The sequence below is a fragment of the Bidens hawaiensis genome, unplaced genomic scaffold (genome assembly GCF_021521415.1).
Source record: "Bidens hawaiensis isolate Kalapana, Puna unplaced genomic scaffold, B.hawaiensis_p1.1 tig00034797_1, whole genome shotgun sequence".
Classification (NCBI taxonomy): domain Eukaryota; kingdom Viridiplantae; phylum Streptophyta; class Magnoliopsida; order Asterales; family Asteraceae; genus Bidens; species Bidens hawaiensis.
In genome coordinates this window covers 54,784-126,872 of record NW_027496052.1, presented here as the reverse complement: position 1 = coordinate 126,872, position 72,089 = coordinate 54,784, and the positions used below count along the sequence as shown (strand labels likewise).

The window sequence follows — 72,089 nt, the reverse complement described above, 5'->3', positions numbered from 1 at the left end:
AACCTTTAAACCTTAGGGCATATGACCATCGGGGGTCAAACCCAATCGTGGGCAAGGCCAAGGTAAATAGTAAAGTATCTTATATGTAAAGGAGAGGTGGCTAACCTCTTTGACATTTATCCTCTTATTGAAATCTGCATTGTCACTTAAAAACTTGGAAAAGATAAACGTTAGGAATATATTATCCTTAGAATAACAAGAATATAAAATAGATAAGTAATCAGATAGATATTACCGATTTTAGGATCCTTGATCCTTTAAGGATAATATATCCTCTTAGGATATTGGATCTGATTAGAAAAAAATACTTTTTTAGGTGGATAGCATTCCATGCTCTTGGTAGTCTATTGCCTTCCATTGTGAGCAAAGGATATGCCCCATTTCCTGCTTCCGACTCAATCTGATAAGGTCCTTCCCATTTGGGCGCTAGCTTCCCATCTGCCGAATTTGTTGTGTTTTGGAAGGCTTTCCTCAGCACTAGATCTCCTTCTTGAAATCTTCTGATTCTAATATTTTTGTTGTATGCCCCAGCTACCCTTTTTTGATAAGTTGCCATTTTGATCTTTTCTAGGTCTCTGAGTTCTTCTATAGTATCCAAGTCTTCAAGAAGTATTTCTTCATTGGCTTCAGGATCACGGATGCTCGTTCTCGCAGTAGGAACCACCATTTATGTGGGAAGTACTGCTTCAGATCCAAACACCAATGAAAAGAGTGTTTGGCCTGTTGCATTCTTTGAAGTTGTCCTGTCTGCCCAAAGAACATAAGGAAGTTCTTCAGCCCATTTTCCCTTCTTGGATCCTAGTTTCTTCTTTAGATTGTTGATGATGATCTTGTTGCTAGACTCAGCTTGACCATTGGCTTGGGGATGAACCGGAGTGGAAGTAATCATTTTGATGCCCCAACTGTCACAAAAGTTAGTGGTTCTATTCCCGATAAACTGGGAACCATTATCACAAACAATTTCAGCAGGAATACCAAATCTAGTTATAATATTTCGTTTAATAAAAGATATTACTTACCTTTCTCGGACTTGTACAAATGCTTATGTCTCAATCCATTTGGAGAAGTAGTCAGTCATAGCAAGCATAAAGACTTTTCCACCGGGTGCTTTTGGTAGCTTGCCTACAATATCCATATCCCATTTCATGAAAGGCCATGAGGAGGATATAAGATATAAAGGCTCCGCTGGCTGATGAAGGATATTTGCATGTCTTTGACAAGCATCAGATTTACATGAATACTCCACTGCATCCTTCTTCATTGTTGGCCAGAAGTATCCAGTTCTAAGTATTCTAGAAAATAATGCTCTTCCACTTGTGTGATTGCCGCAGTCACCTTCATGAAAATCCTTCAGTACTTCTTTGATCTCAGGATCCTCGATGCACCTCAAGTATGGACCTGCAAGAGATTTTCTATATAGTATATCATCTAATAGAATGTACTGTGATACCTTGAGTTTGAAGGATCTGGGATTCTCTGTTGTTGGAATTTCTCCTGTATGGATGTACTTTTTGATCGGGAGGATCCAGGATCCTTGATTGTCCGAGGATAATGGATCCCAAAGTACAATCTACTTATCACTTGTTATTTCCCCAACTTCTTGCTCTCCTATTGCTGGCGAGAGTATGTGAATAATTGGGATCTTCGTATTTTCTGGAATTTTCAAAGATGAGGCTAAATTTGCCAAAGCGTCTGCCCCGGCATTTTCTTCTCTTGGTACCTGTACAATGCTAAATAATACGAAGGATTTTGCTAATTCCTTAACAACATCTAGGTATCTGATTAGTTTTTCTCCTTTAACAGCATATGAGCCATTAAAGTGGTTAGCAATCAATAATGAATCTATATATACTTGAAGATACCTGATCCTCATAGACATAGCTAGTTGCAAACCTGCATTCAAAGCCTCATATTCAGCTTCATTATTTGTTGTTTGAAACTCACAGGCTATAGACTGGGGTAATATGTCCCCCTGTGGCGATTTCAGTAGGATCCCTAATCCTGTTCCTCTTAAGTTGGATGCTCCATCTGTGAAGAGTATCCAAGGATCCTTGGTCTTTTCCAGTTGTTGGACTTCCAAGTCAGCTTCTTTTTGTAGATCGCTAGTGAAATCAGCCACAAAGTCCGCTAGTGCTTGAGACTTGATTGCTGTTCTTGGCTCATATTGGATATCATATGCACTTAATTTCACTGCCCATTTGGACATTCTACCTGATAACTCTGGTTTTCTAAGAACATTCTTCACAGGATAATTAGTTCTCAAAATAATAGGATGAGTTTCAAAATAATGTCTTAATTTAGTGGATTCCATAATGAGTGCAAGAATTAACTTTTCTAAATGAGAATACCTGGCTTCCGCATCTAGAAGACTTTTACTTACATAGTAAACGGGATGTTGTTCACCTTCATGAACCTTCACCAAGACGGCACTTACTGCGTTTCCTGAGATGGCTAAATACATGTATAAGGATTCTCCATCCACAGGCCTCGTTAGGTCTGGAGCTGAGAATAAGTAATTCTTCAAGGCTGTAAGCGCAGCCTCATGCCTTTGCGTCCGTTCAAACTTTTTATTCTTCCTAAGAATGTCGTAGAAGTCCTTGCACTTCTCGGAGGATCTTGAGATGAACCTATTGAGGGCAGCTATTCTTCCTGTGAGCCTTTGGACATCCTTTGTGTTTGCAGGAGATTTCAAATTGAGGATGGCTTCAATCTGCCCGGGGCTTGCTTCAATTCCTCTCTTCGTCACCATATATCCTAGAAATTTTCTAGCCTTAACACCAAAGTGGCATTTTGACGGATTCAGTTTCATGTTATATTGATCGAGGATGTTGAATGCTTCCTCGAGGTCTCTAAGGTGATCCTCAGCTTTCTTTGATTTTACCACCATATCATCTATGTAGACCTCCATAGTCTTACCCAACTGATCCTTGAACATCATGTTGACTAATCTTTGGTATGTTACCCCTACATTTCTTAGTCCAAACGGAATAGCAGTATAACAGTATATGCCGGTATGAGTCATGAATGTTGTATCCTCTTGATCAGATGGTTCCATTTGAATTAGTTGAAATTCAGAGGAAGCATCCATAAAGGTAAGCATTTCATGTCATGCCATTGCATCCACCATGGAATCTATATGTGGTAATGGGAAAGGATCCTTGGGACATGCCTTGTTTAATTCAGTAAAATCGACACACACCCTCCACTTTCCATTCTTTTTTGAAAAAACGACCACATTAGCTAGCCATTGAGGATACTGAACATCTCTGATCATACCTGTTAGGTCAAGATTTTTATACTGAGGATCCTTTATCCTTGAATGTCTTACAGATAGTTTATCCTTGAAAAATACATCAGGATATAAAGGATCGACGATCCTCGGTATTGTTTGTTTACTAATGATTACGTTTAGTATGGTGATGTGTTAGACAAGTATATCAAATGTAAGACGAACTTGCATCAATTATCCTCACAAGACAACCTTTAGCTAGAGCATGGATCCAGGATCCTAATTCAACATAGCTGATTATGGACGAACTCTCTAGAAGATTGACATTTAAATAATAACAACGGTATATAGACCCGGTCTACCGCTTTATTCGCTAGTGAATGGCTATCCGCACGTGGTCAAACATCACGTTGTTGAAGAATGGAAGACTAGCGGATTTATAGGATGAAGTTGTTAAGTTTGTTAATTACTTTTTCTTATATATATACGGGATATGATCGAGCTAGATACACACATGTACTTACACACACTAGGGCAGAACTAAACACTCTCTCTATTCACTAGCTTTCGTTGTAATCTCGATCATAAACTCCACAAACACTTGTAATACCTTTTTTGTTAATCAATAAACTCGACGGTGATAGTTTTCACCGTCTGGGGGTTTTTTGTGCCGGAGATCACGATAACCATATACTCATCGACCAAAGGTTACCTTGTTGATCTTTGATTGGAGTGAATCGACCAAAGTTTAGCCTATTAATCCTTGACCGACATCATTTCTTCAAAGATTACCTCGACAAGTTTTAGCCAAAGTAAGACTATCTTGGTTAAGGGATTTTTTCCTCGTGATCAAATCATTGTGTTCACCAATATTACAATTATACACTTGCTTTTACCGAGTTAGCACCTTACCTCACTTAACAGATTTGGATACGTGATCCTTGATTGATTTTTGTCCAAAACAATACCGGCCTTAAGAATTTTTTCAACTTCTTCTTGTATGATCTTGTTCCTTTCAGGAACGAATTTCCTTCGCTTCTGATGGACGGGTTTAACATATAAATCAAGGCCGAGTTTATGAGTGATTACCTCTTTCGAAATACATGTCATGTCCGAGTGCTTGAAGGCAAAAGTAGATCTTCTTTGCCATAAGAAAGATATTATATCTTCCTCAATCTTACTGGGGATACTGGATCCTAAGAACACCTTTATTTCTGGATCTTCGGGGTCCAATGATACTTCTTTAAGGTCTTTCTCCCGAGCTTCCAGCATGTCCCTGGGATGTTGCTGTAGTTGCTATGCTATGGTTGGCTTGGCTGTTGGCTTCATTGATGATGAATAATAGTTCTTGGCCTCCGCTTGGTCACCTACTATCTTTACAACTCCCCAAGGAGTAGGTAGCTTGATGCATTGGTGATAAGTTGAGTCTACATCCATCATTCCATGGAGCCATGGGCTACCTAAAATAACATTGCAACAGGAAAGGTTATCTATAAAACAAAATTTTTTGTATGAATTTAACTCTTCTATTTAAATTGGGAGGTTAATGTCCCCCAATGTTTTCTTAGTTTCGCCGCTGAAGTCGACTATTACCGATGTTCTAGGAATGATTTCTGAATCCGGGATGTTCATCTTCTTGAGGACATCATGTTGGATGATGTTGACTGAGTTGCCACCGTCCACTAGGATCCTGCGCACATAATGGTTAGAGATAAATAAAGTAATAATCAAACCATCATGATGAGGATCCTAAATGTTCAGCTTGTCTTCCTCATCGAAGAAGATTCTCTTGTCTATTGTTAATGTGGTTGACACTATCGGATGATCCCCGTTATCCATCTTGATCTCCTTGGCAAGTCTTTTTGCTGCGGAGAAAGAAGTTCCACATATGTCTGATCCTCCAGAGATGAAATTGACTGCTTTCATATCCAGCTTGTCTTGATGAGGATCCTTGATTCTTGAATTGAAGAAGATTCTCTGATCAGTCACTTGAGTAGTGGGGATGAGTGGTCTTCTCTCGTCATCCAGTTTGAATTCTACTACGGGATTTTCTCTTATGGCACAAGAATCTTGAAATAATTCATAGTTTTTGGAGACAAAGTTGATCACATGAGCATCTGGCGGTGGCGGTGTTGCTTTTTGTGGAAGATCTTCAGGATCCTGGTTCTTGGATTTCTTCCTTCCCAAGAGTTCTTTAAAGTGACCCTTGCTCAGGAGGTAACCAATTTCTCTTCTTAATCTGATGCATTCGTCCGTTGCATGGCCAAAATCTTCGTGGAAAACGAACCATTTAGACTTGTCCTTGAAGCCGACAACCTTCTCATTTTTTCGAAGCCATCTTGCTTTTTCTCCCAGATCCTTCATGGCACAGATCAAGCCATGAGTGTCTACAGAGAAATAGTAGTCGGAGATGCAAGGATAGTCTTCATCGTCATCTCCTTCAACTGCCCGCACGTTGTGATTATTGGGCTTGGCGTACGGCTTTGAATTGTTGTTCCTATTCCAGGATCCTTTATTCTTCTCGGGAGTTTCTTGTTTCGTTTGTCCTCCAAGACAATCCTGGATCCTTTTGTCCTCTTCCAATCGAATGTATCTTAACACCCTTGGTCTAATGTCCTGCATGGAGTCATCACTAAATCATCATAAAAGGGGGAGCTCTTCTGAATTCCCATCTTGAATGCTTCAACAGCAGTATTCATGTCAAGATTTGGGATTTCGAGAGCTTCCTTGCCGAATCTGGTGACGAAATCCCTAAGGGATTCATCACTAGGTTGGACAACACGATATAAATCACTAGTTAACCTCTCAAATTTCCGACTACAGGAAAATTGAGTGTTAAACAAGTTAACTAAAGGAGAGAAAGAAGTAATTGAAAAGGGAGGAAGACTTAGCAGCCATTTTAGAGCGGCTCCCGTTAGTGTGGATCCAAAGCCCTTGCATAGACAAGCTTCCTTGAGTCTCTCCGGAATAGGATTGATCTCCATCCTTTCCCTATATTGTGCTACATGTTCTTCAGGATCAGTGGTCCCGTCATAAGTCTTCATATTTGGAGTCTTGAACCGCTTCGAGATTTCAGCATCACAGATAGGCAGAGCAAATCTGGATACTCTGTGGCTTCCCTCAGGTATCTCGGGGATTGGTCTTATGACCCCGGGAACAATGGATATCATATCCTTGAGCTTCTTCAGCTCTTTGGCCATAGCTTGGTTGATACCTGCATCCTGCATGAAACCACGGTTAGCATCTAAGGATAAAGGATCGTACAAGTTACCTCATTCTGAGTGAAGGTTGGCATCTCGGATGAGTAGATGGGATAGGAGGAGTCTGTGATTAGAGTTGGTCCTCCAGAGGCTATAGTCTGCATGGGGATTATGTCTCCTTCATGGACTTTGGAGGATCGTTGATGTTGGATGCCCGAGGATCCTTGATTCGGAAAGAAGGATCCTTGATTTGGGATGAAGAATCCTTGAGGTTGGTTACCATAGGATCCTTGTGGAATGATGACCGATCCTGGCTGAAATAGCGAGGATCCTTGAGTCTGTTAACGCATGGACCCCTGTTGAAGGATAGATGATCCTTGCGAGAACTGAGTCATGGACCCCGGACTGGAGAAATCCAGCATCCTTGGCATCAGGGGGGTGAGATCTTCTGCTGGCCTCTTGTTCTTCTTGAGATCCTCTATCTCACGGAGGATCCTCTGATTTGTCTTGTTCTGCTGCTCCATGTATGCTTTAACCTACAAAAACATACATGAAACATCACTGTTAGTATTAACCACCGGGGTAGCAGCAGCGGTTTTTGAGCTCTGGAACACTAGTAGTTGCGTCTTGCTCACAGCAGCAGCAGGCCGTTGCGTTCCCGTGATTGGCGCTTTGCACGTGGTCAAAGATCGCTTATATCGCAAAGAGGTACTGGACGGCTATTGGCACGTGGTCAAAGATCGCTATAGCCTTTGTTGATATAAGCGATCTTTGACCACGTGCCAATAGCCGTCCAGTACCTCTTTGCGATATAAGAGATCTTTGACCATGTGCTAAGCGCCAATCACGGGAACGCAACGGCCTGCTGCTGCTGGGAGCAAGACGCAACTACCAGTCTTCCAGAGCTCAAAAACCGCTGCTGCTACCCCGGTGGTTAATACTAACAATGATGTTTCATCTATGTTTTCGCAGGTTAAAGCATACATGGAGCAGCAGAACAAGACTAATCAGAGGATCCTTCGTGAGATAGAGGATCTCAAGAAGAACAAGAGGCCAGCAGAGGATCTCACCCCTCTGATGCCAAGGATGCTGGATTTCACCAGTCCGGGGTCCATGACTCAGTTCTCGCAAGGATCATCTATCCTTCAACAGGGGTCCATGGGTCAACAGACTCAAGGATCCTCGCTATTTCAGCCAGGATCATCTATCCTTCAACAGGGGTCCATGGGTCAACATACTCAAGGATCCTCGCTATTTCCGCCAGGATCGGTCGTCCTTCCAAAAGGATCCTATGGTACCCAACCTCAAGGATCCTTCATCTCGAATCAAGGATCCTTCTTTCTGAATCAAGGATCCTCGGGAGTCCAACATCAACGTTCCTTCGAAGTCCATGAAGGAGACATAATCCCCATGTATACTATAGCCTCTGGAGGACCAACTCTTATCACAGACTCCTCCTATCCCATCTACTCATCCGAGATGCCAACCTTCACTCAGCAAAGAGGTAACTTGTACGATCCTTTATCCTTAGATGCTAACCGTGGTTCAGCAAAGAGGTAACTCGTCGATCCTTTATAACCTGAAACATATCTCAAGGATAATCTATCGATAAGATAGTAAAGGATTAAGGATCCTCAAAACAAAATTGATGACCTAACATTCACCACAATGTTATCTATGTAGACCTCCATAGTCTTGCCTAATTGATCCTTGAACATCATGTTGACTAATCTTTGATATGTTGCCCCTGCATTTCTTAGTCCAAATGGCATAGAAATATAATAGTGATGTCGGTAGGAGTCATGAATGTTGTATCCTCTTGATCAAATGGTTCCATCTGAATTTGTTGAAATCCAGAGGAAGCATCCATAAAGGTAAGCATCTCATGTCCTGCTGTTGCATCCACCATGGAGTCTATATATGGTAACGGGAAAGGATCCTTGGGGCATGCCTTGTTTAAATCAGTAAAATCGACACACACCCTCCACTTTCCATTCTTTTTAAAAACAACCACTACATTAGCTAACCATCGAGGATACTTAACCTCTCTGATCATACCGGCCTTAAGAATTTTTTCAACTTCTTCTTGTATGATCGTGTTCCTCTCAGGAGCGAATTTCCTTTGCTTCTGATGGACGGGTTTAATAGATAAATCAAGGCCTAATTTGTGAGTAATTACCTCCTTAGAAATACCTGTCATGTCTGAATGTTTGAAGGAAAACGTGGATTTTCTTCGCTTTAGGAAGGATATCATATCTTCCTCAATTTCATTAGGGATACCGGATCCTAGGAACACCTACACATTTGGATCCTCGGGGTCCAAGGATACTTCCTTCAAGTCCTTCTCGCAAGCTTCCAGCACGTCCCTAGGATGTTGCTGTGGTTGCTATGCTATCGTCTGTTTAGTTGCTGGCTTCATTGATGAGGAGTAGTAGTTCTTGGCTTCGACTTGGTCACCATCTATCCTTACCACTCCCCAAGGAGTTGGTAGCTTGATGTATTGATAGTAAGTAGAGGCCACTGCCTTCATTCCATGTAGCCAAGTCCTGCCTAAAATTACATTGCAACAAGAAAGGTTATCTATAACACAAAATTTTTTGTAAGAGTTTAACCCTTCAATGTATATTGGGAGTTTGATGTCCCCCAATGTTTTCTTGGTTTCGCCACTGAAACCGACTAGCACCGATATCCTTGGGATGATCTCCGAGTCTGGTATAATCATCTTCTGACGCACATCGTGTTGGTTGATATTGACTGGGCTTCCACCATCGACTAGGATCCAGCGTACATAATAGTTAGCAATCAAAAAAGTAACAATCAAACCGTCATGATGGGGATCCTGGATACTTGATTTCTCTTCTTCATCAAAGAAGATCCTTTTGTTTGTTGTCAAGGTGGTGGAGATAACCGGTCGTTCCCCGTTATCCAGCTTGGTCTCCTTAGCCAGCCTTTTAGCTGCGGAGAAGAAGATTCCACATATGTCTGAGCCTCCGGAAATGAAGTTGATCACTTGAGCATCTGGTGGGGGCGGAGTTGCTTTTTGAGGAACCTCTTCAGGATCTTGGATCCTTGATTTATTTCTTCCCAAGAGCTCCTTGAAATGTCCTTTGCTTAGGAGGTATCCAATTTCCCTCCATAAACCAATACAATCATCAGTCTGATGGTCGAAATCTTCATGGAATTTGTCTTTGAAGGATGTCGTTTTCTTATTTCTCCGAGGCCATCTTGCTTTATCTCCAAGATCCTTCATGGCACAAATTAAACCATGAGCATCCACAGAGAAGAAATATTCAGAAATGCTTGGGTAATCTTCATCATCATCATCTCCTTCTTCGACTGCTCGGACATTTTGATTATTAAATTTGGAGCAAGGCTTCGAGTTGTTGTTCCTGAATGAGGATCCTTGTTTCTTGTCAGTAGATTCTTGCTTCGTTTGGGCCCCTAACCGTTCTTGGATCCTCTTGTCGTCCTCCAACCGTATGAATCTTAGTGCCCTGTTCCTTACTTCATCTAATGTCCTACAAGGAGTCATCACAAGATCGTCATAAAAAGGGGATACCCTATTTAGTCCCATCTTGAAAGCTTCAACAGCCGTAGCCATATCAAGATTAGGGATTTCTAGGGCCTCCCTGCCAAACCTTGTAACAAAATCTCTAAGGGATTCATCATATGGTTGGACAACTCTATATAAGTCACTAGTTAACTTTTCAAATTTCCTACTACAAGAAAATTGGCTGTTGAACAAGTTAACTAAATGTGAAAAAGAAGTAACAGAAAAGGGAGGAAGACTTAGCAGCCATTTTAATGCAGATCCTGTTAGTGTGGATCCGAAACCCTTGCATAGACAAGCCTCCTTAAGTCTTTCAGGAATTGGATTGATTTTCATCCTCTCCGTGTATTGAGCCACATGCTCTTCGGGATCAGTTGTCCCATCATACACCTTCATGTTGGGGGTCTAAAATCGTTTTGGGACTTCAGCATCATAAATAGGTGGAGCAAATATGGATAATTTGTGGCTTCCTTCTGGTATTTCAGGGATCGGTCGGACCACCCCTGGTACGCTGGATATCATATCCTTAAGTTTGCGTAGTTCCTTAGCCATAGCTTGGTTGATACCTGCATCCTACACGGAACCGCGATTAGCATCTAAGGATATAGGATTATATATGTTACCTCTTTGTTGCGTAAATGTCGGAATTCCAGAAGAATAGCTGAAGTAAGAAGTGTCGGCTACATGAGTTGGTCCTTCAGAGGCAATGGTCTGCATGGGGATAATGTTTCCTTCATGGACCTCCGAAGACCTTTAATGTTGAATTCCGAATAATCCTTGATTCTGGAAGAAGGTTCCTTGAGGTTGGGAGTTGAATGATCCTGGATGATAGAATCCAGAGGATCCTGGTTGAAGGATGAACGATCCTTGTTGAAGAAATGAGGATCCTTGAGCTTTCTGATCCATGGACTCTTGTTGGAGGACAGATGATCCTGGCTAGAGGAACGAGGATCCCTGAGCTTGCTAACCCATGGACCCTTGTTGAAGGATGGATGATCCTTGATGGAAGATTGAGAATCCTTGAGTATGTTGACCCACGGACCCTGGTTGAAGGATGGATGATCCTTGCTGGAAGATCGAGGATCCTTGTGTATGCTGACACACGTACCTTGGTTGAAGGATGGATGATCCTTGCTGGAAGATCGAGGATCCTTGAGTATGCTGACCCACGAACCCTGGTTGAAGGATGGATGATCCTTGCTAGAAGATTGAGGATCCTTGAGTATGCTGACCCATGGACCCTGGTTGAAGGATGGATGATCCTTTCTGGAAAATCGAGGATCCATGAGTATGCTGACCCACGGACCCTGGTTGAAGGATGATTGATCCTTGCTAAAGGATGGAGGATCCTTGAGCATGACGAGCCACAGATCTTGGAGTAAAGAAATCCAGCGCCCTAGATATCAAGGGAGTCTAATCCTCCGTTGGCCTCTTTCTTTTCTTGAGATCTTCAATTTCACGTAGGATCCTCTGGTTTGTTTTGTATTGCTGCTCCATGTATGCCTTAACCTGTGAAAACATAGCAGAAACATCATTGTTAGAGTTAACCACCGAAGTGGCAGCAGTGGTTTTTGAGCCCTGGAACACTGGAAGTTTCGTCTTGTTTCCAGCAGTAGTAGCCCTTGGTGCTCCCGCAATTTGAGGAGGCATTGGTAGTGAGGATCTCGGTGGGAGTGAAACTGAGGAAGACATGGTTGATGAAGCAGAAGATTGTTGAGAGGCCATTGATGGTGATATGGGTATGAAAGGTTGAATATTGATAGGGTATTTTCTGGATTATAGCACCAATTGCCCCACGGTGGGCGCCAAATTTTTTTTAACAAAAATCTACCAAGGATAATGCATCCAAATTCGTTTAGTGAGGATTAGTGCTATGATGATGAAAACAAGTATGTATCGATTGCAAACACAATCACACAGATTTTTCACGGGGAAAAGCCCTTGATCTGGTTCGGATCGCCGGCACAAAAACCCCGGGTGATGACAATTGTCTATCACCACTTTATTAATATCAAAAATGAGGATACAAGGTTTGGAGAATATGATCAGTATTACAACGAAAGCTATGTGTGTGTGTATGTTGTTGAATTCATAGTGAATAGTGTGTGTTCCCTAGCTGATCAAAGCCTCAATATATACATAAAAGATAATAACTCAATGACTTTATGAATAATAAAGGCATTAATTAAGTTTCCTAAAAATCCGCCATTATATTGAATATAAACATAAAAGCCACTTTGACCACGTGCTCCATCACTCAGGCTGCAAAAAAAGGGGGTAGACCAGGTCTCTTAGCCGTTACAACTGTCAAATATAATGTTATACACATGAAACAATCGTTAGTAAATAATAAGTACTGAAGATCCTTGATCCTGACGAGATCTGACTAAGGATAACTGATCCAGAACATATGCCAGGATAACATATCCATAGTGTCAAATTTCCGAGCACTAACAATTGCCCTCAAAATGGCGGTTGTGATAAGATCACAGCTGTCATTTTGCCTTTAATTCAAACTTCCTGCAAAAACATATGAGATTTGTCAAGCTGGATATAATTGTCATATATAAATGGAGTTTCATTGGGAACTTCCCGTCCGGTTGTATATCCTTCTCCCTGAAAATCATGAACAACTAGTAAACCTGTTTAACCCAGGTGGATGGACATCCTTGTGAGGATAGGACATCCTTGTAAAAAATAATCTAAGGATCTTGAATCCATAAGTATTGAATCTTCTATAATCCTTGTAAAATAAACTTAAGGATCTTGAATCCATAGATGTTGATCCTTCTGTGATCTTTGTAATCCAAAAAACTGGGGACAAGCACATAAATAAAGTGGGGACAAGCCCGTGCTATTGGGCACAAGCCCGTGAACTGGGGACAAGCCCATGAACTGGGGACAAGCCCAAACTGGGGACAAGCCCAAAAACTGGGGACAAGCCCAAACTGGGGACTGGCCCAATATACGGATGTTAACTAGGGACTCGCCCAAACCGGGATTTAGCCCAAACGTGAGATAACATGAAAATGTTATAAACCGGTGGTATGGTACGTCTACCATAAATCGTAAGATCCTCCATATAGCCGAAGACAACGAAATTGTCAGCCACTAAGCGTGTACTGGTCCCGCTGCCCCGGACTATACGTTGGATAGCGTGCGCTCCAGGCGAGAGTGTAGAAACTCTAATTTATAAGAAAGGTGAAAACCTTTAAACCTTGGAGGATATGACCATCGGGGGTCATACCCAATCGTGGGCTAGGCCAAGGGAAATAGTAAAGTACCTTAAATGTAAATAAGAGGTGGCCAACCTCTTGATCTCTGAACATATTATTAGAACCTTGCATTGTTACTTAAAACTTGGAAAAAATAAACGTTAAGAATATATTATCCTTGGATCAATTAAAAATTGATCCTTTAATGATATTCGATCTTCAGAGGATACTTGATCCTGATTAGAAAAAGTACTTCTTGAGGTGGATAGCATTCCATGCTCTTGGTAACCTGTTGCCTTCCATTGTGAGCAAATGATATGCCCCTTTTCCAACTTCTAATTCAATCAAATAGGGACCTTCCTGTTAGGCCACGATTTTTATACTGAGGATCCTTTATCCTTGACTGTCTTATGGATAGTTTATCCTTGAAATATACATCAGGATATAAAGGATCGAGGATCCTCGGTATTGTTTGTTTACTAATGATTGGTTTAGTATGGTGATGTGTTAGACAGGTATATCAATTGTAAGACGAACTTGCATCAATTATCCTCACAAGATAACCTTTAGCTGGAGCATGGATCCAGGATCCTACTTCAATTTAGCTGATTATGGATGAACTAATGTGAAGATGAACGCGTTAATATCAATAACGGCTATATGACTCGTTCTCCCGCTTATATCGCTACTGGGTGGCTATTGGCACGTGGTCAAAGGTCGTGGAGCGGCTAAGTGGAAGACTTCTGAATAGATAGGGAATATTGTTATTGTTTTTATCTTATTTATACGAGATATGATCGAGCTAGAAACACATGTATCTACACACACACTAGAGCAGAACTGAACACTCTCTCTATTCACTAGCTTTCATTGTAATGTCGATCATAATCTCCTCAACCACTTGTAATACCTTTTTTCTTAATCAATAAACACGACGGTGATAATTTTCACCGTCCGGGGGTTTTTTGTGCCGGAGACCACGATAATCATATACTCACCGACCAAAGGTTACCTTATCGATCATTGACTAAAGTAATCCGACCAAAGATTATCTTGTTAATCCTTGACCGGAATTATTTTACCAACGATTGCCTCGATAAATTTTGACAGAAGTAAGACTATCATGATTAAGGGCTTTTTCCCTCGTGACCAAATCATTGTGTCCACCTATATTACAATCATACACTTGCTTTTACCGAGTTAGCACCATACCTCACTTAACAGATTTGGATACGTGATCCTTGACAGATTTTTGTCCAAAACAATTTGGCGCCCACCGTGGGGCAATTGGTGCTATAATTCATATTATTATTATCATTCTCAACTTTTTCATACCCATATCGCCATCAATGGCCTCTCAATCATCCTCTGCTTCATTAACCAATCCGGCTATGGTCCCTCTCTCATCGAGGAATTTGCCACCGCTGCCTCCGCCAAACACGGGAGCACCAAGGGCTGCTGCTGCGGGAAGCAAGACGCAACTACCAGTCTTCCAGAGCTCGAAAACTACCGTTGTTGCCCCGGTGGTTAGTACTAACAGTGATGTTTCATCTATGTTTTGGCAGGTTAAAGCATACATGGAGCAGCAGAACAAGACTAATCAGAAGATCCTACGTGAGATAGAGGATCTCAAGAAGAACAAGATGCCAGCAGAGGATCTCACTCCCTTATGCCCAGGATGTTGGATTTCAGCAGTCCAGAATCCATGGCACAGTTCTCGCAAGGATCATCCATCATCCAACCAGGATCCATGGGTCAACAGGCTCAAGGATCCTCAATGTTTCAGCCAGGATCCTCTATCCTTCAACAAGGGTTCATGGGTCGCCAGGCTCAAGGATCCTCACTCTTTCAGCCAGAATCCTCTACTCATCAACAGAGGCCCGTGAGTCAACAAGCTCACGGGTTCTCGTTAGATCAGCCAATGTCATCTAACTTCCATCAAGGATCCATGGGTCAGCAAAGCCAAGGATCCTCATATTATCGACAAGAGTCAACCTTCTTTCCGCCGGGATCTACTAGAACGTATCCTCAGCAAGGATCCTTATTTCAGAATCAAGGATCCTCAGGCGTCCAACATCAACGATCCTCCGAAGTCCATGAAGGAGATATAATCCCCATGCAGACCATAGCTTCTAGAGGACCTACTCCGATTGTTGACTCCTCTTATCCCAGATACTCGTTTGGAATACCAAACTCCACCTAGTAGAGAGGTAACTGGTACGATCCTATATCTTTAGATACTAACCATATTCCCATGCAGGATTCAGGTATCAACCAGGCCATGGCCAGAGAATTACAGAAGCTAAAGGATATGATATCCAGTGTCCCGGGAGTGATACGTCCAATCCCTGAAATACAGAGGGAAGCCACAAATTATCCAGATTCGCTCCGCCCATATGTGATGCTGAAATCCTGAAGCGATTTAAAACTCCCAACATGAAGACGAATGATGGGAGCACAGATCCTGAGGAACATGTTTTCCAATATCGGGAGAGAATGGAAATTAATCCTGTACCTGAGAAACTCAAAGAGGCTTGCCTTTGTAAAGGATTTGGAGCCATATTAACGGGAGCTGCACTAAAATGGCTGCTAAGTCATCCCCCTTTCTCGGTTATATCTTTCTCTCATTTAGTTAATTTGTTTAACACTCAATTTTCTGTAGTCGGAAATTTGAGAGGTTGACCAGTGATTTGTATCGTGTTATCCAAACCAGTGATGAATCCCTTAGGTATTTCGTTACGAGGTTCGGAAAGGAAGCTCTAGAAATCCCAAACCTTGATATGACTACTGCTGTTGAAGCATTCAAGATGGGAATTCAAAAGGGCTCCCCTTTTTTGGATGATTTAGTGATGACTCCATGCAGGACATTAGATGAAGTCAGAAGCAGTGCATTGAGATACATCCGCTTAGAAGAAGATAAAAAGATCCAGGATCGTCTCGGTGGACAGATGAAACAAGAAACTCCTGAGAAGAATAAAGGATCCTGGAATAGGAACAACAATGCGAATCCGTATGCCAAGTTCAACAATCAGAACGTACGGGCAGTTGAAGAAGGAGAAGACAGCGAAGACTATCCTTGCATCTCCGACTATTGTTTCTCTGTAGACACTCATGAGTTGATTTGTGCCATGAAGGATTTGGGAGAAAAAGCAAGGTGGCCCAGAAAAAATGAAAAGGTTGTCGGCTTCAAGGACAAGTCTAAGTGGTGCGCTTTCCACGAATATTTTGGCCACGCAACAGACGAGTGCATCGCCTTAAGGAAAGAAATTGGGTACCTTCTGAGCAAAGGTCACTTTAAAGAACTCTTGGGAAGAAAGAAATCTAAGATCCAGGATCCTGAAGATCTTCCACAGAAAGCGACAACACCGCCACCAGATGCTCATGTGATCAACTTCGTCTCCAGAGATTATGATCTATTAAAAGATTCGTGTACCATCAAAGAGAATTCCGTAGAGAAGCTCGAGTTGGATGATGAAAGAAGACCGCTCATCCCCACTACACGAATGACTGATCAGAGAATCTTTTTCAAACCAAGGATCCAGGATCTTCAGCAGGACAAGCTGGATACGCAAGCAGTCAGTTTCATCTCTGGAGGATCAGACATATGTGGAACTTCTTTCTCCACAGCAAAAAGACTTGCCAAGGAGATCAAGATGGATAACAGGGATCATCCGATAGTGTCAACAACATTAACAACAGACAAAACAATCTTCAATGACGAAGAAGACAAGCTGAACATCCAAGATCCTCATCACGACGGTTTGATTATTACTTTATTTATCTCTAACCATTATGTGCGCAGGATCCTAGTGGACGGTGGCAGCTCGGTCAACATTATCCAACATGATGTCATGAAGAAGATGAACATCCCGGATTCCGAAATCGTTCCTAAAATGTCGGTGCTGGTCGGCTTCAGTGGCGAAACTAAAAAGACATTGGGGGACATCAACTTGCCAATCTATATCTAAGGGTTAAATTCATATCAAAAATTTTGTGTTATAGAAAACCTCTCCTGTTGCAATGTTATTTTAGGTAGGCCCTGGCTCCATGGAATGAAAGCAGTAACCTCAACATATCACCAATGTATCAAGCTACCAACCCCTTGGGGAGTCGTGAAGATAGTAGGTGATCAAGAGGAGGCCAAAAACTACTATTCATCGTCAATGAAGCCAACAACCAAGCCAACCATAGCATAGCAATTACAGCAACATCCTAGGAACGTGCTGGAGGCTCGGTAGAAAGACCTTAAAGAAGTATCATTGGACCCCGAAGATTCAGAAATAAAGGTATTCCTAGGATCCAATATCCCCAGTAAGATCGAGGAGGATATAATATCCTTCTTATCGTGAAGAAGATCCACTTTTACTTTCAAGCACTCGGATATGACAGGTATTTCAAAAGAGGTAATCACTCATAAACTCGGCCTTGATTTATCTGTAAAACCCGTCCATCAGAAGCGAAGGAAGTTCGCTCCTGAGAGGAACAAGATCATACAAGAAGAAGTTGAAAAACTTCTTAAGGCCGGTATTATCATAGAGTTTCAACATCCTCGATGGCTAGCTAATGTGATCGTTGTTTCAAAAAAGAATAGAAAGTGGAGTGTGTGTGTCGATTTTACCGATTTAAACAAGGCATGCCCCAAAGATCCTTTCCCATTACCACATATAGATGACATGGTGGATGCAACGGCTGGACATGAAATGCTTACCTTTATGGATGCTTCCTCTAGATTCCAACAAATTCAGATGGAACCATCTTATCAAGAAGATACAACATTCATGACTCCAACCGGCATATATTGTTATACTGCTATGCCATTTGGACTAAGAAATGCAGGGGCAACATACCAAAGATTAGTCAACATGATGTTTAAGAATCAGTTGGGTAAGACTATGGAAGTCTTTATAGATGACATGGTGGTGAAGTCAAAGAAAGCTAAGGATCACCTTAGAGACCTCGAGGAAGCATTCAATATCCTTGACCACTATAACATGAAACTAAATCCATCCAAATTCAACTTCGGTGTTAAGGCTGGAAAGTTTCTGGGATATATGGTCACAAATAGAGGAATTAAAGCAAGTCCGGAGCAAATCGAAGCCATTGTCAATCTTAAATCTCCTACAAATGCCAAAGACGTCCAGAGACTCACCGGTAGAATAGCTGCCTTGAATAGATTCATTTCAAGATCCTCCGAGAAGTGCAAAGACTTCTATGATATTCTTAGAAAGAACAAGAAATTCGAATGGACTGCAAAGCATGAAGCTGCACTTACAGCACTGAAGGATTACTTATCCTCAACTCCAACCCTAATGAAGCCTGTGGATGGAGAATCCTTGTATTTGTATCTTGCAGTCTCAGGAAATGCAGTGAGTGCAGTCTTGGTAAAGGATCATGAAGGTGAACAACATCTTGTATACTATGTAAGTAAAAGTTTTCTAGATGCGGAGTCCAGGTATTCTCATTTAGAAAAACTAATTCTTGCACTTATTATGGCTTCCACTAAATTAAGACATTATTTTGAAACTCATCCTATTATTTTGAGAACTAACTATCCTGTAAAGAATGTTCTTAGAAAACCAGAGTTGTCAGGTAGAATGGCTAAGTGGGCTATAAAATTGAGTGCATATGATATCCAATATGAGCCGAGAACAGCAATCAAGTCTTAAGCGCTAGCGGACTTTGTGGCTGATTTCACTAGTGATCTACAATAAGAGGCTGACTTGGAAGTCCAACAACTAGAAAAGGCCAAGGATCCTTGGATACTCTTTACAGATGGAGCATCTAACGTAAGGGAAACAGGATTAGGGATCCTACTAAAATCGCCAAATGGGGATATATTACCCCCAATCCATAGCTTGTGAGTTCCAGACAACAAACAATGAAGCAGAATACGAGGCTTTAATCGCAGGTTTGCAATTAGCCAAAAGCATGAGGATCAGGTATCTTCAAGTTTATGTAGATTCTTTATGGATAACTAACCACTTTAACAGCTCGTATGCTGTTAAAGGTGAAAAACTAATGAAATATTTAGATATTGTGAAGGAATTGTCAAAATCCTTCGAATATTTAGTATAACACATGTACCGAGGGAAGAAAACGCTGGGGCAGATGCCTTAGCAAACATAGCCTCATCTCTGAAGATTCCTGAAGATTTGAAAATCCCAATAATCCACATTCTCTCGCCAGCAATAGAAGAACAGGAAGTGGGAGAGATAACAAATGATAAAGAAGTCGTACTCTAGGATCCTTTATCCTCAAACAATAAAGGATCATGGATCCATCCAATCAAGAACTACATTCAGACTGGAGAAATTCCAGCCACAGAGAATCCCAATCCTTCAAACTCAAGGTATCCCAATATATTTTGTTAAATGATATGGTATATAGAAAATCTCTTGCATGTCCATATTTAAGATGCATCGAGGATCCTGAAATCCAAGAAGTGCTCAAGGATTTCCATGAAGGAGATTGCGGCAATCACACAGGTGAGAAAGCACTATTTTCCAGAATACTTAGAACTGGATACTTATGGCCAACAATGAAGAAGAATGCGTTGGAATATTCAAAGAAATGTGATGCTTGTCAAAGACATGCGAATATGCTTCATCAACCAGCAGAACCTCTATATTCTATATCCTCCTCATGGCCTTTCATGAAATGGGGTATGGATATTGTAGGAAAACTGCCAAAAGCACCAGGTTGAAAGGTCTTTATGCTTGCTATGATTGACTATTTCTCCAAATGGATGGAGGCAGAAGCGTTTGTACAAGTCCGAGAAAAGGAAGTAATATCTTTTATTAAACGAAATATTATAACTAGATTTGGTATTCCCGCTGAAATTATTTGTGACAATGGTTCCCAGTTTATCGGGAAGAGAACCACTAACTTTTGCGACAGTTGGGGTATCAAAATGATTACTTCCACTCCGGTTCATCCTCAAGCCAATGGCCAAGCAGAGTCTAGCAGCAAGATCATCATCAACAATCTAAAGAAGAAACTAGGATCCAAAAAGGGAAAATGGGCTGAAGAACTTCCTTATGTTCTTTGGGCCGACAGAACTACGCCCAAAAATGCAACAGGCCAAACACACTTCTCTTTGGTGTTTGGATCAGAAGCAGTGATTCCCACATAAATGGTGGTCCCTACTACAAGAACCAGCATCCGTGATTCTGAAGCCAACGAAGGAATCCTTCTTTAAGACTTGGATACTATAGAAGAACTCAGGGACCTAGCAAAGATTAGAATGGCAGCTTATCAACAAAGGGTAGGTGGGGCATACAACAAAAATATCAGAGTTAGAAGATTTCAAGAAGGAGATCTAGTATTGAGGAAAGCCTTCCAAAACACAACAAATCCGACTGATGGGAAACTAGCGCCCAAATGGGAAGGACCTTATCATATTGAGTCAGAAGCAGGAAAGGGGGCATATCATTTGCTCATAATGGAAGGCAATAGACTACCAAGAGCATGGAATGCTATCCACCTAAAGAAGTACTTTTTCTTAATCAGGATCCAATATCCTGAAAGGATATATTATCCTTAAAGGATCAAGGATCCTAAAATTGGTATTATCTATCTGATTACTTATCCATTTTATATTCTTGTTATTCCAAGGATAATATATTCTTAACATTTATCTTTTCCAAGTTTTAAGTAACATGCAGATTTCAGTGAAAGGTTCAATGTCTAAGAGGTTGGCCACCTCTCCTTTACATATAAGGTACTTTACTATTTCCCTTGGCTTTGCCCACGATTGGGTATGACCCCCGATGGTCATATCCCCTAAGGTTTAAAGGTTTTCACCTTTCTTATAAATAGAGTTTCTACACTCTCGCCTGGAGCGCACGTTATCCAACGTATGGTCCGGGCCAGCGGGACCAGTACACACTTAGTGGCTGACAATTTCGTTGCTTTCGGCTATATGGAGGATCCTACGATATATGGTAGACGTACCATTTCCTAAGGTTTTAGGGGTTTTCACCTCTTCCCAAGGGCCTTGTCGCCAGTATTAATTCTAAAGGTTTTAGGGGTTTTCACCTCTTCTCAAGGCCATGTCGCCAGTTTAACACCAGATTATTTTTGGGCTTGTCCCTAGATTATTTTTGGGCTTGTCCCCCCAGATTATTATTGGGCTTGTCCCCAAATTATTATTTGGGCTTGTCCCCAGATTATTATTTGGGCTTGTCCCCTGTTTATTATTTGGGCTTGTCCCCAGTTTATTATTTGGGCTTGTCCCCAGCTTAATGGGTTTGATCCCAGTTAACATTATGAAATATTTGCAACAGAATCACTAAGCTGTCTACGAAGATCAGACACATAAGGATCCTGGATCCTAAAACTATCCCTTCAAGGATCGTTGAGAATTCAACATTTCTGGTAACTTAGGTCTATCTAGACCTTCTGGTATGATTTCTATTAATTAACCTTTGTGTTATATTTATTTCAATAATTTTAAACATATCAGTTTATGAGGCTATTCCTTTAAAATTGTTTTATAATTGGTTAACCTGTTTTAAGGATACTTTATCATAGAATTTACCCTTTGAAAGAATTCTCTTATGAAATTTTTATCAATTATTGAAGATATGATTCCTACTATTTATTTTCTGAGGATATTTTATCCTAAAATATTTTCTAAAGGATCTTTTATCCTATACGTCTTTTACTTAAAATTATTTTCCAAATTATCAATAATGCTAAACTTATATTTAACAAGTGTTTGAAAGTAAATAAACAAATAGATAGTCAAAAGATCTATATATTAACTAGAGTAAGCCCCAAGGACTTATCCAAAATTACCTAACCCGGACTTCACCATACGAAAAGATGGACCATCCATCCGGGTTAAGTAAGAGTTACTAACAGTTCATAAAATGCAGGAAATTAAAAACAGGGGCAACAAAGGCTTCATCCCCACAAACAGAGGATCCCTCCACCTTTGTCACCCCCGCCAATTGTCTTAAGGATCATAGATCCTTTATCCTAAATGCTATTGTTCATTACAGACCATAGTACTTGTTCATAAAAACATCAACACCAAATAAAAAGTGGGCTCGGGTCTTATCTTTAATATCCTTCATCGCCCACTCAAGCTGCATCATCAACCGCAGCATCATCTCCTCCCTTGCTAGCTTCAACCGCCTCCTTAACGCCACTGGTCCCGGCCTCGGTGTTCTCAAACATCTCCTCGTCGTCCTCACCACCAAGGTCGTCAAGAGCAGCCTTCCATTTCTCAACGTCCCAAGCTGACTTGTCGAATGCGGGATCACCGGCCTCCATCGCCATCTTGATCCACGCTTAGAAGAGTGACCTAGCAGTCCACACTTTGGCTTCATCAGTTGCCTGCTCTACTGCCTCTTGACGTTAGGCTTCAGCTGAGGATATCTGATCCTCCAATTGTTTCTTGAGTTGGATCATAGCCTTATCCTTGGAAACCGCAGCCTTTCCTAACCCTGCCATCTTCTCACTCATCTGAAGGATAGTCTTCTCATAATAATCCCTCATAGCGACCACAGCCTACCAACAAACTCCATGTCAAGATTGGAACAATACTGGATCCTAAATCACCAAAGTAGAAAATATGGTATACTTACGGAACAGACAATGTCGCAGTGAGTTTCGGGATCAGAGGATCTCTTCCTCTTGGAAGCTGCAGATTTGGCCCTGGTAGTGGTGGTCTTGGGCTCGGAGCTGGTGCCAGCCTTTGAAGCTTCCTTCTTGGCAGCAGGAGAGTGACCATGCAATCAATGTCGTCAAGAGAGAACTTGAGTGCAGACTTTCCAGATTTCTTGGTGCCTGTGGAAAAAAATAGACAGATAAGTATTCTATTTTATTCTAATTACTTTAAAATTATTAACTTACTTGACATGCTTGAACTTGAGGGGATGTCACAAAAGCCTTCAACAAAACGATCTTGAAAGGTTCTAACTGCGGTATCCAGTTCCAGGAACAGTTTTGCTTTTTCTTCTGTTCCAGGTAATTTGCTCAGCGAAGCGAAGTTCTCAACTACAGAAAACAAAAACAGTGTAAGGATAAAGATTGAAGAATTGTAAGGATAAAGATTGAAGAATAAAGGATCCTGATACTCCTTAAGGATCCGGGATCCTACCCTTCGTGACCCACGTTGAAGGGAGATCAGTCCCCCCTGGTATCGAGTCGCGTTTAACGAAGAAAATTTGATTCTTCCACACATAATCATTTAACGTGGCTTTGGAGATCGGATGGGGCTGTCGGGGCTTGGATTTGAAGATAAAACGGGAAGAACCAAGGTAGTGAGGGTATACAGATACGTCAACTCCGGTAGGCCAAAATCGACTTTTATCTCCTTGATGATTCTTTCGATGGTGCTGAGATTTGTCCAGATCATCGGCATGGCTTGTATATAAGATATGCCGGTAGAATCGAAAAAACTTTGGGTGAAAGGCGGAAAGGGGTATTTATAGCCGATAAGAAAGGGAGTTGCCGGAAAGCAGACCCAAACCTTGGAGTAAATATCGCATCTAATACTGGATTCGTAGGGTCGGAACAGGGTTTCTGGAGGAAATATTGTATGAAAATTGTCGACCTCGGGATCCGTGAGATTACAAATCTCAGAAGATGGGTTAGAAAGCAGACCTTGAGGCTCCATCTCGACTAGTTCGGAACCGCCGGATGACTGTTCAGAAGGTTTAGAAGGGGCCGAAGAAGAAGAAGAAGCGCCGGACATGATTAAAGAAAATAAGATTCAAAGGTTAGAAGAATACCTGATGCGTCGGATGAAGGTGTTTATAAGCAAAGATATAGGGCGGCATATATAGACGGTTATAATTAACCTTGGGGCTAAATGGTAAAATTTCTGGCAAAACCGTCCCATCATACAGTTTTCACAGTGATTTTGAATTTCAAAATGACAGCTGTGCTCCACTGTCACCCACCATTTTGGGGGCAATTGTTAGGCCATGATTTTTATACTGAGGATCCTTTATCCTTGACTGTCTTATGGATAGTTTATCCTTGAAATATACATCAGGATATAAAGGATCGACGATCCTCGGTATTGTTTGTTTACTAATGATTGGGTTTAGTATGGTGATGTGTTAGACAAGTATATCAACTGTAAGACGAACTTGCATCAATTATCCTCATAAGACAACCTTTAGCTGGAGCATGGATCCAGGATCCTACTTCAATGTAGCTGATTATGGATAAACTAATGTGAAGATGAACGCGTTAATATCAATACCGGCTATAAGACTCGTTCTCCCGCTTATATCGCTACTGGGTGGCTATTGGCACGTGGTCAAAGGTCGTGGAGCGGCTGAATGGAAGACTTCCGAATAGATAGGGAATATTGTTATTGTTATTGTCTTATTTATATGAGATACGATCGAGCTAGAAACACATGTATCTACACACACACTAGAGCAGAACTGAACACTCTTTCTATTCAATAGCTTTCATTGTAATCTCGATCATAATCTCCTCAAACACTTGTATTACCTTTTTTGTTAATCAATAAGCACGACGGTGATAGTTTTCACCGTCCGGGGGTTTTTGTGCCGGAGACCACGATAATCATATATTCACCGACCAAAGGTTACCTTGTTGATCGATGACTAAAGTAATCCGACCAAAGATTATCTTGTTAATCCTTGACCGGAATTATTTTACCAACGATTGCCTCGATAAGTTTTGACCGAAGTAAGACTATCGTGATTAAGGGCTTTTTCCCTCGTGACCAAATCATTGTGTCCACCTATATTACAATCATACACTTGCTTTTACCGAGTTAGCACCTTACCTCATTTAACAGATTTGGATACGTGATCCTTGACAGATTTTTGTCCAAAACACTTCCCACTTAGGAGCTAACTTTCCATCGGCTGGGTTGGTTGTATTTTGGAAGGCTTTCCTCAAGACCATATCTCCTTCTTGAAATCTTCTGATCCTTATGCTTTTGTTGTATGCCCCAGCTACCTTTTGTTGATATGCCGCCATTCTGATCTTGGCTAGGTCTCTGAGTTCTTCAACAGTATCGAAGTCTTCGAGAAGGATTTCTTTATTGACCTCGGGATCACAAATGCTCGTTCTGGCTGTAGGAACCACCATTTCTGTAGGGATTACTATTTCTGATCCAAACACCAATGAGAAGGGTGTTTGGCCTGTTGCATTCTTGGGTGTTGTCCTGTCAGCCCAAAGAACATATGGTAGCACTTCATCCCACTTTCCTTTCTTGGATCCTAGTTTCTTCTTCAAGTTGTTGATGATTCTCTTATTGCTAGACTCCGCTTGACCATTATCTTGAGGATGTACCGGTGTGGAAGTAATCATCTCGATGCCCCAACTGTCACAAAAGTTAGTGGTTCTTTTCCCGATAAACTGGAAACCATCGCCACAAATAACTTCTGAAGGGATACCAAATCTAGTAATAATATTTCTTTTAATGAAAGATATCACCTCTTTTTCACGTACTTGAACAAAGCTTCTGCTTCTATCCACTTTGAAAAGTAATCAGTCATGCAAGCATGAATACTTTTCCTCCTGGTGCCTTAGGTAGTTCACCCACAATATCCATGCCCCACTTCATGAAAGGCCATAATGAGGATATAGGATACATAGGTTCTGCTGGTTGATGTAGGATGTTTCCATGCCTTTGGCAAGCATCACACTTCTTTGAGTACTCCATTGCATCTCTCTTCATAGTTGGCCAGTAGTAACCTGTTCTCAGAATTCTAGAAAATAGGACTATGCCTCTAGTGTGGTTTCCGCAATCACCTTCATGGAAGTCTTGAAGTACCTCTTATATTTCAGGATCCTCGATGCATCTCAAATAGGGAACTGCAAGAGATTTTCTATACACGACATCTTGTAAAATTATGAATTGTGTTACCTTTAATCTGAAAGATTTAGGATTTTCCCCTGTTGGTATCTCTCCATCTTGGAGGAATTTTTTGATTGGAAGGATCCAAGATCCTACTTTTGAAGAGGATGGAGGATCCTTAGGTTCTCCTGTGCAATCCACTGCCATCTTCACGGCTTCTAGTTCTTCAATTGCAGGAGACAATATATGAATGATGGGTATCTTTACATCATCTGGAATCTTCAACGATGATGCCAGGTTTGCTAAGGCATCTGCCCCAGCGTTTCTTCTTTAGGTACCTGCATGATACTAAACAACTCGAAGGATTTCACTAATTCCTTCACAATTTCTAAATATTTGACCATAATCTCACCTCTTACGGTATAAGATCCGTTAAAGTGGTTAGTTATAAGTAAAGAGCCTATATAAACTTGAAGATACCTGATCCTCATCTGTTTAGCTAAAAGTAAACCTACGATAAGTGCTTCGTATTCTGCCTCATTATTGGTGGCTTGGAATGCACATGCGATGGACTGGGGTATTATGTTCCCCTGTGGCGATTTTAGTAGGATACCCAATCCCGTTCCTCTTATGTTGGAAGCTCCATCAGTGAAGAGGATCCAAGGTTTCTTCTAATTGTTGAACCTCCAAGTCAGCTTCCTTTTGCATGTCACTACTGAAATCAGCCACAAAGTCTGTGAGCGCTTGTGACTTAATGGTTGTTCTTGGTTCATACTGAATATCATATGCACTTAGTTTCACAGCCATTTAGACATTCTTCCTGACAATTCTAGTTTTCTAAGCACATTCTTAACAGGATAGTTAGTTCTCAAAATAATAGTATGCGTCTCAAAGTAATGTCTCAATTTAGTAGAAGCCATAATAAGTGCAAGAATTAACTTTTCTAAATGAGAATACATGGCCTCCGCATCTAAAAGAATTTTACTTACATAATAAACGGGATGTTTTTCACCTTCATGATCCTTAATGAGGACGGCACTTACTGCATTTCCTGAAACAGCTAGGTATAGATATAAGGATTCTCCATCCATAGGATTCATCAAAGATGGTGCTGAGGATAAGTAATCCTTTAAGGCTTTTAGGGCGACTTCATGCTTCTCTGTCCATTCGAACTTCTTATTCTTCCTGAGGATGTCATAAAAGTCTTTGCACTTCTCCGAGGATCGAGAAATAAATCTGTAGAGAGCAGCTATTCTTCCTGTCAGCCTCTGGACATCCTTAGCATTCACAGGGGATTTTAGATTAATGATGGCTTCTATCTGCTTGGGGATTACTTCTATCCCTCTTTTAGTCACCATGTATCCTAGAAACTTTCCAGCCTTAACACCAAAATGGCATTTTGACGGGTTCAGTTTCATGTTATACTGGTCGAGGATATTGAATGCTTCTACAAGATCTCTGAGGTGATCCTCAGCTCTCTTTGACTTCACCACCATGTTATCTATGTAGACCTCCATAGTCTTGCCTAATTGATCCTTGAACATCATGTTGACTAATCTTTGATATGTTGCACCTGCATTTCTTAGTCCGAATGGCATAGAAATATAACAGTATATGCCGGTAGGAGTCGTGAATGTTGTATCCTCTTGATCATATGGTTCCATCTGAATTTGTTGAAATCCATAGGAAGCATCCATAAAGGTAAGCATCTCATGTCCTGCTATTGCATCCACCATGAAGTCTATATATGGTAACGGGAAAGGATCCTTAGGGCATGCCTTGTTTAAATCAGTAAAATCGACACACACCCTCCACTTTCCATTCTTTTTAAAAACAACCACTATATTAGCTAACCATTGAGGATACTTAACCTCTCTGATCATACCGGCCTTAAGAATTTTTTCAACTTCTTCTTGTATGATCGTGTTCCTCTCAGGAGCGAATTTCCTTTGCTTCTGATGGACAGGTTTAATAGATAAATCAAGGCCTAATTTGTGAGTAATTACCTCCTTAGAAATACCTATCATGTCTGAATGTTTGAAGGCAAACGTGGATTTTCTTCGCTTTAGGAAGGATATCATATCCACCTCAATTTCATTAGGGATACCGGATACTAGGAATACCTACACATCTGGATGTTCGGGGTCCAAGGATACTTCCTTCAAGTCCTTCTCGCAAGCTTCCAGCACATCCCTAGGATGTTGCTGTGGTTGATATGCTATCGTCTGTTTAGCTGCTAGCTTCATTGATGAGGAGTAGTAGTTCTTGGCTTCGACTGGGTCACCATCTATCCTTACCACTCCCCAAAGAGTTGGTAGCTTGATGTTTTGATGGTAAGTAGAGGCCACTGCCTTTATTCCATGTAGCCAAGGCCTGCCTAAAATAACATTGCAACAAGAAAGGTTATCTATAACACAAAGTTTTTGGTAAGAGTTTAACCCTTCAATGTATATTGGGAGTTTGATGTCCCCAATGTTTTCTTGGTTTCGCCACTGAAACCGACTAGCACCGATATCCTTGGGATGATCTCCGAGTCTGGTATATTCATCTTCTGAAGCACATCGTGTTGGTTGATATTGACTGGGCTTCCACCATCGACTAGGATCCAGCGTACATAATAGTTAGCAATCAAAAAAGTAAAAAATCAAACCGTCATGATGGGGATCCTGGATACTTGATTTCTCTTCTTCATCAAAGAAGATCCTTTTGTTTGTTGTCAAGGTGGTGGAGATAACCGGTCGTTCCCCGTTATCCAACTTGGTCTCCTTAGCCAGCCTTTTAGCTGCGGAGAAGGAGGTTCCACATATGTCTGAGCCTCCGGAAATGAAGTTGATCACTTGAGCATATGGTGGGGGCGGAGTTGCTTTTTGAGGAACCTCTTCAGAATCTTGGATCCTGGATTTATTTCTTCCCAAAAGCTCCTTGAAATGTCCTTTGCTTAGGATGTATCCAATTTCCCTCCATAAACCAATACAATCATCAGTCTGATGGCCGAAATCTTCATGGAATTTGTCTTTGAAGGATGTCGTTTTCTTATTTCTCCGAGGCCATCTTGCTTTCTCTCCAAGATCCTTCATGGCACAAATTAAACCATGAGTATCCATAGAGAAGCAATATTCAGAAATGCTTGGGTAATCTTCATCATCATCATCTCCTTCTTCGACTTCTCGGACATTTTGATTATTAAATTTGGAGCAAGGCTTCGAGTTGTTGTTCCTGAATGAGGATCCTTGTTTCTTGTCAGGAGATTCTTGCTTCATTTGGGCCCCTAACCATTCTTGGATCCTCTTGTCGTCCTCCAGCAGTATGAATCTTAGTGCCATGTTCCTTACTTCATCTAATTTCCTGCAAGGAGTCATCACAAGATAGTCATAAAAAGGGGATCCCCTATTTAGTCACATCTTGAAAGCTTCAACAGCCGTAACTATATCAAGATTAGGGATTTCTAGGGCCTCCCTGCCAAACCTCGTAACAAAATCTCTAAGGGATTCATCATATGGTTGGAAAACTCTATATAAGTCACTAGTTAACTTTTCAAATTTCCTACTACAAGAAAATTGAATGTTGAACAAGTTAACTAAATGTGAAAAAGAAGTAACAGAAAAGGGAGGAAGACTTAGCTGCCATTTTAATGTAGATCCTGTTAGTGTGGATCCGAAACCCTTGCATAGACAAGCCTCATTGAGTCTTTCAGGAATTGGATTGATTTCCATCCTCTCCCTGTATTGAGCCAAATGCTCTTCGGGATCAGTTGTCCCATCATACACCTTCATGTTGGGGGTCTGAAATCGTTTTGTGACTTTAGCATCACAAATAGGTGGAGCAAATCTGGACTACTTGTGGCTTCCTTTCTGTATTTCAGGGATAGGTCGGACCACCCCTGGTACGCTGGATATCATATCCTTAAGTTTGTGCAGTTCCTTAGCCATAGCTTGGTTGATACCTGCATCCTACACGAAACCGCGATTAGCATCAAAGGATATAGGATTATATATGTTACCTCTTTGTTGCGTAAATGTCGGCATTCCAGAAGAATAGCTGAAGTAAGAAGCGTCTGCTACAGGAGTTGGTCCTCCAGAGGCAATGGTCTGCATGGGAATAATGTCACCTTCATGGACCTCCGAAGACCTTTAATGTTGAATTCCGGTTAATCCTTGATTCTGGTAGAAGGATCCTTGAGGTTTGGAGTTGAAGGATCCTGGATGATACAATCCAGAGGATCCTGGTTGAAGGATGGATGATCCTTGTTGAAGAAACGAGGATCCTTGAGCTTGCCGATCCATGGACTCTTGTTGGAGGATAGATGATCCTGGTTGGAGGAAAGAGGATCCCTAAGCTTGCTGAGCCATGGACCCTTGTTGAAGGATGGATGATCCTTGCTGGAAGATCGAGAATCCTTGAGTATGCTGACCCACGGACCCTGGTTGAAGGATGGATGATCCTTGCTGGAAGATCGAGGATCCTTGTGTTTGCTGACCCACGGACCTTGGTTGAAGGATGGATGATCCTTGCTGGAAGATCGAGGATCCTTGAGTATGCTGACCCACGGACCCTGGTTGAAGGATGGATGATCCTAGCTAGAAGATCGAGCATCCTTGAGTATGCTGACCCATGGACCCTGGTTGAAGGATGGATGATCCTTGCTGGAAAATCAAGGATCCATGAGTATGCTGACCCACGGACCCTAGTTAAAGGATGATTGATCCTTGCTGAAGGAATGAGAATCCTTGAGCATGTTGAGCCACAAATCCTGGAGTAGAGAAATCCAGCACCCTAGGCATCAAGGGAGTCTGATCCTCCGATGGTCTCTTTCTTTTCTTGAGATCTTCAATTTCACATAGGATCCTCTGGTTGGTTTTGTTTTGCTGCTCCATGTATGCCTTAACCTGTGAAAACATAGCAGAAACATCATTGTTAGAGTTAACCACCGAAGTGACAGCAGTTGTTTTTGAGCCCTGGAACGCTGGAAGTTGCGTCTTGTTTCCAGCAGTAATAGCCCTTGGTGCTCCCGCAATTTGAGGAGGCATTGGTAGTGAGGATCTCGGTGGGAATGAAACTGAGGAAGACATGGTTGAAGAAGAAGAAGATTGTTGAGAGGCCATTGATGGTGATATGCGTATGAAAGGTTGAATATTGATAGGGTATTTTCTGGATTATAGCACCAATTGCCCCACGGTGGGCACCAATTTGTTTTGGATAAAATTCTACCAAGGATAATGTATCCAAATTCGTTTAGTGAGTATTAGTTCTATGATGATGAAAACAAGTATGTATCGATTGCAAACACAAACACACAGATTTGTTACGGGGAAAAGCCCTTGATCTGGTTCGGGTCGCCGGCACAAAACCCCGGGTAATGACAATTGTCTATCACCACTTTATTAATATCAAAAATGAGGATACAAGGTTTGGAGAATATGATCAGTATTACAATGAAAGCTATGTGTGTGTGTATGCTGCTGAATTCATAGTGAATAGTGTGTGTTTCCTAGCTGATCATAGCCTCAATATATACATAAAAGATAATAACTCAATGACTTTATGAATAATAAAGGCATTAATTAAGTTTCCTATAAATCCGCCATTATATTGAATATAAACGTAACAGCCACTTTGACCGCGTGCTCCATCACTCAGGCTGCAAAAAAAGGGGGTAGACCAGGTCACTTAGCCGTTACAACTGTCAAATATAATGTTATACACATGAAACAATCGTTAGTAAATAATAAGTACTGAGGATCCTTGATCCTGCAGGATCTGACTAAGGATAACTGATCCAGAACATATGCCAGGATAACATATCCATAGTGTCAAATTTCCGTGCACTAACATATCCTTACAAATGATTTATAGGGATAAACCCTAGTTAAAAATAAAAAAATAAAAAAAAAATAAAAACATGTTTCTTTATTCTGGTGATAAGCCACTTATTTAAGCTGGAAGGCCCACAGGTACCATCCCTTTATCTTTATCATCTCACCTGAAACATGTTTTAAAATTTTTGATCAGCGGAAAATACTGGTGAGTACATTCATTTATAATGACACATATACAATTACAACATTAAGATGTTTTTACATATGGCTGCTTACAAATTACCGAAAGGTACTTGTCACCCGACCGTATCTATGACTGTGGTCGTATTACTTATTGGCTAACACTTGTCCAATAAGTAACGTTTAATAGACAAGTAGGCAAGCCTTGTATACAAAACCCCACAATACCAGTAGTAACCATCCCATAAGTCTACAAAGACTTAATCATTGTAATGTATTTAAAATACTTTAAAAATATATTTGAAAACATTTAGACCATCTGTCATGAGTTTTGTAGGTTTTGAAATCATCATGACAGTGTCGAAAAAACAGTTGTCTCACACAAATGTGAGTAGTACAAAAACTCAAATGTCTCACCTTGCAAGTTTACAGTTTATGAGCTTCCTGGTATTAAGCACCTAGGTTAAATACCAAGTAGTATAGCTAAGTTAATATAAACCAATAATCATAACGATAATCACGAGATTAGAAACTTTACACGATGGCACAATGTCTTACCTTATTCAGGTAGAGCTTTTGGATTCGTGTATAAAAAGCTTCTTTCGATCGGATAGGATATTGTTATGACCAGTCGGGTATTATACCAACATCCTTAAGAAATTTTGAGAAAGAAAGAAAAATTCTGAGCAGGGATGAAGGCTGATTTCCCCACCCTTTTATAGTTGATTTTCTGACCCATCGCGTATCGCGATGGGTTCAATAAGAAGGCATCGCGTATCACGATGGGTTGATGAGTCATCCCCATTTCTGACGCGTGTCAGGTTACCTTGGCACGTCTGTGTAACTTCCACTTCGCGTATCGCGACGAGTCACTTTGGGAGTTCATCGCGTATCGCGATGGACACATAAGCTTTTAGGATAAACTACACATCATCGCGTAACGTGATGAGCCTAACTAACCCCGTGGCGTATCGCGATGGTGGGTTTATAAAAATTTTAATTTTCCACAAAAATACTAAGGCGGCCCTATAGCGGCTCGAGGCGATGCGAGCGTACGAAGTGCGCCATCAAAGCGCCACATTGCGCCCATCGCACTTCGCCTTAGCCCATGCCCGTGCCCGAGACCGAGCCCGAGCCCGTGCGCATGTGCATCGGGTGCTCACGCACCCTCCGCTAGGACCACTTGAGAGTGACCTATATATAAGAATATTATTATGGAAACTCATATCCTTATAAAGAGCTTCCATTTTCTTTCAAGTTTTCATGTGGGATCAAATTCCCTTCCATATTATACCCATGTGAGAAATTCCACATTTTTCCACCTTTCAATATGGGATGAACACATCTTGCATTTATTCAAAGTGGGGTATTTCCATTTTCTTATTTTATATTCTCCGCCATATGTTTTTTTTTGGAAAATTTGGAAACGTTACATTCTCCCCACCTTGGAATAAATCTCGTCCTCGAGATTCTTAAGAGAGGTTATTCTAACTTTTATACATTTATAATTGATGCAGTCAGTTAATGATATAGAACATCATAAGTAATCGTAAATTTCTAAGCACAATGGCCAGTTGTGTTTAATTATTTACCTTTTTTCTGTATTCTAAACATTTATTGATGTTAACTAGATTATATTTTCGATTCAGTCTTCTTTTGAACCATTCTTCTTGATTAACATTTCAGCTAATCATGCTTTATTTCTTATATCCTTTGTGTAATGACGACAACTTTCCTAGTAATTTCGTATATCAGCTTTAGCTGATTAGCTACTGACCGTATTCGTTTTGGAATGGTCCAATAAACCTTGGACTTAACTTTCCTTTCTTTCTGAATTGAATTACTACTTTCCATGGAGACCCTTTTATCTCAAATATCGAATTTCTATTGGCTTGCGTAGATGATCTACATAAATCCTATAATGATCTCTTGTTGTTTTTCCGTATTTTGACACTTTTATCCATAAAGTGTTTAAATGATGTAGCATTATCGCGTAAGTGATAACCATATCTACTAGTGGTAAATGGTTATTCCAATTTCCACTATATTTATTGCACATGCTCTTAGCATGTAATCTAATGTTTGTACGGTCCTTTCATTTTGACCATTAGTCTTTGTATGGTATGCTATGCTTAAGTTTATTCTTGTTTCCATAGCTATCTGGAAATTCTTCCAAAATGAGAAGTGAATCGATTATCTCGATCAGGTACTAAGGATAATAGAACTCCATAAAATGAGAAAAATCTGTCTACAGCTAATTTTTCTATTAAAAGTTCCCTTCATTGGTATACAATGAGTTGTACTTGTTAATCTATTTTTAATCACTCAGATAATGCCATTACCTTTTCTTGCAATAGGTAATTTTAGTAACAAATCCCATTGTTATTAATTTTCTATTTCCATTTTGACAATTCTAATTGTTGAAGTAATCCTAATGGCTTGTGATGTTCAGCTTTACACTTGCGAACAAGTTGAATATGTTGATACTTAATCTGCCAATAGATTTTCTTCCATCCTAATACATCTTATTCCTTTAGGACGTATCGTATATTTGTTTCCTTGAGAATCATTTCTCGTAGATTTCTTTGGGTAAATATCCAGATTCTTCTTTTCCTGGAATTTCCAAATTCCATTATTATCATTTTTTATTTTTTTTTATTTTTTTTATTTCTTTTAATCCTTTAGTATCATTAGTAGCAGCTGCTTCATGAGTTTTTCTTAATTGCTCTTTTTAAATCAATCTGCAGATTTAGTTTAAGAGCATACACTTGTTTTGATTTTCCATGATGCTTATTGCTTTAAGCATTTGCCACCATATTAGGCTAATGATACTAAATTTTATACTTGCTATGATTTTTCCATAGAGCGTACTTCATAAGTTTTTCTTAATTGCTCTTTTTAAATCAATCTGCATGGATTAGAAATTTTATTGCCGATCTAAGGGTAGTCCGTACCATTCAGGACCCTCTAGAAATCTTTTGTGACAACGAGTGTGCGATTGCTCAATTTAAGGAACCCCGTGCACATAACAAGACAAGGCACATTGAGCAGAGATTTCAACTACATAAGGGTTGAAATTGAAAAGGGAAAGATATGTATTCGCAAAGTTCACACTGATCACAACATTGTGGATCCACTCAAGAAGCTCCTAGAAAGGCCAAAGCATGAAGGTCATACTTGTGCCTTAGGACTTCGATATTCTAGTTATTGGATTTGATCAAATTTTGTATTTGGATATCGGAACCATTATTATTTTAACTCAATCATATGGATTTGGTTATGATTATGTTTTTGAGTTATGTTCCACTTTGCATATTTAAGTCCGTGAGTAAGTTAATTATTCTAAATTTATGTAGTCGATCATATTTGTGGGAACATATATGAAGGAAAGACTATTATGAACTTTGATTGGTAGTTATTCATGAAGTATGAATATAGCAAGGGTTTGCTGCCCAGGTTCATAGATATTTATCATTTAAATATTGGACTGACCCGCATAGGTTGAGCTCCTTTTGCTAAGTAATATATTTTAAACTTTAATTATCTGTGAAAAGTTTACTGTCATACTATAATGCCTCTAGATCTTTAGGGCAAAATTTATTGCTCCTAATTCTAGATCACGTATTGTATAATTTTCTTCATGCTTCTCCAGTTGTCTGGATGCATAATAACTTTTTCATATTGCATTAGCATACATTCCAATCTTTATTTGGAAGTATCATAACAAACGATGAAATTTTCAATTCCTTCTGGTAAGGCGAGTTTCAGGGTATCCGCTAACTTTTGCATTCTAAGTTACAAAATCTTCTTATTGCCTGGTTCATTATTTGACATTCTTGCATGTTAACTTTGTTAACAAGACTTCTATTTGAGGAAAATTTTGAATGAAAAGTCTATTATATTCTGCTAATCCTAAGAAACTATGATTCTGTATGAGTTTTAGGAACTTCCCATAGCTTCTATTTTGGTAGGGTCCATACGAATATTTTCATTGTTATTAAAATGACCTAGAAATTGTACTTCAAAATTTACACTTTGAGAATTTAGCATAAAGCTTTTCTTTTCTTAATAGTGTCAAAAAGTATGAAGATGTTTGACATGATTATAACTACTTTTGGAATGAATAAGTACATCGTCTACACAAACGATTACAAATTTATCCAAATACAGTTTACATATCATATCCATAAATGTAGCTTGGGCATTGGTTAAACCAAACGCCATTAGTGTAAACTTGTAGTGACCATGTTCTCAATCTATAAACAGTCTTAGGATTTTCTTATTCTCTAATATTTCAAATACCTTATTAATCTTTCTTTGTTGGTCATCTATTTTGCTGTTGACTTGGTTAGTTGTTTTAATCTTTAATTGCCGATACCGATTAACTTGGTTTAAGGTTTAAATTTTGCTTACTTGTTTGTGTTTATATAGATTTTTACTTGTCAAGTAATAACGTTACTAGAAGTCATTAATCTTTACTTTTCCTTAATTAATTGTATCCTGAACATAAATCAATTTTAGAAAATAATCGAGCTCCTTAATGTTTGATCAAAGTAGATCATCAGTTCTTGGTAAGGAATACCGATTCTTAATTGTGACCTTATTCAGTTTTCTATAATCGATACATATATTCATCGATTCAAATTTAAAAGCACTGATGCTTCTCAAGGTGATGAACTTGATCTTATAAATCCTTTTTCTAGCAATTAATCTAATTGCTTCTTAAATTCTAGCATTTCTGTTGGTGCTTAACGATAAGGTGCTTTAGCAATTGGCGCTACTTCTGGTATGACATAAATTCTAAATTTTAATTTCACAATCTGGTGATTGTGCAGGGAAATCTTTTGGAAAGAGATCAGCATATTCTAATACTATGCCTTTCTTCCTTAGGTAGTTTGTTGCTTTCTTGAACTTTATAGGCTTAGAAATCTTGTCTCCTTGAAATTGTAATAATCTCTCCTATTGGCGTACAAATCACAACAAAATTCTTATTACATAGGATTTGATCATGATTGGCTACTAACCAATCCATTGAATCCGGTAAATTTGCTTAGAATCTAATAACTCTATCTTCTCTTATGAATATCAAATTGGCATATAAACTTTAAAATTGTTGATCATTGCGACTTTATATGTATCATTTCTATTTTACATTTTATATATTTTACCTATGTTAAAAAGCAAAATACAATGATTATAATATGTTTTAGTGGCTCTTTTAGATGTATGATTTCCGACTGTAATAATTCTAAGTAAAGCTTTGCTTTATATCCATCAGTCGGATTGCCTTCAGATCTTTATCTCCGTATTGTTTGTAATCTTATATCTTGAGTCTTAGCCCCACATGTTCCCTTAATTATACTTGCTAGAGATTAGTTGTGTTTATTCCAACTTAAGAAATGGGTTGTTTGGAGTTTAAGGGTTGACAAAGTGCATAGGAATTTTATCATAAAGTGGAACTGCCAATCATTTATTCATCATTCTTCTAACCGACATGGGTTTGATTGTTCGTCGGGAAAAATATCAACTTCTTGGATTTCAACTTTTTGATTGTGGGCTGGAGGGTTAATAGACGTCCCTACGTTCCTATTATTGATTGCTTATTGGAATATTTCACACTCATCAAGACATCTTCTTTGATATGGGTTTCTATGCAGCTCCATGTGGTTGTGAGTTGTGGCTATGGCTGTAGTTGTGTTATACAAATTTCTTGTCTCTTTCTCCTTTTCTTTTTCTTAGCTATTCCAAGTATTTTCTTTTTCTAAGGTTGGTTTTGATGGTGTTTGATTTTTTTTTTTTTTTTTTTTTTTGAAATACCATGGGTTCATTTGTGTTTCTATAATTAATTAATTTTTTTTCTGTTGGGTTTACAATTTCCATACTCATATTGGTAACGGATAGATTTTTGGAATGCTTCCATTAAGTTACTTATGCTATTAATTAAAACTAATAACGAAATCTAAAATAAACCATATAATATTTATGGCTAAGAATATTTATCCTTATAAAGAGCTTCCATTTTCTTTTAAGTTTCCATGTGGGATCAAATTTTCTTCCATATTTATACCCACGTGGGAAATTCCATATTTTTCCATCTTTCAATGTGGGATGAACACATGTTTCATTTATTCAAAGTGGGGTATTTCCATTTTCTTATTTTATATTTTCCACCATATGTTTTTTTTTTGGAAAATTTGGAAATGTTACATTAGCCTTACGCGTCTAAGCCGGTTTTACCTCATTGAATCTTTACCGGTTTGTTAATCGTTACACGTTAATTTGTAAAGGTGTCTTTCATTAATTATCAATTCCAAGGGCTAATATGTATTTATATCGTTTTGTCTAAGTCCAGGGACCATTCTGTCATTCTATTAACATCTGGTTCGTTACTTGGCCCTTAACGAATTGGGTTTAATTCGTTATTTAGTCTCCCATAACGAATTGGCTAATTCGTCACTATATAACGAATCGTCCTTTATAGCGAACTGAACCCTCTAACGAAGTGGACCTTGTAGAGAATTGAACCTTTATAACGAACTGGTCCTCTTAACGAACTGGACCCTTCCGTAACGAATTGAACCATAACGAACTGGGGTTCATTCGTCAGTTCTCCCTTAACGAACTACTTAACGAATTAGATTTAATTCGTTATTCTTTCCTTAACGAATCAGAGCTAGTTCTTCATTCCTTCATTAACGAATCGGTTCACGAATCAGTTCACGAATTAGGGCTAGTTTGTCAAACCTCCGTTAACAAATTACCTTTAATTCGTTAGTTTCACATAGAGAAATAAGGTTAGGTCAGAATGTCAGAACATTCTCTGACACCTCGTACCCACATCTCCGGCGCCGCCATTGCCGGAATAGCGGGATCTCGCTGGAAAAGCGAGATCTCGCTTATTTCACCACCATTTTCACTGTTTCTCATCCCGTTCGATCCAGATCTAAGCTAGGGTGAATCCTAAGCTCATCTTAGGTTCGGTTTATACCCGATTCCACCCGGATCTCGTGACTTCAACGGTTTAACGGTGTCAGCTCGTCATTTAGCGACTAAATCTAACGGGTATGGGTTCATACAACATTATACTAATCTTACCTCGGGTTGAAAACCGATTCTCCTTCTTCTTCTTCTTTGTTTCGGCTAGAGAGAGAGAGAGTAGGATGAGAGAAAGCTAAGTGTGTGTTTTGGTGGTGTATGAAATATGTGAAATGAAATGATTAAAGGGTGATTTAAGGGTTAAATATTATGGATCATGGGCTTGAGCCCATGGTCCATCTTCCTTCCTTATTAACCCAAGTCCATAACCCATATACATTACCCAACACTAGCCCGACCCATACTAACTCCTACTTTATTTATTATTTCTCCGCTAACCCGAGTAAACTTTCTCATCAATAATAATTAATATAATTAATATTATTTTTAGAAATTTCGGGATGTTACACATCATTTGCCACACACGTTATTATCGGTAGGTTCTAATGTGTTATTTTGTCTTTAATATTGATGTTGCAACTATAGTTTAAGGTAGAAGCCCTGTTTTTCCTATGTTGCTAGGTTCCTAATTAGGTTTAGGTTAGTATTTTTCTTTGTTTACTTTCTAGAAACATTGTTTGTGCGTTTGGTTGTTTTGTTTCCTCTTTCCTTATGCCGAACCGCCGAAAACGAACCTCTTCCGTTGCTTTTTTCGATACAACAAACGTCTTACTTATCTACTAATGACACCACCGAGTCTTCATCACTTTCTGCCAACCGCATGTCTTTGTTGTCGGCTTCATCTATGTGTCAGTCAGTTTACCATGACAACGGAGACTGTAACTGGACATGTGAGTTTTGTGATGCTTTCTTTTGGTTTGATGAGCGCCTCAAAGCTGGTCCCGCTGGTAGGCATCCCAAGTATTCACATTGGTGTAGGGCTGGTCGAGTCATGCTACCTTACCCTAGAATTCCTCCTAAATCAATTATTAGGCTTTTTCAGGAAACTGACTTTCAAAAGAATGTCAAAGCGTATAACTCCATGTTCTCTATGACATCTTTTGGTGCCAAAGTTGATGATTTCATAAATGACGGATCCGGTCCGTATGTATTCAAGGTTGAGGTCCAGATATATCACTGGATTGGTAGTCTTTGTCCTCCTCCAAACGAAGCACCACGTTTTTTACAGATGTATGTGTACGATACCGATAATGAGCTTTCAAACAGGATTGGTGTGTTTTCTGGTGACGGTCGTTCACGCATCAAACAAGAAAACGTGAGAGTTCGTATGGATGTCTTAACCACCACCAATGAGTTGGTTAAACTTTTTCGGACAGCAAAAGACTTATGCAGCTCCTCTGACGTATCAGACTTTAGCTTTCATCTTTACAGTTCACATAATGCGCAATCATATGACAAGCCTTCTTCGGGGTCTATTGGAGCTATAATTCCGGATGGCGGTTCCTCATGCAACAGCTTTGATGTTGTCATTCGTCACAAGAATGGAGTCCCACAACGTATAAGCAAGCTTCATCAGTCGTATATGCCATTACAGTATCCCTTCTTTTTTTACATGGTGAAAGTGGTTGGTCTCCCAATATACGCCTGCGTAACAGTACATCTAATAGTGACCGTAAACTCTCAATGAACATGTACTATAGTTATCTGTTGCATGATAGACTAAGTATACACACCCATATGTTGAGGGGAGGTCGTCTTTTGCAGAAATATATTGTTGATGCGTACGTATCCATTGAACAAAGTCGTCTGGATTAAATTAGGATGAATCAAAATGTTTTCCGTTAAGAAATTTTTCAAGGCATTCATGACGCTGTTGAACGAGGTGATTCAGAAGGTCGGTCAATTGGAAAAAGCATGGTTTTGCCATTTTCGTTCACCGGTGGGCCACGTTATATGTACAAACACTACTTAGATGCCCTTGAAATTTGTAAAGTCCATGGAAATCTTCATTTTTTCATAACTTTTACATGTAATGTGAAATGGCCGGAGATTCAGAGGCATATGTCTAGCTTTTTGTCCCTTAAACCAGAGGACCGTCCTGATATAATATCAAGAGTCTTCCAAATTAAGGTTAAATCTCTCATAAACTTTCTTAAGAAGAAAAAACCTTTCGGGACAGTCACCGCAGGTACACCTTTAGATTCTCTTTGTGTTCATTCAATCTATGTGTCTTTAATTGCAGTTATGATGCAATGTCTATATTTACCTTTTGGCAGATTTGTACAGGATAGAATTTCAAAAGAGAGGTCTCCCTCATTGCCATCTAATGCTTTGGGTGAATTGAACATCTGAGGTCACGGAACCAACGGATATTGATAGCTTCGTATCTGCTGAGATACCCAACCCTAATGAAGATCCATTACTGTATAAGGTCGTTACAGAGCTAATGATTCATGGTCCATGCGGTTTAGTTAGGCCGAGCTCAACCTGCATGTTTAACGGATCGTGTTCTAAAGGTTTTCCCAAAGACTTTCAGACAACAACTTTCTTCGATAAGAAGGGTTACGTGCATTACAGACGTAGACCTTCGGGGTTTACTGTATACATGAATGATGTGGTTGTCGATAGTAGATATGTTGTTCCTTGTAATCAGCTCTTTGTCTACACTTCATGGCACACATTAACATCGAGTATTGTGGCTGGAGTATGCTTATTAAATACCTTTTCAAATACATTTCTAAAGGTTCTGATCGTGTTCGTTACAATATCACAAAGTCTCCTAATGAACCCAATATTCAGAATGAGGCTCCATCTCAAGTAGATGAGATACAAAACTTTGTAGACGGTCGTTTCATATGTCCACATGAAGCCACCTTGAGAATATTCAATTTTCCGATTCACGAGAGGAATCCACCGGTTCAGGTTCTATCTGTTCACTTAGAAAACTCACAGAACGTAACATTTAGGGATAATGACAACCTGAACAACATTGTTGAAAATAGGTTAATTACACGTGCAACGTTAACAGAATGGCTTTCCAACAATCGATATGATCCGTCAGGGAGACACCTAAGATACGTTGACTATCTGCTTGAATACACGTGGAACGTTAGATCAAAGTCTTGGCTTAGACGTTCATATGGTATAACTCCAGCCATAGGAAGACTGATATATGTACATCCAAGCTCAGGAGAAAAGTTTTTTCTTAGAATGCTTCTAAATCTTCAGAGAGGTTGTCAGTCTTTTGCATCGATACGTACAGTAGATGTACATGTTTGCTCAACTTTTCGTGATGCATGCGCGAAGATCGGCTTGCTTCAAGATGACAATGAGTGGTCCTACACCTTTAATGAAGCAGCAGGTTGGGCCACTGCTACCGAGCTACGATCGCTATTCATCCATATGCTTTTGTACTGTGACATATCAAATCCATTACAACTGTGGAACGAACACTGGTCCAAAATGTCTGAGGACTTAGCCCGGAATTATAACATAGCCAACTATAACGACTGACAATAGTCTGTTCTATGCGAGCTTCAATTGTTGTTGATTTCAAGTCCTAACAGAAAGAATTTATCATCATTTGGTTTACCAATGCCGGCATCAAATTTCATAGAGCGTATACAAAACACTCTACGGATGGGAGAGAAATAATATGATAGAGAACAACTCTCACGTGAACATGAGGCATCTAAATCTCTGTTAAATACTGAGCAAAAAGTAATATACGACGACGTGCTCACGGCTATAACATCCAGCAATCAGATCTTGGCATTTGTCTATGGCCATGGTGGAACCAGAAAAACGTTCTTATGGTCAACAATTATCTCTGCTATCTGCTGTAAAGGTGATGTAGTGCTTGCGGTTGCAGCTTCCGGAATAGCGTCGTTGTTGTTGCCTTCCGGAAGAACCACTCATTCTCGATTCAAGATACCATTGGATTTGGCAGATGACTCTTTGTGTGATATCAAGAAAAATACTCACCTATCCCTATTGATAACTGAAGCAGTCCTAATTATCTGGGATGAGGCACCAATGAGTTATCGACGATGCTTCGAGTCATTGAATAAATCACTTCAAGACATTCTTGATAAATCGTGTGTGCCTTTTGGTGGAAAATCCATGTTGCTAGGAGGAGACTTCAGACAAACATTGCCAATTGTTCGTAAAGCCTCAATATCATCTATAATTGCATCTTCATTACCAAACTCATACCTATGGCGACATTTTAAGATATATCAACTAACCCAAAACATGAGGCTACAAAGGCCTGACATGAACCAGTCAGAGGCATTCTCCCACGCACGGTTCTCCTCGTGGCTCATATCATTGGGCGACGGAAAACTAGGCATAGCCCATAAGGATGACCCTCAAAATACAAAGAAAATACAGATTCCATCCGAACACATCATTCAATACTCAGACACAACATTGTCTGAACTGAAACACTTCATATACGATGCAGAAACCCTACAAAATCCTTCAGCGACAACTCTCTAAAAAGGCGATTGTCTGCCTCAAAACGAAACTACACAACATATAAACAATTATACAATATCCATGTGTCCGTAAACAAGAAAAACTTACAGTAGCATAGATTCAATAGTTCCACATGCGGGTGATAATGGAGACACGGAGATGTTATATCCAGACGAATACCTCAACCTGCTGAACTTTAATGGCCTTCCACCACATCACCTGGAACTGAAGCTCAAAACACCAGTCATTCTTCTAAGAAACCTGAATCCAACCGCTGGCCTGTGCAATGGCACAAGACTAATAATTACCCAACTGTTGGAAAGAATTATTGAGGTCGAGATCATGACTGGAACAATGATCGGTCTTCGAGTATATATACCACGAATAGTCCTTACCCATATAGAAAAAGAGCTGCATTTGTTTTTAAAAGAAAACAATTCTCAATTAAACCATGCTATGCCATGGTATAAACAAAAGCCAAGGCCAATAGTTAGATAAAATCGGCGTTTATCTACCATAACCAGTTTTTAGCCACGGTCAAAATATATGTAGAAATGTCCAGAGCTACCAAACCCGAGTCACTAAAGGTTTTAATAGTACCACACGAAGACAATGAACCATCTGAAACAAGAAACATAGTTTACTCAGATTTCTTGCGCCACATCATACATGAATAAGTCATAGCACATACATACCAATTAAAAAAATACTTTACACCATTTATTTTACATACATACTTTACACCTATTTTTACATACATAGACGTAAATATCATGCTAACCTACTAACTATAATAAGAACAATTATAGGCAGTAGTGGTACATAGGTAGCACATAACAATTGTTATCTTTAGGAACAGGTTTGCCATTACGATTTCACATTTGGCATATAATCACCTTTTGAATACAATAATAATTGTCTAACTTTCAATTGCAAACTGCAGATTTACACAAATGTCTATGATGCGCATATCTGAAATCAAAGAGTTTGAAACTCCATCACCAATAGAAGTTCGCATCCTGAAAAAATAGACTCGCACTGCCAACAAACCCGAACTTTGTTACCTGCTCATCGACGAACATGTAAGTCCCACCCTCTAAAAATTAATGAATTATAACCTACATGTCAACTGATATATCACCTTATGCTAGGGAGATTCTATAGAAGCAACAGCCTCATCGAATCACAAAAACCATTTCGATTCACATATCGCCATCAGATCGTGCTATATAATCAACGACTACATAATCTTAGAAAATAGGACATATATGCCGGTGGTAGCTCACGATGCATCCCTACGGCTTGGAACGAAAGAAACTTTTGTTCCATCCACCAACAAAAAAAATCCCATATCACTACTATGATTTTGCTACCTTCAATGAACTCATGCCAAGAACAAAGGGCACAAAAAGGCTTACCGGTAAAATACCTGACCAGCTAGAATTTCAACTCTTTTTTGTTTATCACATATACCAATCCAATATGTTGCATCTACAGATTACATTGGACGTGTGATATCTGATAACTATAAAGTAGTAAAATCAACGACATCAAACTCAACAAATCTGGGAAAGATTACAATTGTTGATGAAGAGATGATGCTAAGGTCAGTCACTTACCTACCTAATACTATTGTAGATATAAAACCGATTTACTTCTCTAGGATAATTAGTCTTTTCCTAAAAATAGTGTTTTTAGCTTTTCGTGTATGATTTAGTGTTTTAATATTTGCTAATTGATTTACTATAATTTAGCAATTGTATTATGTGATCGTATCTAAGCTACATATAAAGATGTAAAGAAGCATGATACAAATCACAAAACACTAACATCTATTTAAGTACATATAAATCATTAATATGAACCCCAAGGTAAAAATAAACTTAATATCCTCAAAACAACAGTTAACTTTCAGCAATTTTAAAAATTTTGTTAACGTTTCTTATATTACAAAATGCAGCGATGAGACACTAGAATTCACCTTCTGGCCAAGCCACAACATCAAAGCTCCAAAAAGAATCAAGAAGGGAAGCATCCTAGAAATAGCATCTACATTGGTTACAGAATTCATGGGTAAACACATCCCAATAACATCAAAATTAACACGTATTCCAAAAAAACTAAACCAACAGCTATTGTAACATATCACCCACAACTGGAGACATCCGTCGCAACAACAATCACTGTAGACCCAACATTCCCAGATATCAACCATCATGTGAGGTACACACAAATCACATCACATAATAGCAATATTTTAACTTATCAATCACACCACTACCATACCGTACCCGTACCCGCACTGACGTGTTTACGTGCCACAATAAAACATGCATGCATCTAGCACCACACTAACAAGAAAATAACATGTCTAACAGTTTGAACAAGCTAATGTTACCAGCAGATAAACAATTAGTGCCACTCGCAGATATACTCACAAAGAATCCCCATAGACAACCGGTAAGCAATCATTCTACTGAATTAGAAATAAGCACAACACTAATACACAACATTATAAAAATACATAACAACCACAGGTGCAACGCACAAATAAAGGCCATAACAACGGACACAAAGTGGTTCTATGTCGTGTGTCCCGAATGCGGAAAGCACATGCATCCACAAAGGAACAACCCGCATGGCTTCTCATGCGAGGACCACGATACCAACAAACCACCAAACTTCATGTAAGCTGTTTTACTGCTTTATAAATTTTCTATATGCACTTCTATGGTATGAACTTCTTAATCTTATGTTTACTAGGTACTGTCTCAGTGCTATCATCACTGACAACACAACCGACGTGCCAGCAGTTTTCTTTAATGACGCGATGACAGCTCTCCTCAGAATACCATGTAGTGACCTCATCAAAACTCATGGCTACAGAGACCAAAAAAACCCACCACCACCCGTTTTCACATCTGTCGGAAAAACAAGAGAGATGATGGTCACAGTCAAAGCAAACCACACATTAGCAGTCAATAGTGTCAAAGTAACAACAACAACACTCCCCATAGACCCAGCAATACCGGCTGCAAAATCTCAAGGCAAAAGGCCAATGTAACAACAACCAGGTAAAACACAACAAACAATTCAAAGAATATAGAAACTTATTTCTGTTCATTTGCTTATAATATTAAACAGTTCTCTCAATTGTGTTCATCAACGTTCGACGTTTTCCTGTTCGTTCATCCAATTTTACATTATCAATTATTATTCAATTGGGTTAAACATCTATTTGATAACATTGGATAACAAAACAAGAAAAAAAGGCTCTAAGTCAAACCACGTATAACCCTTTTTTGACCATGGAATGAAGAAGCTCACTATTGGAAAATATAAGAAACGAGCTCATCTTTAAATACTATTAAAGCAATACAATTGTACACATGGCACCATTATAGGCCCTCCACATAGGATGCTACCTAGATGTCATGTGGAATATTTCCTATTTTATTATTTCTAGCCATTAAAATAAATCAATATTAAATATGTCGAGGACCAGTACCCATTTTCCAATTTTATAACCCATGACCCGTAATAACCGTTTTGTCCACAGAAAACTATACCCGGTCCATTTTTCATAATCCACAACCATTCCACCACTAATTTTTATCTCTAACCTCCTCATGAAGATACGAACCCTAATTCCGTCGCTCATATCCAACATCGAATGTCTATAGTATTTACCAACAATTCGATTCCGTTCTACTCTGATTTTCTTCACTTCCAAGGTTATTGATGTCTCCAATCAATTCGATTCCGTTCAATTGATCATCCCTCAGAGGAGATGTTATAAAGTTTTTTTTGGTCAATTGATGATGATTATAACAAATCGATTCTCCGATGAATATATTAAATGTAATTAACAATCCATTCTTACACGTAGAGTTAGTTATTTATTATAATATCCGATGAATATGTTCCGGCCACTTTGTTATAAGCATATTTTATGTTTTCTGAGATTTTCCGGCCAATTTGTTATTGTTTTGTTTAGTGGATATTAAGAAGTGAATTTCCGTCCAATTTCTTAATTTTTTTCCATCCAATTTTTTAGTGTTTTCTTTGTCCAATTCTTAAATTTTCCATCCAATTTCTTATTGTTTTGTTTACTAAATATTAAGAAGTGAATTTCCGTCCAATTTCTGATTTTTTTCGTCCAATTTGTTATTTTTTTTCTTTACTAAATATTAACAAACATAATTTCTGTCCAATTTTTGATTTTTTTTTCGGCCAATTTTGATTCAGTTTTATCAAAAGTCAGAAACTTCGATTTAATAATACAATTGTTTTGAATGTTTAATAAATTTGTTTGTAAATTGTTTGTTTCATATATAATATTGATCTTTAATATTCTAGAAATTTAATTATAAATTTACTAATTTTTTATTAATATTTACTAAATTATAAATTTACTAAATTTACTATATTATAATATTGATCTTTAAAATATATATTAAAATATAATATTGATCTTCCAAATATAATTTATTCTAGAATTTTCTAAAAATATAAATGTACATTAACTTGATTCGTTATTAGTTAACCTGTTTACTATAATTTGAAATTAAAATTATATTTAAAGCTTTGACTAAAATAATTAAGGAAATAATTTATGTTTTTATAATTATTATTATTTGTAACACCCCGGCTAAAGCGGAATACGCCCGAGTGTGACGTACAGCTTGCCCAAAACACATGTGACACTATTAAGTAACAATATTATCCTTAATTAATTTAAACATCAAGTACACAAGTTTGTAACAAGGAAAATACAAGAACAATTAACAACTTTTCCATTTATTAATATAACCTAAGTTCTAGTGTCTTCTCCGTTTCATCCTCTAATAATTGTACCTGTAACATATATATAAAATAAAGTCAACTAAACGAATAGTTGGTGAGTTCACACAAGTTTTGATATACGTACACAAAAATTATACAATTCCATGAACAATTGTAAATGAGCAAGTAATGTCCTTTCCAACTGGGATTATGCACCAGCGTATTCAGATAAGCGCAAGTAAGGTCCTTTCTTGTTGGGATTGTGCACCAACGTACTCGGATAATGAGGCCCTTTTCCACTCATAACAACAAATGTATTGAGCGCAAAGGGGGGCGTATGATCATACTATCTTGAAGTAATCCATGAGCAAGTAATTTGTAGCAAGTAACAAGTAAACACACAAGTCCATGTAACGAATTGTAGTTTGTAGATAATAAATAAACGAAATTGAATTGTTGATAGGATATATATGTTACCTCAAAATAGTTAAAAAGGGTAAAAAGGGGGGGTGAGAAACTCACCTTGAAGTTGAAGACAAACTTGAAATAAAACCGAAAGTGCGTAAATGAAACCGAAGCAATTGAACGTCACGAACTAGAATTAAAATGTACAAAATATTAACTAACAACTTTACAAAAGTAAATAAATCTATATGCCGGAAATTAGAAGTGTTTAACGAATGTTTTATTATTTTATGAAGTTTGATATTATAATATTATTTTAACAAATTATTGAATCTAATATTTTATTTGAATCCTAGTTTCAGTTTTGATCTATTAACAAATAAACTCTTTGGTTTAGTGGTTTGTTCTCTTATGTTTGAACGGGAGGACCCGGGTTCGAACCCGGGTCAGGCCGTTTTTGCTTTTTATTTTCTATTTAAACATTTTTCTATTATATACTAAACCAAATAAAATTTATAAAAAAACTATATTAAATCAAATAAAATTATTTTAGGATAAATAAAAATTGTTATAAGTTATTTTTTAGCTTTTCACCTAAAAACCAATCTTTCAAACTCGTCTAATTCGTTTTAAACTTGTTTAAATTATATATATTATGTTTCTTTTATTAAACTCTATAATCTGTAAACACTATCGCTTTCAAAATAATATACTTCGTTGACACCAATATTTTCCGAAACCTTTATAATATCCAAAACATTAACTTCGTAAATTTTCATCATCTTCTTCATACAACCCTAGGATTCAAATCTGTTAATTAAATCCATGTTTGATCAAACCGATTTAGGGGTTTTGTTAATCAGCCAAAAACAATCATAATACACCTAATAATTACCTGGAGATGTTAATGGTTGACGATGAACGACGGTGGCCAGAGAAAAAACTTGGACGATCAATTTGGGGCTATTAGAGAGTTTGTTAATGTAATATTATGTTCGCAGTAGGTTTAGATGTATGTTAGAGTTATATTTATGTTTTCAATTGGATCGATTAGTGTTTAATTTGAGTTATGACGAATTGATTATGATCCGACGGGTTAGTGATTAAAACGAGTTAAATGGGTCTTTAATGGCGGTATAAATCACGTATTAATGCTTAAGATTAAAGGAGAAGTCGTTTCTGATACATTAACGTATCAAACGGCAATTAAATGAAGCTTTTGGGTCTCACCGGAGTTGGTTCACGGTCGCCGGATTCCGACTGGCCAGAAAAACGTGATACAGGGTTGGGGACGGGGGGGTTGGGTGAATATATTATTTAATATTAATTTAAATTATGAAGTTACACATTCAGTCCTCCAAGTTTCATATTACCCTAAAAATCATATTATAAAGTGTATTTACATATTGAACCTTTAACTACTAATTGCTTTATAATTGTATTACAAGTTAATATGTTTTGGATTATGTTCATCTTATATCCGGCTAGTTTCTGACTCGTTCAAGTAAGGGTATTAAATCTCGGAATATTATATAAATGATAAATGACAAACAAGAATGCAATGAAACAACAAGACGGGTCGGTTTAATGAATATATAAATATATCAAGACCTAAACGAAACTTGAGATATATATATATATAGAACAAAAATCAAAAATTTAAAATGGGTTGGGTTTTCGAGTTTGAAAAGTAACGAATATTACATTATTTGATTCCTAAATTACTCAATGTATAATTATTAAATATTAACTGATTTTCGAAAAAACTTAAACATGGAAATATTAAATATTAGAATATAATACATTCTAATAATACTTTTTTTATAATCAATCGGTTATTTTTTGGCATGATTATTTGAATATAATTTATTTTTTTAATTTATAATATTCAATGTATAATTATTCAAATAATAGTATTTTTTATAATCAATATGTTATTTTTGGAGATAACTATTTACAATAAACCGGTTTATTATATTCAAACTTATGTTTAGAAAGTTTCTTTACATAATATGTTTAACAAAATTAATATTATCTAATCCTATGATGTTTGAATTTATGGTCAAAATTTTGAATTTCAATAAGAACAAATTAAATTCTTGAATGTTTTTACAAACTATTTTTGTTAAGCAGTCAATAAATTTGTTTAAAACAGATTTGACGTTTCCGTAATAACAAATTATATTTCAAAGCTTTTTAGAGTTAAATACATATTTTTAATAGGTTAGCTCGGGTTTGATTTTCCTTTTAACACACACACACACATATATACTTATTTAGCAACCGATTTTATGATAAAGTTAATATTTCCAAAGTCAACATAAATTTTTTTAATCTTTCCAAAGTTATTTGAAAATTCATCTATTGTAAAACGTTTTTAAGTTTTGTAAGTTTAACAAAATATTAATGTCAGTGATTTAAAAGTTTGTTGCAACATTGGTCAAAAATTAAAAAAAAAATCATAATTTTTTGAAGTTGACTAATTCCAATTCTTTTATATTTTGTAACCATTTTGAAAATATTTTAAAACGGGTTGCTTTAAAAGAGTATCAAATTTGTTAGGTGTAAAATGACGGCCAAAAAAATTTTTTATTGATATATCTTTTTGGTTTAATGGTTTAAGTTAGAAAATGTTTTATGTTGTCATTTTACTTTGATTGTTGTTGTATGTTATTTTATTTTAATAAAAACAACAATTTAATAAAAACAACTTTATAAATGTTCAAGTGTTACTTATTATTATATATGTTATTATGGTATATATATTTAATTGGATGCTATTGTTTTATTATATTTTCAGGTGGTGAAACAAAATGAGTTTTTTTTGGTAGAATGTTTGAAGAAGTTGACGGTGGTTTAGTATGAAAGAACATGATTATCTTTTATTGATGTTTTTTGGTTGTTCGATGTAATAACTTATTATAACTTTTAACTTTTAATATCTAGACAATGTAAATGGTTAACATTTTGGTCCGAAATTTTGAAGAATTTTTGTGTTGCTTGAATTTGTTGTTTAAATTTATTATGTTTGTTGACATGTTTTTCCACCCGTGTGTAGCACGGGCTATACCCTAGTCTATGAAATAAAGCAACTAGCAGGCTAAAAGAAGATGCCTCCAAACCATGAAATGAAATCAAAGAAGAAACTTTTGAATGACATCCAATATCAAATCCATGGATAAATATGTATGTAAAACCACTTTGTATTTTGAACTAAACGATGGTTGGCAAGTATTTATGAACAACTTTATCAACTACATGTGCATCTAAAAAACAAATCACCACAACATACGCAACACATACGAACATGCAACCTACACGCCCCGCAACAACGCGTGGGCACGGTTACTTGTTTACATGAAATCTCATCGGGCACTTTTTAACAAACTAATACGTATATTTGATTCTGACGCAAAAAAATTGCAAAAAAAACGACTTAATTCTATATAAACAAGTAATTAGCTTTGCATACACGAAATAGCTTCATATAGAAGAAACAAAGAATATGTTTTTATTAAAATATTCTAAGAACTTTCAAACGAAAAACTAAACAAATCAAAAGACGATATAGTGGAAGATCGGACCTCCGTGGACTAGAGGTGGACAAAAGAACTGGTTAACCGGACAAACCTGAAAGTTGAACCACAACGAACCGCTTTGAAATCGATTATGTAGAAAACAGTTTGGAACCGGTTGAAGAGATGTTTTGAATTTTGATATGTGCTGTCATCTGTAGAAACATAGAAGGGAAGGGGGGGGGGGGGGGGTTAAGCTTTTTAACTATTCTAGAGATGTTAATCTTGCTTCTAACTCTTTTTGATAATTCAAGAAGTAAAGTATGCAAGTATATAAAGAGTTTAAGAGAGACAGATTACAAAACCGATATATTGATGTTAAGTGATATTAACAAATCCACTCCCTGTTTCTTCAATTGACAGTTGCTCCACTAAGTAAAAGTGATTAGGAAAGAGACGAGATGCTTCTTTAGTTCAAACAGTAATATTTAGATGTATATAAGAGGAAAGTTGAGCAAGCGCCCTGCAAACTTGCAAAGTTAAGGGCCCATACATCTTAATATCTTATTCAAACACTAGCAAATGCTAAACTTGAACTATCAACTAGTCAAGCATTCCTTCTTAACATTCATGTAATTTTAAAATTCAAGAACTGTTACTTATATAAGTTATAGCTGGCAGAAGGAAGAAAGGATAGATGAATTTTTAAATATCCAAACAGAAATTCAAAAAATGTGTGAAGAAACTGAAGGTTCAAAAAATCCAAAAGTTGATGAGTCCGACTTGTCCTTAGAGAAACGGGATGAATTTAATGACCAACTGCATGAACTTCATTGAGAGAATGTACAACTTGGCCTAACTCTTTTAGTGACCATGGATTGTAGAAAACACTAATGTCGGTTGATATATATATGTTGTTTTATTTTGCATAGTGATATATTGCAGAAGGAATTGGAATTTGTTAACACTGTGCACCATCTATGTGTGGTTCTTGGAGTCATTCTAACAGCACAGCACAGCACAGCACAGTTGCCAAAATTCATCCAAAAGCAACTGTCAATCTTGAAGCACTAGATCTATAAGAAATGTGACTTTGTTGAATATATATTTGTTAAACTATTTGTGTTAGTGATGCAACTTCTTTTCCAGCTTCAAGAACTGCATTGTCCGTATAAAAGACTAAAAGATTTGATGAGCGAACTCACAATGAAAGAGCATTACAAATATAAAGTACCTGGTTGAGCAGCAAACTCGGGCCATTTTTATTAAAATTTACTTCATGTTTATGAATATGTTCTCATTTACATTTGTTTTCTGTAATTACTTTATGCGGGGAAAGTCAAAATTTGATTTACGTAAAAACAAATGAAAGATTTAAATAAATCTGGATCATGTATATTAGCAATACATACTGTGTATGACATTATGACTATCGTCTCTCTGCCTTGGAGATTATTACTCCGTATTAATTGTATGCTTGTAGCAGGTATGTCATTTGCATCTAAACATATACGGAAGATTATAAGGAGATGAAAAATGGTGCAAGTAAGATGTTAATATTGAGAACCTTGTTTTAATCTGAATTGCAATGCATTGTTTTCAACGACAACGATGTCATGTTTTGTATTTTATTACATTAAAAAATGCGTACATAAATTATCGCCCCATGTTCCTATCATGCTTTATTTTAATCCTAATATATATTATTAAAACACTGAATAATTTAACTCAAAAGTAAAATAATTTTTTATGTTCATAAAATATTCTGATAGAAACCCCACTTTCGACATAAAGTAATACTAAAGACTCGAAATTTAATAAATTAAGCACGTTAACGTGTCTGGTTTAATACTAGCAAAGAAGAAAGATACAATATTTTATACGTCATTACACGAAAATTAAGCAATTGGGTATTTTCTTAACGAACTGTGAAAAGACAAAACTATCCTTGAAATCATATTAATTATGCATAGTACAAGTTGATAATGCACATGGTACAAGTTGATTTGTGGTTCTTTATCAACTAGGAAACGAAGTCCACGACCTCCTTTTCTCTAAAACCAATACGAAGAGGTCAAGTTTGATTATGTAGTCTAAAGTTATAATAATTAAATTATATATTATAACGTTCAAAGATAGAATGCAAATTAGCAAATATATATAGCATATTTAACGTTTATGTGTAGAGACGCGTAAAACATAACAAATTTTGAATAAAAAATCATAGAATCATAACAAACACTTCTCATGTGTAGTATTGCTCAAACGCAGCAACAAAAAAATAAAGCTATAAGATGATTATATATATAGTTGTCTTGTATCGAGATTAAAGTAAACAATAAAAGTATCTACATTCTGTAAAACCATCTGGTAACACGGTATGGTGGTGTGAAATTAAGGTCTGGTTGATGTTCCTAAGGCCCAAATGCGTGGACAACGGATAAGGAGGTGATCGTGAAGACATTTTATGAACAAAGCAATCCGTGAAGCAGAAACATTATGTAGTTTTTTCAAATGTTCTAACAATTAAAACTATTATCATTTTTTATAATATTTTCATATACCTATGTAGTTTTTTCAAATATTCTAACGATTAAAATTATTATCAATTTTCTATAACATTTTCATTTACTTATTAGTGTGTTTCTAATAACATGTGAATATTAACATTTTTAGAAATTTTAAAAACGATGCAATATATAAATATTATTAAAAACATGATTGGTTCTTGAAGATGCATGAAGACTTACCATATGGTGAACCACATGCTACCAACGTCAATAATCAATATCCTTTTAGAAGTGTTCGATTACAGGAAAGGGAGCAGAACGATGAAGCGGCATGAGGCAAAAGAAATATGGTGAAATCCTCACTAATAAAAGCAGAGATATCATCTTCAATTCATTAAGAGAGGGGCATACACATTCTTTGTATTGTACAATAAAATATCCTTAGCTCGCAAGAAATTGAGAACACCAAAGTGAGTGAAAATATGTACTTAATAGTACTTAAAAACAATCATTCTACTTCATACTTTTATCACTTGTTGAGTTTTACAAACTCTTCAGTTTCAAATAAAATATTTTTTGATCTAATAAGAGACTTTGACACGTACTTGTATCGATTGTTTTGGTGAAAAATATTACGCACTTAAACTACCCAACGACAATAATATATATTGGTATTTTATGTTTGCATTTTAATTATGAATGAAAAAAGTTACATTTTGGTTTTTAGTTCTTATTTACAAATTGTGAAAATATATACGTACTTATTATGTGTATTTAATAAATGAAGCTGGCATGACTTCATTTGTGTGAAAATTGAAAGCACACCTGATCATTGTTCTATATAAAAGTTAATGTTATATCATGTTATATTTGTTAAATAGTTTCCACGCGTATAAAAAGTGGAACCATAAATAATTTGAAGAGCGCCCTAATTATCAAAACATTAAGTAAAGATCAACCAGATTATTACACATTAAAACTTTATAAGTTATAATTTTGTAACTAGAATTTGTAGACACAAAAAAGAAGGTTGTGACTTTGCTTTTTTTCCCAAATGATCGTTACAACTTTAATAAATGAAGTCAAATGATGATAAGGTCATTATATGATTGAGGTTATGGTATATCAGTTGATTAGATATAATTTTACAACTGTTGAAAATATATTCTAATACATATTACATTTTTGGGTGATCTTACGTTATATCACTATATCTTGATTTTACATATATGAATGTAGCTAATGTATGTCTTCTGTAAATAATTTTCTCATGATGTCAATGAACAGTTGCTCTCGAAGTAAACAAATAAGGCTTAGCTAATTATGTTACCTTAGAGTCAACTTGAAGAATGAATGCTTCACCTAATTGAAGTTGAGAGTAACCTCACGCTAGACCGGTTTATGTGAGTCGGAGGAAGATCTCTCCGATCATCCTGAATATCACGGCATTTCTCTATATATATATCTTCTTATTTGATCATTAATCACTTAAATTGTATAACAAGACAAGAACATAACATTAAAAAGACATTCAAATATTTAAACTTAAATACATTACAAAAAAGTAGAATTATCAATAATATTTTCTAAAGTTTATATTTGTCACTAAACAAAACGAAAAGGGTAAAGTTTTATTGTATAAAGCAAATTTGCTATCAAAACAACAAATCCGTCACTAATCTTTTTAATTGTCTATTATTAAACAAATATGCATTTTCTATATTCGACGTTAAACAATAACTTGTAATCAATGGAGTAATGATTCAGTTGACAAAACTTTTAAACACTTAGGTTTTAATGAAGGCTTTTAGATTCAAGCTTCACATACAACAAGAATTAAGAAAATAAAAAACTCATTTTCTTGTTTAAAGAAAACTGTAACATGTATCTATTTTTGGTATATATGAAGTTTCATATGTTCATTTATTAATTCCAATTTAGACTCACATGAAAACGTTACTTTCAATATATGGTACACATGATTTTAATTTTTACGTATGAAAAAATACACACCATACTAGACTTAAAAGAAATTATAACGTGAGGCACGTGATTACTTTTTTTGAGAAAAATTGGGAAGAGATTAAGAAACACTTTCTTTATTAGCCGGTTAAATTTTTAGAATTATTTGCTGTTAAAAATAAAAAAGAAAAAAAATATCATAATGAATTGTTTAATCATTTAAGTTACTTAAATTCTAGATTTCCTCTCATTAAACATGATTATAAAACAATTAATACGCAATAAACATAAGCTTCCGGCATCCATAGGAAGGTAACAATGTCAGTTTTGACGGTTAAAACCTAACCAGAATACGACCCAAATATTAAACGAATGTTTGATTGGTTAACTTGCCTATATTCTAGATTTCCTCTTATTAAACATGATTATAAAAGAATTAATTCACAAAAAACCATAGGTTTCTTCCATTGGAAGGGAACAAGAATAATGTCAATTTTGACTATTAACACCCAAGTAGAATACAACCCAAATATTAAGCAACTGTTTAAGCATCTAAGTTACTTAAATTCTAGATTTCCTCTTAATAAACACGATTATAAAACAAATAATTCGAAGAAAAACATAGGCTTCGGCCTTCCGTAGGAAGGAACGGTGTCGGTTTTGATGGTTACTTGTAACCCAACTAGAATACGACCCAAATATTAAACTGTTTAATCATCTAAGTTACCTAGATTCTAGATTTCCTCTTATATAAGATTAATTCGCAAAAGATATAGGTTTCCGCCATCATGGAAGGGAACACAAACATTGTCAGTTGTGACGGTTATAACCTAACCCGAATGCGAACCACATGTTATTTCGTGTTAAAGACATTGATACTCATACAAATTCCTCTTATAACTGTATTTTGCTCAAACACGACTAGCATACACCTCACCTCTTATAACCATGTTACTAAAACACGACTAAGATAACCAATAAATGTGTTACAAACGAGTTAAAAATGATCTCCTTTTATGATACATCATTCCAATTCTAACCCGTTGACGATTGTATCTACCACCACCCGTTTATTAACACGACAGGTTTCGAGCTAACAAGTCCACCAATAACACAATCAATGTCGAATGAAATTAAAACATCATTCATGTTAATAAACAGTCTACAGTAAATAGATAACAAGACCAACTGCAAGCAAGAAAGTTTACAAAACTAAACTTCAAAGAGACCCACATTAACCACATTAATCCAAATACTTAATCAAATTCATTGATAACGACCAAATCCAGAGTTACTTAAAACCCCTCTCAGATCTTCATATTCAACACTTCCAAGCCGACGCCGTCATCAACTCCCGATTCTGCCAGCAAAGCACAAGCGACACCTGTTTCTTTGACATATGAAACCCTTGAACTTGCATCCTCTTCACAACACAATCCGCTTGTGTTTCTGCAAAATTGCTAAAGACGACAGGCGAGTACCCACCAGCTGTAAACAATGACTTCCAATGCGGGATCGGGTCCGGAAACTGTAGTTTACCCGACACCATACGTTCAATTTGTGGCTGGAACAAGAACCGTTCGATCTTGTTTGATACGTCGATAACAACGTTGGAACAGTCGATTGAGTCTAGTAAAACTTCATAGTATTGGAGACCTTGGAGGAGGTAATGTGGGAAGGGTAAATCCGTCCTTTCACACCCACGGTCGAATGTAACGATAATTTTCGGCGAGAGTTGCTTCACGAAGTGAAGAATTGATGGGATTGCAGATAAGTGAGTTGATGCCGACCTTATCGGGAGATTGACCGCAATCGTCTCGTTTTCGGATACAGTAAATGTCTGCGGATCGAACGAGTCGAAGTTAACGACTTCTAGCTCGAATGAAATCCCAATTTCACAAGCGAATTGTGATAGGTTTTCATGCATGAGTCCGAGCTCGATCGGGTGGTGGGTTGATGGCGACGCGAAGGCGGTGATTTTAAGTGAACAGCCACTTGTGCCGCTGCTGGTGCCGCCAAAAGTGGTTGGAAGTTCTTGAATGAAAGACGCCCATTGTGCACCAAACCCGATATCGAAATCGATTATATGAATGTTTTTGGAATCACCAATGGCTTCAAGAATTGTTTGGTTTGATGTGAAGTTCATAAACTGAACAATGGGCGAAACTTCTGAAAACATTTTATACGCGCCCATCTTGAACAACCCGTTAAACGGGGGAGTGATTCGGTTGGGGTTTGAAACCGATTGTGAATGCATTTGCAAAGCTTCTTTGAAATAATAAGCCGCCCTATGAAAAGGTTTGTGTGGGGTCGGGGCCGAAGCGAACTGGTGATTGAGCCGCGCCAATATCCCTTGCGCGTGTGAGAAGTTCCCAGAGAGCGTTAGCTCAGCCGCGGCGAATAGCTGGTCACAGATAAGCTGGTGTTGGTGGTGCGGTGTTTGGGCGGTTGGTGGTGCTGGTTCTTGTTTCAGTCCAGACACCATCAGTGGTTTCTTGTCTTGCAAACCCGGGTTCAAAATCTGAACTTTTTGTAAACCCAAATAGGAAACCGGATCTTTTTGAAAACCCAGATTGGAAACCGGATCTTTTATAAAACCATGGTTAAAAACCGGAGCTTTTAGAATCGGTGGTGGTGGTGGTGGTGGAAGCGTGTTTAAAATCACTTGCGGGTTTTGATCCGAGTTAACAAACAGAAAGAAACTCGGGTTTTGCGGGTTAAAACTCCCGGGAGCATCCGATACACCCTGAGGAGCATTTTGGTCAATTTGGTTACCCTGCAGAAGCTGCTGAAGGCTTAACGAAGTATCATCAAAGTCACCCGAGATCCACCGAAGCGACTGATCCTGCGCGGGAGACACAGCCGATTCGGACAGCAAACTTTCCCAATCTTCCAACCCAACACCAAACCTTTGATTCTGAAGTTCAAACTCCGCCGGAATGGGCTGCAACTCCGACCAGTCATCTTTCCGGGCAGCGTCGGCGGCGGCGGGAGTATCTGAGTCAAACCCAGATGGGAATTTGGTTTGTGGGTTGTGGGTGTCGGAGATAATTAGCATTGGTGGCGTGGTGGTGGTGGCGCCGCCGTTGAAGGAGGAGGAGTGGGTGGAGGTGGATGTTGAAGGGCTGGGGCTCCGGCGAGTGTCAAGAACGGAGATGGGTTCATTGCTGTTGTTGCTGATATAACTACTGCCGGCTTTTAATTTGTTTGAATCTAAACAAGGTTGGAAATTTGTTGCAACTTCAAATGCCATACCTCTCATCTGCTGAAAAAAAAAATGAATTCAGCAAATTATTATTAAAATTTAAAACCCTAGGTTTTTAATATAAATTAAGGAAATAATCGGCATTAAAAATGGTAATTTTTGGGGATTTTGTAAGATTTTTAGTGGGGTTTGCTCAACTTGAGCCAACAAGTGGAATAAATTTACAGAAATCTTGTTTGTTTTTTTTAAGTACAAAATGAAATTTTTTGGGGGGTGGTTTCAAGATTTGCAGTTTTGAGATAATATAGACAACAAATATTTGAGAAATTTGTGTCTTTTTCTAGTCTGGTTTTTCAAGATTTGGAGATTTAAATTAACAAAATAATAAGAACATGAACAACATAGAAGAAAAGAAATCTTGATAATTTATATCTAAAAAATGAATTATTTTTTTTCAAGTGTTCGTAAGATTTGGAGATTTGAAATGCATTCAAAATGAGCTTTAATAAAAAAAATACTAATAATAAATGAAAAGCTAAATTAATACAAAACACCAGCAAAAGAATGAGGAAATTTATCTGGATTCTTGATTCATTATAGGATTCCAAAAATGATAAATTTTTTGTGGGTGTTAGAGATTTAAAGCTTTGAGATTTAGCTCAATTAATAAACAGCAAAACTTAAAAGAAAACATAAAGATATTAGCAACATAGGAAGAACAAGTTTCAAGAAATCTTTGCCTTTTTGAGCCAAAAGATGAGAACTTTTTTCTGTGTTTTGTGATTTGGTTCAGATTTGAAGCCATGAAACAATTAAATTAAAGAGAGACTGAATCACAAACCTTTTAATCTTCATATCACTATTTGACCTCCATCTTTTTAATGGCTTCTGCTGCTGCTGAATTAAACTCTCTCTCTCTCTGTTTCTCTCTCTTATGTGTGTTTCTCTCTCTATGATATGAGAGAGAGTGTAGGTGTGGCCTTGGCCTTTCACTTGGTCTCTGCTTCTATCCTGTTTTAGGAGTCCTGTGGTGTCCCTTCTTGTTTTCTGACATGGATGGATGTGTACATCATTAAATATATAATATAATTAAGAGAATTCTGCAATTTGCCTCCCTGGTTAATATACACATTCGATGGGTTTCCCCCTAAAAAACATTTTGCGAAGTTTGGGCCCCTGTGTTTCCCCGGCGGGATCCTCTGACTCCTACCGTCAGTTGACCCGTCGTTGACCCGTTAAAAAAAAGGAAATTACTTTATTACCCCTGATTAGTTTATAACCAGTCGATCTACCTTCTTTCCCTTTATGTTACCATCTCAGGCGATTCTCTAAAGCTGTAATTGAACGGCATTATCCGGCGACCCGATTGACGATGTCTCAATCCAAGTCAAGTCAGTTCTCCTCGGGTTCACCTTCCAAGCCTTGCCGTGCAGATGAGGTTTGTGTGAGATGTTCATGTGGTGCCGCGACATGTTACCGGATATCCAGGACCGATGCAAACCCGGGGCGTCGATTCTTGTGTTGTTTAAGTTTTAATTACTCACGAATTAGGGTTCTAGTCTGTTAATCGATGATGATTTGGTCTGTCTTGTTGCTTAGGTCAATTTTAGGGTTGTTTGTTTGTTAATCTGTTAATCGATGATGATGATGATGATTTGGTAATCTGTGAATTGTGAATCGAATTAGGGTTTTTTGTTTGTTGATATATTTAGTCCGTTATAGAAGGAGAGTTGTGGATGGCTAAAATGGGTTGATGATCCCACATGCCCTAGTTGTGAAAAGGTAATACAAGCAATGGTGAAGATGATGAACAAGAAAGATGATTTTGCAAGAATGAAAACCAAAGAAGTAACAAGCTTGAAGATGTTTCTAGCAATTAGTTGGTTTTTGTTCTTTGTTTATGTTTGGGTTTATTGATTAGTTGTTAACATTGTATTTTTAGTATTGGATAATGTAATCTTTGTTGTTGTTATTGTAGTTTATGTTAAATGTTTACAGTTTCTTGTTTCATATAGTTACTTTAAATTTGTGTTCCACATTATCAGTCATGTTGCAGCCATGATGAAACTGAGAATGTTGAGTTAGGGAAGGATGATGAGAATGTTGAGTTAGGGAAGGATGATCATAATGTTGAGTTAGGGAAGGATGATCAGAATGTTCAGTTTGACCAAGACAAAAGTTAAATGGAAGACAAGGAATATCAATTGGGTGAAGATGAGTTGATGGCTTATGTAGTGCAAGAAGATGGCTTATTTAGAACAAGTGAAGAACATGAGATGGATCCTGGTGATGATTATAACCCTGAGGTTGTGAAAGCAGCTTTCATGTACACCAGTGAGCCGGAAGAAGATTACTATCATGATCCATATGAAGACGATCCAGTGTGGGACTCTGACTGGTCAAATGATGATTGTCATTGGAAGTAACATTGCAGTTGGCTTCTAGTATTGTTTGTATTTGAATTGTACTTTAATTTGACTATTGTAATGTTTGCATTATTTGCCTACATGCTACTAGTTTTAAAAGCATTAACCAAAATACTATCAAAATAGCATACAAACCATCATGTACCAAATCAAACATAGCATACAAACTATCATGTCCCAAATCAAACATAGCATACAAAAACTATCATGTCCCAAATCAAACACACATGCTACTAGTCTTAAGATTGTTTCAAACACAAACCATGACATGGTACCAGAAAGTTCAAAACAAAAGTCTTAAATAGTCTCAAACACACACCATCAATCTAACTCAAACACAACTTTATGGTTGACATCATTATTGTTGAATTGGTGCCCTGCAAGTTCTGATGTTGTGTCTGTAACCTCCACATCTTCCACAACTTTTTTCATGCCCCAACCTGGTAAGTCTTCCTCCTGCAGAAAACAATTCCCGAACCTCTTCAATCTTCCTCTTCCTCTTCTTGCTAGCTGCCACTTTCTTCTTCTCACCTAGTGCCTTCTTCCTGTTCTTCTTCGGTCTGCCAATCTGGGTATGATGTTTTAGAGGAGTTATTATTGTTGGGCAATTTGATGGTGTCCACATATCAGGGCCTGGTATGGGCCTGATTTGGTGATTATACACCTTCTTCCAAGTGTCTAACCAGTAAGCTTCATCAACCCACTTCTCCAATGGACCGACATACATGTTGTTTTCTATCATGTTATATAGGGCTGCCACAGCATGTTTGCATGGCATACCTGTCAAGTCCCATCTCCTGCACGTGCAAGTTCTATCCCCGACATTCACCACACATTGGCTTCTCAGACTTTTAACCTATGAACATATTTGCATATTAACAAAAGATTGGTTGTAATATCATAGTCATGCAAATTTTCATACCTGGTAAGTCACATCATCAACCATCATAACCGTCAATTTGCTTGCTTTTGTTTGGATTTCATCCCATGCTTTTGTTGCTTGCAGTGTTAATGGGCCCATTGCAGTGGCTTGCATCTTCTTCACAGTGACAATCCTCATGGTCATATACTCTCTAATATACTCCAAGCATGTAATGATCGGCTTGTCTCTTGCTCCAACAAGTTGCTTGTTGAAAGATTCACAAAGGTTGTTCAGCAACATATCACTTAATACCCTTCCTGAAAAATGTGATCTTGACCATCTTGCTGCCGGGATCTCACTAAGCCAAAGAAACATATCAAGATTTGTTTTCTTAATCTCCTCCATTGCCATGTTAAAGTAGGGGACAGAAGTGGCCGATGCTGCCCTATAAAACAAGCCTTTATACAAATCTCCCCTCCAGGTTTGCCTCAAGTTCTCATGGATGTGTCTACAACAAAACCGATGCTCTGCCCTAGGGAAAACACTCTCAACTGCTTGAATAAGTCCCTACAACAGTCAAATCACCATAATTAGTGTACATGAGTTAGCCTATTACAAATATATCCTACGTGTACATACCTTTTGTCGGTCACTTATGAAAGTAAAATTGCATCATGAGGCAAGTCAAGATCATCTCCAAGGAGATCTAAGAACCATTTCCATGAGTCTGTGCATTCAGCTTCCACTATTGCAAAGGCAACAGGATACAAGCAATTGTTACCGTCCGTCCCGACAGCAGTCAAAATCTGTCCGGGGTATTTCCCTTTCATAAAACAACCATCCAACCCAAGAAGTTCTCTACCAAGCAATTTAAATCCTTTAACCAAAGCAGCATAACACACATATATCCTTCTAAATTGCCTTGTTTTAAGGTTATGGTTAGCACATGGTTCAACATCTAATTTAATGGTACTACCTGGGTTTGCTTTAAGAAGCTCATCAATATAGCATCTGAGGTGGGTGTATTGTTTGGTGTAGTCACCATCCTTCCTTTGCAAGGCTATTGTCTTTTCTCTTCTCATCTTGGATTCAGAAAGTTGTACTTGATGCATCTGATGGAATTTGGCCTTCAATTCTTTGGCAGATAAGTTGGGGGTGGTTTGTAGCTCAACCTCAATCTCTTTGGCAATAGTAGACATTGTGTACAAACCAATTGTTCTACTTCTTAGACAGTCGTGTTTTCTGGGAATGGCCTTCACACACCAATTATCCTCAATAGTTTGTCTTGAGATGTGCAGCGTCCAAAGGCAAGTGGGTTTCATTTCCCTTTTTTCACCTTCAACTTTTCATGACTTGGCACATTTGACCCCTCACCAGCAACCAAATTAGGATAGGTCCCCAAACAAATCACCCTAAACCTTAAAGGATCATTCTTCTTGATATACAAATCTCTTCTAGCATGAATAGCATAACTCTTAACCATTTCATTCAATGTTTCCTTTAATGGTATTAACTGACCAACATAAAATGGACACTCATCATCATTATTCCTTTCCTTACCCGTGAACTTTCTTAACATACTATTCAAGACACTTAGACGCTCATCATCAGAGCTCTCATAGGTATCCATGCAAGGATTTAAACCATCATCATCACTAATATGATCAGCTGCTGCTTTTACCACATCAAAATATACAATAGATTTATACAACCTCATGTCAACTTCTACATCCTCCAAGGGTGTTTGAAAGGCAGCCGTATACTCAGGATCACTTTCATCTGATCGATCACTATCATAACTGTCATCATCTTCCTCACTAGAACTATTTTCAGCACTCTCTTTATCAACACTTTCACCACCCACTTCATCAACACTTTCACTACCCACTTCATGGACACTTTCACCACTCACTTCATGGACACTTTGACCACTCACTTCATGAACACTATCAAAACCAAAATCAGGTACAAATCCAGAAGCATAGACCACAATTCCAGTACCTATACCACTAGTCCTGCCATGTTCTACAAAAATCTCAACAATGTGAGTACCTATACCATCACTACCTCTAATCATATCAAAAACATCTTGAAAATGATAATCTTCAACCAACGGCTTTAAATCCAAGTCCAAACTAATACGCGGATGTTTGTAATGAAAACAACAAGCTGTACCACAACCATATTGTAACTTACAAAGTATTCCAAGCAACAAACTTTTACAAAATTCAGAAACTTGAACTTCATCAACGTAAGTGATCTTCCCCCCTTCGTAGCTTCGCTGCCCCTCGGTAGTGAAAGACCCTCCATGGAAAAGTTTTATGGTGAACGCATTTGAATAACTTTCACCTATAACAACAGTACATTCAACCCGTTAACAACATACAAGTAAATAAAACGAAAATTTTGAACACACAGTAACACCTTACCATATATGTCGTACGGGTCACAATACTCACTGTCCGGCCTAATAGAATACGAGGTCGACATTGCGATGTGTGAAGTTGACGTTTGATTTTAACGGTAATCGGAAAAATTAGGGGTTCAATGTTCGAACGGTTGGTTTGTATTTGGGTGTTTGGGGAAAAACCCTAAATCGGGGGTTTTATTGAATCAGGGGTGTGTAAAAAAGGAAAAGTCTATATTACCCTTCGACATTAATGGTCAACGACGGGTCAACTGACGGTAGGAGTCAGAGGAACCCGCCGGAGAAACACAGGGGCCCAAACTTCGCAAAATCTTTTTCAGGTGGAAACCCATCGAATGTGTATATAAACAGGAAGACAAATTGCAGAATTCTCTATAATTAATTATAAAAAAATTTTATTGTTTTTCTCTTTCTTGAAATTGGCATGGTAAAATAAAAAAGTGTTTGTTTTCTTCTCATTGAATATCACCATGCTTTTGTGTGTGTTTTCAATTTATTCACATGATTCATCACACTCATCCTCTACATATTCATAAATATTTAAAAAAAATATCAAGAAACGGTATAGGTTGTTATAAAGTGATTAAGCGTGTAGAATATATATAAGATCAATGGCTTTATTTCATAAGCACATGTAGACGTATAAAAAAACTATCACGGGGCGCATTACAGGATAACATAAATGTATTGGACAAGAATTGTTGATTATGTGGGAGTTGCCTAGAAACGTGCTACAACTCATAACTCACCTCGGGAATGTTACAGTTCATTATTATACTTTTAGTATGATCGAGTTTGCTTTCTAAAAGTGGGTTCTAGCGCAACTTGTTGTCTGTTTATCTACCATTTCATTGTAATTGTTTGAATGTCCATTGATATAAGTATGAATCTTAGAATATCTGGTAAAACAACAGGTGGGATATGAAAGAGAAACGATAATCCAAGTAATAATGATGGTGTACCTTTTGTTTATATGAAAACAAGAAACACGAAGATTATCGATGATAGGAGCCGCTCGATTAGAAAGATGGTGTGTGACGTGAAAGCTAATTCATTTCTATGGTTGAAAAATAAAATCAAACGGTCGAATGTTGATTGAATCATGTTGCAAATTTAGTTTAGTTAATTTTCTGTTATAAGTTAATTGTTAATTGTTGTTGCGACTAGAAAGTGGGTCCCTTTTTTCATTTAATGATACCAGCATTTTCAAAAAATAACTAAAATATATTAAATTCTTATATGTTAAATGAATGCAATGATTCTCAGAGTAAATGATTAAGTTGATGCACTTAAAAACTTTAATTTAAACTGGGGGTCTTGGGTTAAAATCACACATGTGATAACGTAAATAAGGATACCAAGTTGGACCAGCGATCGAGTTTCAGCATTGATCTAAAATGATGTTAAGAAAATTTGTTAAAACAAATAATGCATTTAATATAGGGAGAATCCCTAAAATGTTCATTTTAAAAAATATGGTCAAGCTTTTGTCTATCATCATCATCATATATTCCTCCAATGTCTATTACCAACAACATTGGCTCATCCCTTAAACTTCTTAAAACTCGTTTATTTTACACCATTAGTTACTTGCCGCGTGTGGTATATACCGTCGAAAGATGGTATATAATGTCGGCCTTACTTATATACCGTTGAAAGATGGTTTATAATATCGGCCTCACAAATATATCACTGAATCTTAACTTAATAATTTCTTTTGTAAAAAAATTATTTTTTTAATTCATTTACTAAGTTTTTGCAAGGCCGACGGTATATATGCAAAGCCGACAGTATATACAGTCTTCCGACGGTATTTATGAGAGTCCGACGATGTGTATGACACATGGCAAATAGCTACTAGTTTAAAATAAGTGAGTCTGACAACTTTAAGATGATCCGACAGTATTAATCATGAACATCTGAGAAATTTACGATAGTTATGGACAAAATCTTGACCACCTTACTCAAAATGGATATTTAAGAAACTTTCCCTTTAATATATTATATATTGTTGGGAATCATAATAAAAGTTACATACATCTTAAAAATGAGTGTATATATATATATGTTTAAGAGGGAACTTAAGAACATCTTCTCAACCCATGATGAATTCCTCACATCCTTATAGTGCACCTTCAATCACCTACATCACATATTTTTGTAAAAGAAAAAAAAATCTCCTAAAAACAATCAAAAAAGTTATAGAACAAAAAAACGAAAACGTAAAAAACAAAAATGTTTATCTAGCATCCCGATACTAAATAAACTCCAAAAAAATCAAAAATTTAATTAAAAAATATATAAAAAATGAAAAAAAATACAAAATGGTAAAAAACAAAAAACAATATCTAGCATCATCCCTATTCCAAAAAAACATTTAGTTTAGCTTTTAGCGGGTTTAGGTTTTTCTAGCTTTTTTTAAGAGGGGGGGGGGTTAAACACTTTTCATTAACATTTTACACATAAAACAACAAATCTTATTAATATTTACATGTAAAACAACAATTTATAAAGATTTACATGTAAAATAACACTTTTAATTAACATTTTACAAGTAATACAACAAATCTCATTAACGTTGTACATGTAAAGTAAGAGTTCTTTAATATTTTACATGTAAAAATTAATATTTTACATGTAAAACAACACTTTCTGCTGACATTTTACACGTAAAACAACAAATCTCATTAAAATATTACATGCAAAACAACAGTTATTAAATATTTAACATGTAAAACAACACGTTTTATTATAATTTTAATGTATATTCAACAATTATATATATTAATGTATATTAAACAAGTATATATATATATATATATATATATATATATATATATATATTAAATAACAACCTACGGTTATCTCGCGAATTTAGTGTGTTCATGAACATTTTCAAGTTATATTTTTATGCACGTTCAATATCACGCGAGTTCCAATGTGGCAGTTATAATATATTTATGCATTTTTCTTTTCCTGTTATCTTTCCATTGTCTCGTGTACAAGAAAAGCCCCCCCCCCCCCCCCCCACCTAAAAAAACCTAATCCTCAACTCGAAAAATCTAAACCCCTAAAAACCTATCTATAAAAGCTAAACTAAATCGAAGGCTAAATCGAGTTTTTTTTCTTTTTTTTGGGAACGGGGGTTGCTATATATATATATATATATATATATATATATATATATTGGTTTTTTTTACTTTTATTCGTTTTTTTTATATTTTTATATTACTTTTTTTATTTTTTATGGTTTTTTTATATGATCGGGGATGCTAGATAAACATTTTGTTTTTTTTTCCTTTTTTTTGTTTTATAATTTTTTAGTTATTTTTTTCAGATAATTGAGGGCGTACCATAAGAATGTGGGGATTGATCAAGAGTTGGAAACGATGTTCCCTAGTTTCCCAACTTTTTTGGTTTTCCCCAATATTAAATAATTTATGAGTTCTGTAATGATACACATATATATATATATATGAGTATCATTACATAACTCATAAATTATTTAAGAACTTGAAGAAAACCCTTGAAAACAAACGTTTTTTTATAAATTTTTTTGTATGTTAGTGTTATTTGAGTGTAGTTTTATCATTTTTTATATCTATATTAATTTTTATATATATATATATGTGTATCATTACAGAACTCATAAATTATTTAAGAACTTGAAGAAAACCCTTGAAAACAAACGTTTTTTTATAAATTTTTTTGTATGTTAGTGTTATTTGAGTGTAGTTTTATCATTTTTTATATCTATATTTACGATTACAATTTTGAAAATTAATTTTTATACATATCTATGTTTTTTTTAAACATATGTAAATTTTTAGTACATAAATTTTACACATATGTAAACTTGTGATTAATATATGTAATAAATTTTTTTATATAAAATATGATAAAACGACTCTTAAATAATATTTATATATATATATATATATAGAGAGAGAGAGAGAGAGAGCAAGGTTAAAATAAGAAGTAAAACTATCCTAAGAAGTGTAAGAAGTGGTTTTTACCCTTAAAAAAATAAAACACACCGAACAAAAAACACACTAACATTATCCACCATCAGATGATCACATCCAACGCCCGATATTACTTCTCACACTTCTTACAAATAACTCTCTTCTTATTCTAACCCCACCATATATATATATATATATATATATATACATATATATATTAACTGTGTTGGTATCATTTAAAAACTCTAAAAAAGTTAAGAACTCTTAACAACCAAACAAATATTTAATTATTTTATATATTAACATTATTTAAAAGTAGTTTTATCATATTTTCTAAATTTTTTTGATTACATATATTAATCAAGTTTACATTTATGTAAAATTTATGTAATAACAAATTTACATAGGTGTCAAACAAAATATAGATATGTATAAAAACTAATTTTCAAAATTGTAATTGTAGATATAGGTATAAATATGATAAAAATAATCTCAAAGAACATTAACATACAATTTTTTTAAACATTACTTTTAAGAGTTCCTTCAAGTTATTAAGTAATTTTACACTTATTTAATGATACTCATCCTATATTAATTAACCTAGTTTGTCATTTCTTTTCATTTTCACTTTCTTTCCTTTTTTTCTTTTCCTTTCCTTTCCATTCAATTCTTTCCAATTTGGAAAGAAAATAAACACATCCAATTTGTTCTTCATTTGCCTTGTTTTTCTTTTACTTTCCTATCTTTTCTTTCCTTTAATGAAACTTGGGAACATACATTTCCTTGTTTCTTTTCCTTTCTTCCTTTAGTGAAACTCAGGAACACAACACCTTCCTTCTTTCTCTCCATTTCCTTTCATTTCTTTCATTTAATAAGACTCAGGAACACAGCAAGCAAGTCATTAATTCTCGCATTGCATACACTGTAGGCGTAATTTTCAAAGATTATAGCCATTGAAATACGGTGGCCCGTAAGTTTTCCTAGAAGGCGTATATTTCAATGTTCATAGTCCATTTAATTTTCCATTTCTAGACATAAAAGTTGGAAGCTTAGTTGTCATAGATGGTTATATTAAGATTCACGTAATTTATAAGAATATTGTCAACCCGTTCATTTTCCCTATCTCTTTAATTATATTAAAAAATACTGCATTTCTCTCTCTTATTCAATTAAATAATATATTGTATACCTTTATCATTACAGTTTTCTCTCTTATCTACTCACAACCAATCCAACAAATATTAAAAAATAAATAGGGGAAACAATGTTTCCCCAAATTTACAAAACTTACTACATTTCTCTCTACCTTATAATTTCCACTCACAATCACTCACAATCTCACACTATAATTTACAAACTTCCCTCACATAATTATAGGAATGGGATGAGAATGCTCTAATATGCCTAAAAAATGTTAATTGGTATAATATCAAGTGAGTCAACAAGTAGTTTAGGTTGGCATAACTAATAACACATTCACGACTATTCCGAACTAGGGTTACATTAACGATTATTCCGAATTAGGGTTACATTCACGAGTATTCCAAATTAGTATATCAAATGTGACGTATGCATTAGGGTTACATTCACGAGTATTCTGAATTAGTATTTCAAATATAACGTATGGGAAGTCGAATAGAACTTTATATTGAAACAATATGTCACGCGCGTATTTATGAATATCTTTTATTGATGTTTGGCAAGATAAAGAACGCCAATTAAAGTGAAAAACACTGTTATCACGTTTGTTGTGAGTATAACGATGATAAAAAGTATTTTTGTTGTTTTCTAAGTTTTAAAAAAGAAGCAAATAGTGGGAAGCATATAAATAATATGTTCTCAAGTTTCTTTTAACAAGGAAAATAAAATGCAAGTAAAAGTAATTTATGATGTGATGAAAATGTTAGAAATATATGAAGTGTCAACAACAACGATAATACTCAGTAAAAATCCCATCAATAGCAAAACTATTAACATGGTCTGGGGAGCGTGAGATGCAGACAACCGTACCTCTATCCAAAGAATAGAGAGGTTGCTTCCAGAGAGGCCCCCGACTCTAAGAAGATATATATGGTGTAGGGGCCGTATAAAAGAAAAACAAAAATGTAGCACTAGACACCTAAATAGCAAAAATAAATAAATAAATAATAAAAAATAAATATATTATAGAAATGCTAAAAGTAATGGTCTAGTATTAAACAGATTCATGGAAATATTGATAATATTGTTGAATACTAAAATACTAGAAAATTAAGTAAAAATAAAATATTATAATAGTATATCATTTATACCTTGCAAATAAATAGATGAATACTTAAAAAAATTACATTCAATTGAACTAAAAGCAAGAAGATATGACAAAAAAAACAAACAAACAAAGCGACATAAAACAAAAGGGGGAAGAAAACCCCTAAAATATGTTTGTAACTAGAAACTATGAGTTGCCCTAGAGGTCTTTAACCTTAATCCTACGTCTTCAAGAGTTTTTATCCTCAACCATGTCCTGTCCTCTGAGAGGTGCATATCTATTAAATCATGTCTAATCCTCTCATCCCAAGTCATTTTGGGTCTACCTCTACCCCTCCTCCCTTCTATAGTAATATTTTCTACCAATCTAACAGG

General features: G+C 37.0%; 3 protein-coding genes across 4 annotated transcripts; 1 reads left to right on the top strand and 2 right to left on the bottom strand.

The window, feature by feature from the left end:
• Positions 1-39,745: 39,745 nt before the first annotated feature.
• On the top strand, positions 39,746-43,425 carry LOC143586728 (uncharacterized). Its single transcript, XM_077068208.1, has 4 exons — positions 39,746-40,579; positions 41,279-41,570; positions 41,669-41,847; positions 42,640-43,425. Exons 1-4 carry the CDS (start codon positions 39,746-39,748, stop codon positions 43,423-43,425), a joined length of 2,091 nt encoding a protein of 696 aa, XP_076924323.1.
• A 14,277-nt stretch (positions 43,426-57,702) lies between these two features.
• On the bottom strand, positions 57,703-60,829 carry LOC143586726 (scarecrow-like protein 6). Of its 2 annotated transcripts, none has more exons than XM_077068205.1 (2): positions 60,628-60,829; positions 57,703-59,846 (listed from the first exon to the last, which is right to left on the bottom strand). In XM_077068205.1, exon 2 carries the CDS (start codon positions 59,841-59,843, stop codon positions 57,903-57,905), a length of 1,941 nt encoding a protein of 646 aa, XP_076924320.1. In that variant the 5' UTR covers positions 59,844-59,846; positions 60,628-60,829; the 3' UTR covers positions 57,703-57,902. The 2 variants fall into 2 exon arrangements, with proteins under 2 accessions (XP_076924320.1, XP_076924319.1); XM_077068204.1 differs by having other exon boundaries at positions 57,703-59,843.
• Positions 60,830-62,570: 1,741 nt separating this feature from the next.
• LOC143586727 (uncharacterized) lies at positions 62,571-64,273 on the bottom strand. The gene is made up of 3 exons (XM_077068207.1): positions 63,746-64,273; positions 63,135-63,641; positions 62,571-63,068 (listed from the first exon to the last, which is right to left on the bottom strand). The coding sequence occupies exons 1-3, from the start codon at positions 64,271-64,273 to the stop codon at positions 62,571-62,573; spliced, it is 1,533 nt and encodes a 510-aa protein (XP_076924322.1).
• Positions 64,274-72,089: the final 7,816 nt, after the last annotated feature.

Coding starts and splice junctions, on each gene's coding strand:
- LOC143586728 (XM_077068208.1), top strand. CDS start 39,746: ATGTCTTTGTTGTCGGCTTCATCTATGTGTCAGTCAGTTTACCATGAC. Junction 40,580..41,278: donor CAATATACGCCTGCGTAACA/GTACATCTAATA, acceptor TGAACATCTGAG/GTCACGGAACCAACGGATAT. Junction 41,848..42,639: donor AGAGGAATCCACCGGTTCAG/GTTCTATCTGTT, acceptor TTAAATACTGAG/CAAAAAGTAATATACGACGA.
- LOC143586726 (XM_077068205.1), bottom strand. CDS start 59,843: ATGAGAGGTATGGCATTTGAAGTTGCAACAAATTTCCAACCTTGTTTA.
- LOC143586727 (XM_077068207.1), bottom strand. CDS start 64,273: ATGTCTACTATTGCCAAAGAGATTGAGGTTGAGCTACAAACCACCCCC. Junction 63,642..63,745: donor ATCTTGACTTGCCTCATGAT/GCAATTTTACTT, acceptor TGACTGTTGTAG/GGACTTATTCAAGCAGTTGA. Junction 63,069..63,134: donor TTGATGATGTGACTTACCAG/GTATGAAAATTT, acceptor ATATGTTCATAG/GTTAAAAGTCTGAGAAGCCA.